General features: G+C 37.9%; 1 protein-coding gene across 2 annotated transcripts; it reads right to left on the bottom strand.

Annotated features, from left to right (window-relative positions):
• Positions 1-6,354: 6,354 nt before the first annotated feature.
• On the bottom strand, positions 6,355-39,463 carry lzts2a (leucine zipper, putative tumor suppressor 2a). 2 transcript variants are annotated; one of them, XM_056248051.1, is made up of 5 exons: positions 39,354-39,463; positions 9,909-10,442; positions 7,612-8,184; positions 7,240-7,509; positions 6,355-7,161 (listed from the first exon to the last, which is right to left on the bottom strand). In XM_056248051.1, the coding sequence occupies exons 2-5, from the start codon at positions 10,413-10,415 to the stop codon at positions 6,382-6,384; spliced, it is 2,130 nt and encodes a 709-aa protein (XP_056104026.1). In that variant the 5' UTR covers positions 10,416-10,442; positions 39,354-39,463; the 3' UTR covers positions 6,355-6,381. The 2 variants fall into 2 exon arrangements, with proteins under 2 accessions (XP_056104026.1, XP_056104025.1); XM_056248050.1 differs by lacking the exon at positions 39,354-39,463 and adding an exon at positions 25,839-26,029.
• Positions 39,464-54,607: the final 15,144 nt, after the last annotated feature.

Raw genomic sequence — 54,607 nt, 5'->3', positions numbered from 1 at the left:
CATGTTTTTAATCGACGGACTGTCACTGAACAGAAGAAATGGACCAGAGAAGACTTCCATGTCAAAGAAGGCGGAGCCACAGAGCCACACCTACCTATTACTTAATCGCCACGGACCAATGGTAGTTCGACGGCGTTTACCAGCCACTTTGGCAAGCTGTTTCAAACAAACTTCGTTTTCGGCCTGATTTTGTTTGAAATTACGTCACACCAGTCCGTTCTTTGATTTCGCTAGAAGTATATTGGGGCCTTGATGCTGCTGGGTATAAACAGAGGGTGCATGCATGGTTTGGAAGAGAAATCATGGCATCATGTGCAGTGGGGGTTGAGGCAGACCCCTGAGAAAGAATTCAAAAATGGGCTTCCACATAGTGCTATTGGCCATTCACAATGCTGACCTTTTCCCTTCCTATCCCTATCCCTTTTCTAATTCGGATCTATTCTGTTTTCAGGAATTCTATTAAATCAGTCATAACACTTTCACATTTAAAGGATCCGAAACCCTGTATAAACATGAGATATTGTGGGTTTCTATTTTTGGTTGCGGTTTAAGCCTGAGCACACTGGCATGACATGCTGATAATCATAAATCATATCACTAACCTTTCGGCCTACAGTGTCTACTACAGTCATGCCTGAAAGAGATTACACACGATCGCAGCATGGATTGAGATTGAGATTGAGATTAGGTCTTCTTTTTTTCTTTTAAATTGCTGGTTTGGTTTAGTGAATGTCTGGGGGATTATTACAAATGAAGACCCCTGCGGCTGCCTCACTTTACATCCTGTGCAAGTTCATGTCTATTTTTGGCAATTAATGTGTACACTTGCATTTTTTATATTTGTGCCTTAATGCTGCACATATGGACTGTGCAATTGAAATATAAACGTTGTGATGATTGTAGGATCAGTGTTATATACTGAACGTTTTACTCTGTAAGCATATAAAAAGCATCTGGTCTGCATTTTTTGCAATTCGTTTTATTACAAAAGGCATTGTGTGAATATAAATAAAAAAGTGAAATATTGCCTGTTTCCATCGTGCAAGCTCTTTTTACTCTGATTCTGACCTCTAATGATAATGCACAAATTACTAAAGCTACTTGGCTACATTCAAACTGCAGGTAAATGTGGGCCAATTTGCCAAACCTTTTTTTTCTTTTCTTTTTTTTTTGCTCATATATGTGACATGACAGTGTGAACAGCAAAAAACCACATGGGGGAACATTGTTTCGGTGATTAAGTGAGTTGAAATAACGAAAGACGGATATGAAAAATGTCTAATGAGCAGGTGAGTAGGCTAACTTGCTATATGCCGCTATTGTCTGACTTGTTGAAAACAATTGCTTTAAAAAAAACATTACAAACGCAATGCTGACCATTAGAATTAACGATTTTTTTGTATCCATATCAGACAAGGTAAGACAGTGGAACTATTATAACTTCGCTAATAGGCTATTAAGCTATTTAAAGGCAAATAGACCAAAAGTAGCATTCTTAAATTCTTTCATTAATCACTCACCCTCGCGTTGTTTGATTAATCTTTTCATCATATAAAGCGATCGTGTCTGTTAAAAAAAATTTGGACTAAACCGCTCCGATTAGTTTTACGATCTCTTTATGAACTTGAAGCGTCAAAGTGGTAATTTTTTGGGCGACCAAACCCTTTAATGTTTCGTGAACCCAGTCAATACCCAGCAAATGTGATGCTATGCAAACTAAAGTAAAATGTAGGCTATTTCTGAAAAGCCAAACCGGTGTGGATTTGTGTTTTATTATTTATGAGCACTGTCACAATTTCCTTTTTGGTTGCAATCTCTTTTCGGTTTAAGATTATTTGTTGTGGCTTTAAACTACTACGAGACCTTCCACTGCACGTAATAGTCATTAAGCGTGTTCGACTTGAACCGGCGCTGCGCAGCACAGACCGATCAGTTTATGACATCAAAGTACCGCGAGAGCGATTGAAATGCATACTCTCGCGGTATTTTGATGTCATTCACCGATCGGTCTGTTCAGCGCCGGTTCAAGTCGAACAAGCCTATCATGTCCTGCTTTCCTTTATTTATTGATATGATGCAAACACGCACAGAATGACAGAAGCATGCAGTTTCCCGCGAAATCCGCCCCGACTACTCTTAAAAAGAAATTGGAAGAGCCAGAGGTGTTAGTGAGGCCAGCAGGGGGCGCTCACCCTGTGGTCTGTGTGGGTCCTAACGCCCCAGTATAGTGACGGGGACACTATACTGTCAAAGAGCACCGTCCTTCGGATGAGACGTTAAACCGAGGCCCTGACTCTCTGTGGTCATTAAAAATCCCATGGCACTTCTCGTAAAGAGTAGGGGTATTACCCCGGTGTCCTGGCCACATTCCACCCATTGGCCCCTGCCAATCATGGCCTCCTAATAATCCCCATCCACTGAATTGGCTCTATCACTCTCTCTCCTCTCCAACTATAGCTGGTGTGTGGTGAGCGCACTGGCCCCGTTGTACTGTGGCTGCCGTCGCATCATCCAAGTGGATGCTGCACACTGGTGCTGGTTGAGACCCCCTGATATGATTGTAAAGCGCTTTGGGTGTACAGTACATATGAAAGCGCTATATAATTGCCTCATTCATTCATTCATTCATTCAAATTATTATGGCCTTGCCATATTAATTAAGGGTAAAGCACAAACACGATTTAGAAGATGGATTTATGATGTTGGCTACTTGCTCATTATTTAAAATGTTGAGTTCTATTATTGTGTTATTATGGTTATTATAGGCTTCATAATACATTTCTGAAATCTTTTATAATCAGGATATTAAAATAATGTTTAAAGAAAGCCGTGGTGAAAATGTTTTAAGAAAAATCTTCTTTTTTTTTTCTTTTTTTTATAACATTGACGACTTGTAGGTAAAACCTGTAGGTAAATTTGAAAAAACACCATACTTAGGCATGAGGTGACTTTAATTAAAAACACATTTTTACAAGAAATATACAACATGAAAATATACATACATGACTAAAAATACTACAGATTGACAAAGGAAACACACAAGCACATCCACTAGGGAAAAAAGATTAAACGTTAATTTGCTTTGGTCTATTCACAGTGGTTACAACTTCAAAATAGATATTTTGCGTGTGTAAAAACAAAATTATTGAATATGTAAATAATATTACAATATGAGGAATATTTACATGTTTTCATCAGGGCTGTGATTGACATGTCAGGGAGGGATGCACAGGACAATGTCCAGGGGTGAAACGAGTTTTCTTACACTCATATAACATATCTGTGCTACAGAGATGATGACAACAAGAGGGATGATAATCTGAGCAAGGTGAGAAAAATTGCCAAATTCATATTTTTGATTCTCAGGTAGTCAAAAATGACCAGAAGTGATACAAGACCAGACTAATCACAAACAGTAATCATTTCTGACCAATACTGAAATTAATAATTTGGCCTTGAATGAAAAAAATACAAAAATGATTATCACATAAATAAAGTGTCTGTTTTACTGTAGAATCATGAAGAGTATATCACATTGTTTTATATAAAAAAGGAAGCACTGAGTAAAGTGTAAATGCATTAACTATATGCTGTTTAAAAGAATCTGGAAAATATGTAACAGATTATCTTTGGTTGAGATGGCTAAAATGCGATTTTGCAGTCAGAGTTCCTCATTTAATTTTTTTTATCGGTCTTCCCTGATGTAAAAAAAGTTAGTGTCCCAAACATTGTTGTCAGGCAATGTTCTTGCCAATCTTCTACAACATGCACAAAAATCCTTATGTGATAATGCTGTATATTATTAACAGAGAAGGACATGATAAATACATGTGCGGTAGACTCCATGAGAATATAAAAGCATCAACTACTGTATGAAATACTATCAGAGCTGATGGCAAATGATCCCTCTGGACAACAGTGTGTGAAATATGGAATTCAAATTTATTAAACCCACAAAGTTACCTGTGTTACCACAAAATAGCTTGATGTGCTATATATAAAAATATACATCACATATATATTTAATTTTTCATATCTATTATGTTTTAAAGGATCTGTTCTGTAAAAACAACAAAGTTTATATTGTATATATCCCTTTAACAAAATGACCACAAACATTTGATTAGTATTTCTCAGATTGTATGTAAATCTATTATATCTATCTATGCATTCATCAACTATGTCATTACTTCGCAGAATTGGTTGGAAAAACCAACCCACTGACCTGTGTGAAGCCATAACGTGACTCGACGCCAGACTGTCTGGCCACAGAAATGCTACGGTGTCATGCACACATGCTATTCACTCTGTACAGTGTGCAAGGCAATACTCAAAAAAAAAAAAAAAAAAAAAAAAACATATATTTGCCTCTATATTTGCTAGTTATGTCTGCTAATATATCATCTAATTATAAAAATAACACTTCTACATCAGTAATTAGTATCAAATGTAGTGTAAGCAGCGGGGCTGTGAGATGAGAGGTGACAGTTCTTGCTGCATAGTGCCGTAAATGGCTAAGAAATGACACAAAGTTACTGAGGACTCAACACCAGCACAGCTAGAACACCAAGAATGAATGCAACAAAACTGCAGCTTCAGTGGCCTAACATGATATGCTCAATAGAGTGCCTTCAAGGCTACGTTCACACTGCAAGTCTTAGTGCTCAATTCCGATTTATTGCTCAGATCCGATTTTGGATAGCTGTTCACATTGTTGTTTTAAATGAGTCCAATATCAGATTCCAGTGTGAACAGATCGTGATCCTGAACTGAACCGCACGCGCAAAAGAATGATAAAAAGATTGTCACGCAGCATGCTGTCATACGGAAGTAAACACGGAGAACATTAAAGTTAGTGATTATCCGTTTATTAATAGTGTGATCTGCTGCGGAAGCCAGCCAGTGGATTTATGTGCAGGCAATATTAAAAACAAAGACGTAGGATGTGGAAAAAAAGAGATGTTTTGCTTGTATATAGAGCTGTCACATAATACTTATGAGCTCTGACACATCACTATTCTTCACTGACTACCTTTCGCAACGGTCTTGATAACTTTGAGTATGTGACTCCCATGAGCGCAGAATTGTGACGAATGTCGATCTAGAGTGACGTAAAAGTCGCATTAATTCCGATATGACTGTTCAGACTGTGGTCGTGTTGTAAAACATCTGACCTGTATCGGATTTAGGAGGACCACATATGGAAGTGGCACAAATCGGAATTGAAAAGATCAGATTCCATGTGGTTTGTTCTATTCACACTGTCTGTTGTCATGACACAAACAGATGAGAGTCACATGTGAGCAAAAAAATTTGGGGCCACATTTACCTGCAGTCTGAACGTATCCCAAATCTCTTCCCATCAGTGTTGATGCTGGTACAATGGGCGAGGCGAGTATTGTGCTCTTTCCATTATAGGATATGATAAACTCCATGAAACCCTTACCCTACATGCTGTGTTTCTTCCTATCAGTTCTTCAATCTCATAGCCATTTCAGTATATTTCTTTGCTGAGACAGTCTTTTCTGATTGTGTGTAAGGTATTCAGTTGAACTAATGAAAAGATTGTAATTAAGGCTGCCAAGTGCCAATCAATCAATCGCAAATAACTTCATACATCAATATTTGCTAAGAAAAATTTCCAAATGAAATGTTACATTATTGTAGCAGGCGAGTAAAGTATTGAATCGACACTTTCATATATGTTTGATTTTTTTTCTTCATATGATTGGCCAATCCTTGGTCTACAGTCCACAGCGACCCGTTTAGCAATTGGGTTTGTCAATCTGTCCAAGGTAGTTCACAAAGGACGCATTCTAGTGTTCTCTCTACACTACAAACATCTTTGGCCGTCATGTCTCATCTTGCTGCTCATTTCAATATCTTGTAGTTCAAAGTAGTAAAATAAACTTTGGGGGGTAAAAAAACATTGAGAGCTCTGTATTCTGTTCAAATGTGTAGTTATGTTTTTCAACAAAACAACACGTCTTTTGTGAACTTCCTATGTGATTTTTTATTTTTATTCATTGAACTTAATTACAGCCCTAGTTGTACTATAGGGGTTTTGTCAGCAACAAAGCACCATTTTTTAGGACATCCTTCCCTTCATCAATGGCATCATTTAACTGCTGTTCACAGTCATTTTACATTCATCTGTAGTCCCTCACAGGTTTCTGAGGCAGGAAGTGATAATAAAGATGTCTAAATACAAACATTCCCTGTTTTATTGGCCTCTGTTGACATCACAACAATTACTTGCCTTGAACACAAGTCTTTTTGAAATAGTGTAGAGAAGCATGCCAAATGACACGGCAGATGGACTGGTGCTCCTCACACAAGCACAGTGGAGATGTATTTTTGGGGGGTAGAGTAAGATGTGGGTTAGATTTCAGTGGCAGTGATCTCCTCAAAATGGATCTCGTTGCTACGCATGTCAAACTCCTCCATGTCCCTGTTCTCCAGCTCCAGACTAAGTTCCCTCATCACACGCTCCAGGTCACGGTTTCTGCGGTACATCTGGATGTAGTTCTGCTGCAGCTGCTTCTGGTAACGGATCACCTTGTCTTTCTCCTCTTGCCACACCCTGCGTTCCTCGTCGAAGCCCTCCAGCTGGTCCTCGCTCCGCCTCCTCTCGTACATCAGCTCTGCCCGCAGTCGGTCCACCTGCTGACGGAGACCGTGAAGCATGTCCATGCTCTGGCGCTGCACCTTCGCTTCATCACTCTCATATGCTAGAAGCTGCTCTTCGCTGTTGTTGTCCCGGAAAGCGGGGCTGATCCCGTGAGTGATCACCCCACGGCTTTGGGGCAGGGGCAAGCTCATGCATTGGCCTTTAGAAGGTAGAGCTTGGGACGTGGGCGCCGCCAAAGCCTCTTTAAGACGGATGGACTCTTCCTCCAAACGGCCCATCTTCTCCCGCAAGAGCTCCGCTTCGCTCTTACGGCGCTGTAGCTCATTCTCGCAAACCTCGAGTTCGAGTGTGCGAGTGCGGGCTGTGGCGTGGGCTTCCTGTGAGCGAGTCTGGCTAGCTTGAAGCTCAGAACGAGCCTCTCTCAACTGGGCCTTCAAAGCAACAATCTCGCTGGCCTTCTGACCAAGATCTGCCTGTAAGTCCTTCAGCTGCTGCTTCAGCAGAGAAATCTCACCTGACTTCTGGCACACCTGTGAGACAGAAACATTCAATTTCATTGAATGTAGTAATTACTCATTGATAGATCCACATGGCTAAAAAGGTCTCACCTCCCACTTTGTCTCTTCTAGACGAGGACCTAGTTGAGTCTGCTCCCTCTCAAAAGAGGCACATCTCTTCTCCAATGCCTCCCGTTCTTGTAGCAGTTGAGAGAAGTCCTCCTGTAATTTCTTCTTCTCCTGTTGCAGCTGAAACACCTGCAACTGCAGAACCTGTTGCGCCCGTTGTGCCTTCAGCTGCACCTGCTTCATCTTCGATGCACAGCTCTGCCGAAGGTCCTCCAACTCTTGCTCGCAGCGCTTCTGTTTCTCCTCATACACCTGCATGGAGAAGACACGTGATTTGACTTAGGTTGTATACACTCTATCTGACAATTCCCTGTCAAATGACACTAATAATTGGTAGAAAACAGTGATTGTCACCTGACAGATGGCTGCCTCATTCTCATCCAGGTTGTCCCTAAGTTGCTGCAGCTCCAGGTCTCTTTCCCTCAGCTTCTCCTCAAGATCCCGAATGACGCCTTCATAACCTTCTCCTGGAGCCGGGGAGCGGCCACATGATCCGCTGTCTGAGAGGGGCTGGCCACGCCCACTTAAAGACCCTGTACTCTTACTGGATGATGAGCGACCGCTGTCGGAGTTAGAGTGTCCGTGGCCACCACCGGAGCGTGCGGTTTCCATGTGCCCAGTGGGTACTTCACTCTGTGCCAGGCTGTACCCTGTGCTGCTGTAAGTGGGTAGGCTAGAAAGGGAGTTGCGGCCTGAGTCGGACATAGTGACGGACTGGCTACTCCGTGCGTTGCGTCCCCCACTGTAAGAGTTGCGCTTTTCCTGACAACCCAACCCCGCTCCATTGCCAGGAAGTAAGAGGTTGAGGCTGCCCTGGCTTTCAGACAGACTGCCCCCTGACCGTGGAGACAGGTACTGCACAGAGTTGCGATTTTTGGGCACGACAGGCTTAAAGGCAGTGGGACGGATCAGTATCTTCTCCATACTCTGTAATCAAAAGTAAATGGTTCATGTAAAACAGTGTTTTCTTATACATATATAAAAAATGTATTTTATTCCTGTGATAGCAATGCTGAATTTTCAGCAGCTATTACTCTCTTCTTAAGTGTCACATGATCTTTCAGAAATGATTCTAATATGCAGATTTGGTTCTCAAGAAACATTATTATTATCAATGTTGAAAAAAATTGTGCTGCTTAATATTTTTGAGGAAACAGTGATAAATTATTTTAAAAATTCTTTGATGAATAGAAAGTTCAAAAGAACAGAATTGTTTTGTAACATTAGAAATGCCTTTACTGTCACTTTTGATCAATTTAATGTGTCTTTGGTTTATGACCCCATGAATGAATGAACCTACTGACCCCAAACTTTTGAACGCCATCTGCACAATAAATAGCTAAAGAGTGAAGCCACCAACATAACTGAGTGTAAATGAGATGTTAAATGTGTATGATGACAGTGACTCATCACAGTGAGTGATGGCATATTGATGTATTGCAGTGATTAAAGGCTCTCCTCGATCAATAAAAATTAATAGCCAATTAGATGTACTACCCACTGTGTGAAATGAGCATCAGCAAAACCTTCTTTCATCTCTTCTAAAACAAATGAATGAGACCTCGACAATGATATGATGGACAGCATTTTGAAGGAGTTATTTAAAGAAATGGTTCAAAGACTGTTGAATTAACATTAATGCACTTTCAATGGACATCTATATGGTACCCAGCGTGTGTCAGAAAAGTAACGCCCCTTACCATTATTGCGAGCTTAAGCTTCCAAGGCTTTAAGCAATTGTAAACAGTTAATAATGTCGAAGGTTTTACTGTTTTTTTCAGTTCGAGCCCGAGTCGGATTCTGAAAAATGTGGATAATTAAGCCGATAGATTGGAACCAACTTTGCAAGCATGACTTTAGCAGAATGTTTCTCATTGGTAGGTAGTCTTTGTATATAGCTGATGTGCATTGTACTCTCCCAGGTTCAGGAAGCTGTCCTCTGTAAAAATGACGCCAATTGACGCCACGAAAAGGCAACAGCACTACAATTCACAGAAGCCTCGTCTTCTCTCTTTGCATATGCCTTTGTATCGGCATTATGCTAATATTTCACATTGTGACGAAGATGTTTGAGGAAGTAATATCTGGACTTCGGTCAAGGTATTTTAAACAGTGTTCTCTGTTAGATAGAATAAATCCCTTTTTGGGCAACTATGATCTTTGTACCTTCGCAGATCGTATACATGCACAAACAGATACATTGCACACTAAGGGAAAAGTAAAACATTAAAAAAGCATCATATGACCCCTTTAAGGACTTGTGTTCATTATTTTTCAAGTCATCCTTTGTTAGGCAGATGGTTATGCAGAACAGATGTCATTTCTGTGAGTTGAGACTATTTCTCTATGGGAGTAGTCCCTTTTATAGTACCCTTGAATGTGTGTCGTGAAAGTTACTGCTTTTACAGATGAACAACTTGATAAGCGGTAGTAAGTGATTATGTCACACTATATGGGAACATATATGTTTAAAACAAAGTGTTTTATGTTTATTTTGGAGCAAAGCCTTAGCCATAGACTTCTTCCATAAGTGTAATACTCTAATGGCACAAGTTTACATTTATTATAAATATAAAAATATGTCATGTCTAATTTTAAAATGTTTGTTGTATTTTTTTTAATGTTTACCTACCACGCACCACCAGACTCACCTTTTCCAGTCTGCCTGACACTGGGACGAGTTTAGGCGGAGGACCACCAATATTACCATTCATGCCTCTGTTATCAGGAGGCTCTTCAGTATCACTGGATGGGCTGCACGTGGTCACATGGTTATCATTCCAGTCGCCCACTGGCTCGTCACACAAATAGCCATAGTTGCCATTGCCAGCAGAGATGAGGGTAGAGGATTTGTTCTTAGCAGGTAGAGGAGGTTGGCTGGTGAGAAGCTGCTCCTGTGAGCTGGCGCTGCGCAGTGTGCCCTCTTGCTGTCGGAAACAGCTTATAGCGGGTGTGGGTTTGCGATACTTGGCACCAAAGTCGCTGGCGGCTCGGCAGTGGCGCTCCTGGTAGGTACGTCCAGAGATCAGGCTGCTGACAGAACCCATGGTGCCTGCCACAGCTATGGAGGGGGAGTGAGACACTGAGCAGCACTGCTGGATGTCAGCGCTGGGCTTTGGGTGATCAGTGGGCACAGGCAGCGCCTGAACTAGAGCCATGGCGAACACACGCCCAGGATACACACTCTGTAGAGAGAAAAGCAGGAAGATGAGGAAAAATACTATCGCATAAATGGGCTGATTGTCATGTAACCTGTAAAATAGAGTTTATGACAACAGTTTTCTGTTTTTTAACACATAAAATAATCACACATTTTTAGACGTCGCCACACAAATAAAAGTGGTGAAATTTCTCCTTGCACTTTCAGAAAAAAAGGTATAAAAGCTGTCACTGGGGCAGTGCCTTTTCAAAAGGTATACATTTGCACCTTATTTACCCATAAAGGATGCATTTTAGCAGAACCCGTTTTGGATGTAGTCTTTGACAAAAAAAACCTATTTTCTCAGCTTTTTGTTCAAAATGTTGCTTTTTTTTGTTAAGTGTTGATAAAAAAGGAATGAATGAAGCAAGAATACAATCTGTTCCTGCTTTTGATATATTGCATGTTCAGATATTCATACAACACAATATTCTGGGGGGCATGACATTTTTGTGAAAAATTATCAAAAATGCTGGCAATTTTTTTTGACGCCACATAGAAAATAAGTTGGGTTACAATGTATAACGCTCATGCTCATCTTATGATAGAGCGATCTGCATCTTAAGATAAGATATCCATCTTCATTTTATGTGTGGTATTTAAAAATGAATACGTAATAAAAAAAAAATTATAATCGTCATAATGGGAAAACAAATGGGCACAATAGTGGTGGTCAATTAAATAGAGATAAGCAAGCATTAGCAGTTATTGGTTATGTGTCTGTGAATCAGTGTGTCAGGGTTTAATTTGCAGATGGGCATTGAGTATATATATATAGCCTGCTGCTGTGTGCTAAGAGCAGTCTCACCATGTGGAATAATCTGTAAAAAGCCTGCCAGTCCAATCAATTACACACACCCCCAGTGCACTTCAGAAAACACTACCAATGCACTTCAAAGAGCCACATGCAGGATAAACACACAGTCTGAGTCGCCAGGAGAGATCAGACCGCCCTGACTGCACTGGCATCCCAATGACCTCTCTACTACCACAGGGACAGACAGGCTATGAGAAAGCCAGCGCCATTCTGACTCAAACTTCTCATAAGACATTCCCAGTTCTGCTCACTCATCCACACGCAGCCCCCCACATGCCATTTTAGCTGAGGTTTGAATTCTGATGAAGTCAAAGTAGCAGACTTCAGCACGGGAGGACAGCGTTTCTGTTGTCCCAAACGTCCCATCCGTCACAATGTTCTTTTTGGGCATAGACAAGTTTCGCTCTGTGAGGAAGATTTCATTTTTGGGTGAATACCTGATGGTCAATTCATTATCAACCTCTTATATTAACTACAAGTCAAATGTTTTCACATTTTAGAACATTAGTAATGTCAAACTGTCAAAAACTGTGTAGCAACACAATTGAAGTATGGATATCTTAGGGCTGTCCCAAGCATTGTTCAGGGCCAGGTGTAAGTTAGAAGAATCGGGACCTCCCTTGGTCAGTCCATTTGAGTTTGTCTTTTGGGGGGTCCCCTCGTTCCGTTGCACAACCCTAAGGACAGCCCCAGTGTATCTTATATTCGAGCTTCTTCAAAAATCACCACGCTTTGACTAAATCAGTAAATTATATTTATATTTCATTAAAATATAATATAAATGTTAGACTTGTAAATAATACATTTAGTAAATTCAGCCAAGTGTGCCCAATTTTTTTATATGTTCTTAATCAACGTGATTTATTAATGGGATTGGGAACAATACAAGCAAATGCAAATAATCCAAGGCAGACATCAATACAAGTTGTGCTACCATACCAAATTTTCCATACCAAGTTATGAAGAAAAAATGTGCTAATAGTTCAAATTAATTTAAAAAGTAAAAAAATGTATTCTCGGTTACATACAGTAACATGGAACTTATTGGAGTAAACCTTTAGGGATAATCATGGCTCTAGATGATTAAACACCTATTGTCAATTATAGTTTGGGTCGGAGGGGAGATTCTGCTCTATTCCTGTGTGTATCCTCTAAATAAATCCAGGTGCATATTGGCATGGCAAAAGGAATCTTTCTGTCGCAGTCGAGAATGTGGATATTAATAGCAGAATACTTGGATAAAACAGTGCTGTGAAGGAGATGAAACAGAAAGTTTGAGAGAGGGGAGAAAGAGGGATAGCGTGACTCGCTGAGAGTAACAGTTTCCAGGGCGGTTCTCTGCGAGTGCTTACGCACATGGTTCCACTAACGTGGCTATCAGGTATTTCTGCCTCAGCGCTTCTTATGAAGTATGTTCCCGATGCCAATCCAGCCGACTGCTCTGTGGCTCTGCTGCAGTGCACAACAATCCGTCCTTAAATGCAAATAAACATCAACTACGACAAAATAATCATAATAACATTCAATAAAACTTACAAAAGGGTTTATATAGGACAAGGTGCATCATGAAGTGTGTAAAGACATTCAGGCTCAGTTAAACTGCACAACTATATGTCACTTAGATAAATACGCATACAATTGCAAACTGACTCTTCACACTGAAGGCACATTGCCAATAAATAAATAAATAAATAAATAAAATAATAATAATCAAAATCAAGATACAGATACAGATCCATTTCCATTTTCAAATTTGAAAATGTCAGATTTAATCTGAATTCAGTCTGTGATTTTAGCTGTTCATACACAAATAAATCTGTCACATGTGAGGGGAAAACAATTTGCCCCAAATCAGATTCTTGAGAAAGTCCAAGACCACAAATGACAATGTCTAATCGTGCTGAGATCATCATGGATCACTTCACTCTTCCTGAACTCGCTTCAACTAATTCCACCCCCTCCTCAAAGCCAGTCCTCACCCTTTGTTAAACCCAACCTACATCATTCCCAACCAGATTCCAACTGTTACCCTAAAATGAGCTGCATGGCCTCCAAACCACTCACAGAGCCCCAGTACATTCTGCACCTCATACAAACAAACTAACCCAATCATAACCCTGAACATTCTCCCACAGACTGTGATAAAATAATGAGAAGATCCCCTTAGGACCGGCCCCGCACAACCCTGCAAACTTCTTCAAAACCTGCCGGAGAGACCTGACCTCCAGATCTCACTCCTCTGATCCTCCTCATCGCAGTCTGAGATCACAAAAGTATTCACTTTGGTTTTGTTTTGCTGTGTTTTAGAGGTGAATAGGTCTTAATACCCTTAAATGTAATGTACAAAGGCCCTATTATATAATATTTAATCATTTGAAACATCTTTTTGTGAAACAATTTGATTACAGAGTGTTTGATATTTTATGCATTTCAATGACAAATATAATTTACCACATAACCCCTTTCTAAAATATATATTAGGCACAGGCAGCTATACAAAATGTATACTGTGATAAAACAATGTGTAGAATATTATCTGAAAAATATTTGGTTGACATTATTGTGGAAACATAGAACTGTAACTGTTAGAAACATCAAAATGGCTGTCAATAGAATTAAAACATTCTGATTAATATCATGATTTCAGACCAATCTTTAGAAAGTAAAAATATTTTTTATTATATTATCTATTGTGTATTTTTTTAACCAGACACCTTGCAGACAGTATTATTTGAGCATTATTTATATACTAATACACTTTTTATTATTAGTTGTAAACCTTTCCACAGACCCCCTAGCACTCCCTTGCAGCCCCCAGTTTGAAAGTCCCTGTATTACACATTTGACACATGTCAGGCTGTTCTGTCCTGCACTAACTGATGGTTAAAACACGCGCCTCTTGCTCAGTCTTTGATCTTGACAGTGAGAGAATATGCATCTCTCTTCTGCAGGTGTTTCTAATCAAATTCCACAGCGAGGTGGCTGGTGGCTGAAATCTCGTTATGATAAGTCTTAATAGCGCCACCGCCACCGGAAAGGATTAGCGGCGAGGTGTGAATCCCCTGGGAATCACAGAGCTTCTCTGTGGAGTCTGGAGCAGAATAGGATGGAATGCCAGGAGCCTGGAACCCAGCAGAGCTCCAAATCTCCGGGCAGAAATCCCTAAACCCTTAATCACATTTGGTCTCTCTGTTTGGTTCAAGTGCAGTTGCAGGGGCAGGATATTTGATGTGTGTGATGATCCCGATCAAAGCCTCTTTCCATTGAGAAGTTAGACATGACATTGCGGCGTCCAACAACAAAGCCTTTGTTCTGATAAAGGCAAGCTTTTTCCCTTAAAGGAGAACTCCGGCGCAAAATGAACCTTTGGTCTAATAAAACATTGGTACCTAGTCAACCGTTCTCTGAGATTTGTTTTCATGATAATCGAATGTAAAGAGTTTTATCTCTAAAAACTGTTTAGCGTATAACGCTAGTAATGGGGGCATATAATAAGTAAAAAGAAATCGCTAGTTAATACCACTAACAAGGCTCAAAATAGCCCCACACGAACACAGTAACATAATGAGGGTCCCTACACGCTAAACGAAGCATTGAGAACTTTGTAAGTGTACAGACCGTTTAATAAGAAGATAAAGACAGTCCACTTCGTGTATACAGACAGGAGCCATCTTTGGAAAACAGTCTCAACTAATCAAACCACGAACGCCATTCATACAGTTCAGGAGTTTACTGAACATCATACAGTTCAGCTCACTTAGCACGTCGTTCGTGGTTTGACTAGTTGAGACTGTTTTCCAAAGATGGCTCCTGTCTGTATACACGAAGTGGACTGTCTTTATCTTTATCTTCTTATTAAACGGTCTGTACACTTACAAAGTTCTCAATGCTTCGTTTTGCATGTAGGGACCCTCATTATGTTACTGTGTTCGTGTGGGGCTATTTTGAGCCTTGTTAGTGGTATAAACTAGCGATTTCTTTTTACTTATTATATGCCCCCATTACTAGCGTTATACGCTAAACAGTTTTTAGAGATAAAACTCTTTACATTCGATTATCATGAAAACAAATCTCAGAGAATGGTTGACTAGGTACCAATGTTTTATTAGACCAAAGGTTCATTTTGCGCCGCAGTTCTCCTTTAACTGTGCATACCTCATTAACTAATTTAAGATTTTGGGTCATGCAAATCTGCCAAAACAAGACCATTTTCATAAACTTGCGTTACATCACACAACCCTCACAGGCACACGCAGATCCACAGAAACACAGGAAACGGCACAAAGGAAATGCTGACCTCATCTACTACCTCATCTGCAACCACACATCCTCATTAACACAGTGTGCTTGTTCAACAAAAATAGAGTGGACAAAAGTACATACTTGGATAAATGTGGCCCATGGAAAGCAGACAATTAATCCACAAGAATGACTCCTTGTGCACTAAATAGGGAAAAGCGAGAGCTGCATAGTCTCAAAGTGAAAATGATAAAGTAATCAGTGAAACTTGTGATATTGTGTTTAACGATTATGAAGCTTTCGGCGGAGCAGGAGCATGTGAGGCCTGAAGCGGTCAGCTGTGTGTATTTACATTCTTAAGGGATCTCTATGCCCTGATGACCTTCTAGTCTTTCTCATTAGTCACTCTATCCATTCCTTTAGTTTCTTTTAATCATGCTTCTTCCTTCCTGCTCTCCTTTGAGTCACTCGTTTTCATTCCTTAACGGAATGTCCCAGGTACATTGCAACTTATCTACAGCATTTGTTGCATAATGTTGCCTGTAAACCTGGTCACTTGCACAATGTCTCTGCAGGGATACTAAGACAGGACGGTAACGTGTCCTCATTGTTTGCATGGAGCTGCAGGTAGTTTGACAGACTGTTATCTTGAATAAAAAGAAAAAACTTGTTTCCCTCCTGTTGTCTGCTTATGTTAATGATGTACAACAACAACAACAACAACAACAACAAAAACCCCAGAAAAAGCCAGAAACCATCTAAACAAAAGTAATTTGCTACATTTTATTATTTTACTATTATTATTTTACTATTACAGTATTTATTATTTTTAGTTTTTCCTTTAAATTTTGTATAATTTTGTTGTTCTTTTGTAATTTGTATTAGTTTAGAAAACATTATTATTATTATTATTATTTAGTTTTAATTTTAGAACTTCAACTTAAATTTATTTTAGTTATTTGCCAAGGCAACATTTTTCATTTTCGTTCAAGTTTTTTCATCTAATATTTATTTTTTATTTCAATGACTGAAAATTATTTTTGATAGTTTTAGTTTAAGTTAACAACATAAAAACAAATATATGTGATGAATAATTCACTGTTTGCCCACAAAACTAGTCTCACCACAAAAATGCAGATTTAGACAACTTTCGCAGCTCTAAAAATATACCTTTTTAATAATAAAAAAAAAGATTTTGTCCTCTCATCATCTAGCACTAATGAACATCTCTGTCAGTTATAGATATGAATCAGTGTCCTGCTTCAGTCACACGTCCAAACCCCCCCAGAGATCTCCAAACGGCCGCTCTGCTCCACTGCTTCCTGCCAGCTGCACTCGTATTGTCCCCTCCATCAGATAACGTACACAATGATACAAAAACACTCACGATTACATTCACAAACACACCGAAAAAAGATCATGGTCACATGACCGCAGCAGAAAACTAAACATACTGTTAGTGATCTGAAGGACCTACTTTGAAAAACACAAAAAACAGCTCTAATTAGGTTGCTGCAATTACAAGGTGTGTGTGTGTGCTCATGAATTATTCATATATGCCATGGAGAGTAATTTTAGCAGTAATTAAACTTAATTAACATAGTATTTGTTATTTAGGAAGAGGGAAATTAGCAACTTACAGTTAATACAAAAAGCCAAACAACACAATTAATTAGACTGCTCTAAATTAGTTTGCCACAAAAATGAATGCCACGACAACAACTACAACTAATGAGACCAGACCTAAAAATAAAAAAGATAATATAGTGTTAAGTTAGTGAGTTTTGTTTTTATCTATTGTGCTGATGATTAAAGGAATGATCATTCAGAGGATTATAAATCATAAAAAAATCCATGGCCCTTTAGTGTTACTAATGCTAAATCTCAATTTGCAAACTACTGTGTTTGTTTTATACAGTTTTCTGGATTAGGATTAGTGTGTCCCAAATTGTAATGAAACTAACACTTTAATTTAGCAATTTTAAAAATATTTAACGCAATTAACGCAGCATCTGTTTTTTTCTGGCATCCTTTGGCTAGAGATACAGTGTGTGCCCATACTCTTATTCATTCAAGTGTTTTTAAACCACCCAACTGTGACAAGGGCCGTAACACACCAAGCCTGCTATGTTTTAGGACTGTATATCTGCAATCCTAGGTTTGGTGTCCCTTTGTGAATGATGAAAACAGACTATTGACACCTGCTGATATAGACCGTTATTTCCTTACACACAGGCACAAAATGCACATGTTGGCAGTCACCTGTAGTCTTTGCGGTGTGTTTGGGTGCAGCTTTTTGGCCCAGACATAGCCAATGTGAGGTGACAACACAGTCTGCTTTCACCACTGTGGTGTGTGTGAAAAGAGAACTCAATTCGGTATGAAGTGGCTCTCTGTGTTCACTAGTGATAGGGAGTCTACTCCAGATTCCTCAACTCTGCTTAGCCCTGTAGAGTTGGGGTTGACTCCAGCACAGGAAACAACCTTCGTTGTCGGCTCTGTTGCTTTGTCCGAAATCGCTGACTTGTTCACTCATTCTCAAATTCCTATATAGAGCATGGTAGTTTAGTGCACTATATCAGCAAGGAGTGAACAAGATTAATTTTAGAAAAATGTGTGATTAATAGTATTCTTTTAATCTACGATGACAGAACTAAACAACTTACAAACCACATAACTATAACAAACTTTTAGTGCACAGTATAAATATACAATATAGGATACAGCTTCAGGAATGTGGATGTCAGTCACTTTTTACATATATCCTCCACTGTCCTTATCAGCTAATGTGCAAGACGGACTCAAATAAATTAGCTAAAGACTTGATAAATTGAATTATGCTGTTGGCCAGTCTGAAAAGTTCACCGGCGCCCAAGTCTGGAGGAACAGAGTTTAGTCATGAATGACGCATTTGCAATAATAGAGTCAATGGAGCAAGAGAGAGGGAGTCATTACCATCAGTGGACCCAAATCTCCTCCTCAGTGCGTACTGAAGTGATCTGACGGACTGAATTAAACAGATGCACTATCTTCTTACATCCCTTCATTTCTCAGTCAGGAGTATTATTCCGAAGGATGACAATGAGTCACTGATCACACTTTCACAGCCTTGCTGTCTGAGAATAAGGATTATTCTTTCTGGCACATGTACAAAAGCACTGAGTGTGTTGTCATTAATTATGTGTGTAAAATTCTCTGTGTCAGGAAAACAAAGCAGAATGGGAACGGGGAGTGTGTGTATGATTTATTGATAAGGAAGACGAGAGTCTTCTTAACTTCTTTATGTCTTTACAATACTTGTTTGGATGTGTCAGGGTTCTCATGGTAATAGAAATAAAAATACACCTGGTCGGATAGCGGTCCGGTTTGTTAAAACTGTTCCATTTACTCTTAAATGTGTCTCCACAAAATGTATATAAATACGATCTTCAAGTCCCGTGCAATATGCATATTTAAATTTCTGTTATTCATTCTTATCAATTTTATACTAAAATCTTGATAAAAAACTACCGAATCATAAAGCTTGTTTTACAGAAGGAACAGTAAAAAAAATAAGGCAAGCCATTATCTATTTATGACTTTTTTTATATATATATATATATCTATTTATGATATTATTGGGACTTTAATGATAAAACAAAACAACATATTAAAGGCCCGTTCACATCAAGGACGATAACTATAAATATATAGTTCTAAAAAATCGCTCTAAATATAAAAGAATAGCATAGTCCACACCACAACTATAACGGCACCGAGAAACAATATCATTGGAATCACTTCCAGAACGATTTTTTCCAGCTGATGAATGATAAGAACACTGACAGCCAATCAGAATCCATCCTGATTTAAAGGGATACTCTACTGGTTTTTCATATTAAACTATGTTATTCCCTTAACTAAGACGTGTTGATGCATACCTCTCTCGTCTCAGTGCGTGCACTACATCGCTGTCTTGCGGCGAAACTTTGTTAGATCTTATCTCAGCCCTGTTCATTCAATACCTGCCAAGAAGAGAAGCGACCAAACACCTCCACGTTTTCCCTATTTAAATACAGTTTACTAGAGTAGTGTAACTCAACCAAGAACGGTGACACAAAATAAAACGTTGCGCTTTTCTAAGCGTGTAAAATGGATAACTATATTGTGTGGCAGAATACCATAGCAAGTGCTTGGGAGCACTTAAACTAGGCGCAGTAATATCATCTCTCGTGAAAAGTCCTCTCCCCCCGCTCCCTCTCCTCCTCCCTCTCATTTCAACACGGGAGCAGACTTTTCACGAGAGATGATATTACTGCGCCTAGTTTAAGTGCTCCCAAGCACTTGCTATGGTATTCTGGCATACAATATAGTTATCCATTTTACACGCTTAGAAAAGCGCAACGTTTTATTTTGTGTCACCGTTCTTGGTTGAGTTACACTACTCTAGTAACTGTATTTAAATAGGGAAAACGTGGAGGTGTTTGGTCGCTTCTCTTCTTGGCAGGTATTGAATGAACAGGGCTGAGATAAGATCTAACAAAGTTTCGCCGCAAGACAGCGATGTAGTGCACGCACTGAGACGAGAGAGGTATGCATCAACACGTCTTAGTTAAGGGAATAACATAGTTTAATATGAAAAACCAGTAGAGTATCCCTTTAAAGAGCACGAGCATTTGAAGCAGACGACGACAAAACTGCAGCGCGCGCTTAATAAACAGAACAATATTGTAACACTAATATAGTTATCATTCATTCAACTCATTTTTCATAGTAAATCCCTGTAGCTCTCCTTCTCAACTCAATTAATTGTATATTTCTTTGTTGAAATGCTGGATCGAATTAAAAGCGGAAGGGAAACACTGCCTGTAGAACAAGCATTATTGGTCCTGCTTGTTTCACTGCCAACCTGTTGCTGTTACAGGCTTTTGGCTTTTGGCTCTGTTTGGGGCTGTTGCCATGACACTTGAGGCCTACATGTGCACTGCCTGGGGTGAAAGAGGGCGAGAGGGGGAGGGAGCCAGAGTTTGTAACAAAAACAGAGGGAGAACTTCACAGAGAAGAGAGGAAAGAGAGTGACAATGAATGATAGATAGACCATAAAAGAAAGACAAATTAAAACCTGAGCAGGTGGAGTGTTCGTGAACATGGATAAATAAGTCGCAGGAAGGGGAAGGCCTGAGTGAAGTAAAGGAATCCATAAAAGAATGAGTGAGAGAGGGAAACTCAAAGTTTGAGAAGACAAGGGGCTGGTCAGCTCTTTAGCATCTCAAAGCATATGGGCTCTATTAAAGGCCCCCCTGAACAGGGGCCCCGAACAGCCTCACAAACCTCCCGAAGACAATCTCTCCTGTCACACTGTCCGAGGCATCTCATCCAGCAAGAGCCTTTCAGAAAAGAGCCGGCTGCCTCAAACTCCAGAATGAGATGCAGCAGGCGACGGTATTTGCACAATACTACACAGGAGCTGCTGCCATCTGGACTGACACTACCTGCCAATCAACAGTGGACATTTTGTTTTACCCAGTGAGCAGTGCTAGACTCACTGGCACAGGCCCAGACGCCAACCCTAGTGCCCATTACAAAGCATCTGCCAGCAGGAACAACCTCCCATGGTCTGACTGGTATAAAGTAGATTGAGTGCAAGCATCGCAGTAATCTATAAAAAAATATGCAATTGAGATATAAATATGAAAGTATTTCAAGTTATGAAACAGTTGTTTATGGTTCTGAGTACAATTTGTCTATTGCAACTAAATAAGGTTCTATGTTAATGCAACTTGACCTCTTTAGTTTAATCTTGTGTAAAAACTTAAATGATTTTAAGTGCCCCATTATGCTTTTTCGGATGTTACCTTTGAAGTATAATATAGGTGTTTGTGAATGTAAAACGTCTGCACAGTTTCAAAGACGCTGTTTTCTGCGCTGTCAAAGTAAATCCACTTTGCATGCACTTCCAAACGATGAGGAGACCAATCAGGCTCTCGAAAAGGAGGGATTTAGAGAAACAAAATCCTTTATCGAACCGTTTTAGGCACTGTGAGAAACAAGAGGATACTGTAATGTATATAATGAAATAATTAAAGTGTTTTCTGACCTTGGATGCATGTAAACCCATTGTAGGAGACCTCCAAGACAAAATTAGGAATGTTTAAATAGCATAATAGGGGCACTCTAAGGCAATTTACTAGTAAAGCCAACTAATTCAGGCTCCGACTGCAGGTTACTGGGTTGTGATTAGGGTAAAAGTATCGGTTCAGGCACCGGTACCGTTTTAAAAGTATCGATTTGGCACCGGTATCGTAAAAAAACAAAAACGAACAGAAAACGATACCCAACCCTAGTTGTGATGCATACAAAAAGAGTTTTTAAATAAGAACTAAATCACTGGACTTGCCATGTTAGTGACAACATTTTCTCAGAATTGAGGCACTTTGCAGAAGGTAAACTAGACAACCACAAGCAAAATTGTATATTCTACTTTGAGTTATGTCTGTGAGATAATAAGTAGCCTACTTATGGTACTTTTTAGGTTTGAAAAGATTCTGATGTACATACATTTCTGCACTATTTTTCTGTACAGCCATTTATGGTCTAACACTACTGTGCCAATTTTTTCTAAGCTGGTTTTTGCAGCAAAATGCAGGCCTTATGCTGAGAGTCTGGCAACACGAGACTAGTCAGACTACCACTGTGTGGTCAACAATACTTGGTCAATCTGACCCATTGCGAATCTGGGCATTTGCAAGTAGAAAAGCGTCCAGCGTGGGAACGGCCATGTAACATCCAGGAGCCAGTTGTTTCTGAGTCAGCTGCTCTATGCCACGGTAGGAATTTCCAACCACTAATGATTATTCAGTTCAATCCAGTGGTCAGAAACAGACACTTGGAATAACAGCAGAACGGAGAGGAGCTGTGGCTCTACCTCATTGTTATTACTTTGAGAGTGGCCATTTTGAGGAGATGCCACTGATAGGATGGTAATAAAGTGATGTTTTTTTGTTGTTTTTTTAAATGTACCGAGTATACGATCTGAAAATACTGATCCATCAGAGTGAAATCCAGACCTTCAGTTATAAACAGGGGAGAGGACAGACAGTTTGGTTTTTATAGAAAAGAACATAAGGACGAGCTACTGCCCATCAGAAATGACTGTAAGCTAATGTTTATTCAAATTCAAAAGGTTTTGATATATAAAAAAATGATCTCAAATACTTATCCAGATTAGTTGAATAATCACAGTATATAATGTAGCCCGATTGAGAAATCAGTGTCCAAAAATTTATGAAAATACCATGTTTTTTTTTTTTTACGCTATCTGATACACTGTAAAATTACATTATTTTGAAAAGACAGTAAAATGCTACAGTAAAAATCCTTTTAAATAACTGTAAAATACTTTACCATACAAAAAAAATGTAAACGGTTTAACATCACATTAAATGTACTTTAAATTTTACTGTAATTTTTACCATATAATTTCGATGAAAAAGTTTAGTGTATATATTTTTTTACCACCAATATTATTATAATGGTTATCAGTACAAGGTAAAAGGTATTTTAATATTAGCATTACATTACTTGATTAACATTTCAGTTATAACCTGTAAAATATACAGGCACCGATATACCATCCTGTAATACCAGAAATACTATCACTGTATGTTTTATGGCGAGTTTTTGGCAACCACAGCTGCCACTTTACCCACCACTTTACCATACATTTATCAAGATATTTTTTACATTGAAGGAAAATAAATAAAAATTAACTTATAGAAAGTTGTGTTTTGCCCCTGTTTCTTGGGGGAATAATGGGTTCTTTGGTTTTTAAATAGACAATAGATAAGTTATATGCTTGAGTTCTTGAAGTCAAATGTATTTCTTTACTGGCTGTGGTTATTGATTTCCTCAAAATGGCTTCTCTGCCTCCTCTCAAAGCTTTCTGAACCAAACATCAGCAGAAAGAGACTAATAAATAATCCTGCGGTGTTTCTGACAAACCATAATCATCAGTCTCATGATCAAACTGAAATCCCAGCGCAGATATGCAATGCAGTCGGAGGGAAAAGTGGCACAGCGCACATAACAGTAAATTAATTCCACACCAGCGCTTACATAACCAGCGTGGCCTCAGACAAACTATGCCAGCATGAATATGTAATTCATCTCAAAAGTGCAGAGATGGTGAACCACGCAGGAGCCGCAATGAGAAAAAAGACAACCTTGGAGCTGGTCGTGAAACTTGCAAACACGCCACAGCGAGACCAGCCGCAAGAGGATGTGGACATACACACACTGTCCCAACAGATTCCAGCCAAGCTCAGACGGAGAGGAAAAGAGTGGCATGGAAAGTTGTGATTCAGTGAAGTCAGCTGAGACTGACTCGACGGTAATGAGCTCCCCCTTTGTATATATACGTCTGCAGGAAGCTACAGCCTTATATAAACACTTGGCACATAAAGGCATCTCATAAATGGAAACAGTAAAGTGATGAGAGGAGATGGTACGAGGTGTTTTGGAGAACCTAAACCTGTGAGGCACAGCTAGACAGCACATTCTGTCCTTACAGAGACAGTGAGCTGACGGCATTTACTAAGGCTGTATTTCAGAGCCCTGTAACATATGAGAGTGATTTAACTCATCTATTATTTTCCGACTCACTGACGCAAGCACCTTTCCACCCCCCTAGGTGATCTCATCTGGAGTGGAGTCTGGACGCTGCTGACACGCAGTAACGGGCCGCTCTATTTCAGGCTTTTTCAGCAAGAATGTGCCACGAGCTGAGTCACATCCACATTAAACACAAACGAGAATCTCAATATACTTGGGGGCGCTTCAATCTAAACTTCATCCCATTCGAAAAACGAAATGTCAATAGATCAGGCTGCTTGCTGTGCAAGAAGCTTAGTAGTGTTTGAGTAGTTTGAAGAAGCTTTGTATAAGCACTCGGCAAGGAGTGATTGGAGTGGGTGTGTGTTTGTGTGTGTGTGCGTGTGTGTGTATGTTGGACGTTCCAATCTAGGCCAGTTGTTCATACATCAACTTTTTTATTTCACATTCACAATAAAGCAAACAAAAAAACTCCAAAAGGGAGTTTTCTCCAATATTCCAGAAGAACCATTTTGGGTTCCCCAAATAACCTTTCAGTGCACAGTTCTTAAAAGAACCATTTTTTCTTAGTGTAAAAAACCTTTTGCACTTTTTCCACTAAAGACACTTTTGTGCAACGGAAAGGTTCCATTGATGGTTCTTCATGGAACAATATATGCTAATGAAGAACTTATGTTTAAGGGTGTACTTCCGAAACACTGCTTTTCAACAATGTAAAAGTCCACAAAACAAAGATAAAACAGCTTAACCAAGTTCTGTAAATCAATCAATTCACAAGGCCCTGCTCTCTCTCTCTCTCTCTCTCTCTCTCTCTCTCTCTCTCTCTCTCTCTCTCTCTCTCTCTCTCTCTCTCTCTCTCTCTCTCTCTCTCTCTCTCTCTCTCTCTCTCTCTCTCTCTCTCTCTCTCTCTCTCTCTCTCTCTCTCTCTCTCTCTCTCTCTCTCTCTCTCTCTCTCTCTCTCTCTCTCTCTCTCTCTCTCTCTCTCTCTCTCTCTCTCTCTCTCTCTCTCTCTCTCTCTCTCTCTCTCTCTCTCTCTCTCTCTCTCTCTCTCTCTCTCACACACACACACACACACAGAGCTCAACAAACTCTTTACAACAGACATAAATACCTATAGAGAACAACAAAACACAAAAGAGATCTCACTTGTCTCCTAGACAAGAATGACATTAAAATGAGAGCAAATGGAGACTTTTGTTTAAGCCTCATGCTTCTTAGATATTTCTCCTGCAAGAAAAAGCCCCCAAGATAGAAAGTCTGCAATAGTTATAAATCTCAATATAAACTTTGTCAAATTCTTCCAGTATCAATGATGTAAGCTTTTGTTGTCCACATGCACATCTTATAGCTCTTTATTCTTACTGTACATATAGGAATTTCAGGAGAAACATATATAGAAAAAGTTGATACTTAAATGAAACATAACTGAGATCTCTATTATGCTCTCAGAGAACAATAAAAATCCCTTCGAGTAGCAGAGCCAACTTGCTCTACCCTCAAAACAACACATTATGATTAACTTTGTGCCATGCAGTCGTTCTCACACAGATCTCTCTTCAGAAGAGAGCACTAACACTGCTCCAAAACTTCAAAGAGCTTCTTCTCACCCCAGTGTGATCAGCTTTAAGAAAGTTAATCATTCATTTCACATCACTTCAAAGCTCTTGTGAGCTGCAGTGGTAATCTGAACTCTCGTGCATTCAGAGTGTAATAAATACAGTCGTGTTGCTGACATACCCATAGTGCTCTGCATGGCTGCCTCCTCGCGTCTTCCCCCACTCTGTCCTGGAGGTACAATCCCAGTCTGCTTCTTCTCTTTCTCTATCTTTCTTTCTCTCTGCTCCTCTGCCTCATGCCAAAGTTTCCTCTCTTTTCTCTGGTAGAAACCCCCTTCTCCTCTGTCCTGTCCTGTCCTCTCTTTCCCTGCTGTTTGCCGCCACAGCACCGCCCCCTTCTCCTGCAACCCTCCTCCCTCTCTCACTTTGTCTGTGGCCCTTTCCTCCTCCACTACCCCCATCCTCACACACATTTAATCCCTCCTCATGCTCACTCCCTCTCTTTTTCCTCGTCTTTCCTCTACCTTTTCCTTTTCTTCATCTCTGTCAACTATTTTCTGTGGAAAATGGAAGGACTGTCATCCTGTTTTCAAATCTGACCCTCAGCAGCTGCTTTAATCCTATTTCTAAGGTCTCTAAATTATCATCAACATGATCAAAACTTTGCTGAAAAAAAAAAGGGTTGCACACAATATTCGGCATGCCTTCTGGTATCGGATTGATACTTCATACTCTTTTATTTAGTAAAACGCATTTTATTAATTCTAAAAAATTAAGGTCGTAAGTCATGCCTTTTTTCTGTGAAATCTTTAATGATTTTTAGAAAGTAAATGTAAGAATGACTAAGAATATATTGTTAGTTTATAGAATATATAGTAAATATTGTTAATACAACATTGTTAGTAATATTTCAAGGTGAACACTTCCTGGACTGAAACCACTTAGGTTTAGTTAATTACATTTTTTTTTTTTGGAAGAATAATGTTAAAATGTAAGTATAAAATATGGTAAATAAGGTTTTTGAGGAACGTTTGTTTGTATATCTCTCAATCATCATAGTACTAGTGAACTGCATTATATATGTTTTGCCCCAACACTAAAAACTACAGAGCTTTGATCATAAAACTATAAGCATTTTAATATCATCTTACTAAGACATATTATTGGGAGATACATAAAATGCCTGTAAATATCAGTTGTCACTCAAGTAGTTTGTTATATTGTTATACAGATCTCTTTACAAGTTGAATCCCATCTTACATTTTGACCATATATATCAGCAACAGCACCAAATTGCATGTTTTTTGCTCAGTTTGGGCTTCTGAATAAAACTGATGTGTTTTTTCTCAAATATGAGCTCCATATTCTCCTATATCATACTATATGAGCATCTTTGTGGGGACATTTTGACCCCATAATGTAGGTTATACCTGAACCAACCACACACACACACACACACACACACACACAAGAGCATAGTAAACACACTCCATCACCAAAATTACACACACCCAGTGCACCACAAAGGGTCTGTTGTGCCATATGACATCACAATGAAACTTTCAAGCAAAGTGATCAAAGGAACACTTTGTAAAGAGGACAAGAACAGAAAACCAAATTTGGGTGTTTTTTAAGGTTTTTTTTTTTACTATATGGACATATTTGGCTCTGTGTACTTTTATATAAATGTACTTGTCACATTTTTACTAGTTTAATTAGTCTATTAACAATGTCCATCAGTGGTCAACCATGCTTCACAGGACAATGCAGCCTTTTAAACATTTTTAGGAACTTGTATTAAAATTTGTATGAACCAACAAATGAGATGAAAATGACGGTGATGGAAACAACATGCTTGTTTATTCCCTGTTCATTTGTTACCTTGGTTATTATAGGTTTTATAATTAGTATCACGTCGCTGTTCCGTGTTTTATCCCTTACTTTTTATGTGTATTTATAGCCCTGTGTTTCAGTTCTTGGTTGTCCGTTTTTGTTGTTGCTTTGATGGTTTGGTTTTTCATTCCATTCAGGAATAAATTACCTTTTATATATGTATATATATATTAAAATAGAAAACAGTAAATTGTAATAATATTTCACAATATTACGGTTTTACTGTATTTTTTTTAGCCTTGGAGAGCATTAAAGGGTTAGTTCACCCAAAAATGAAAATGATGTCATTAATGACTCACCCTCATGTCGTTCTAAGCCCGTAAGACCTCCGTTCATCTTCGGAACACAGTTTAAGATATTTTAGATTTAGTCCGAGAGCTTTCTGTCCCTCCATTGAAAATGTATGTACGGTACACTGTCCTTGTCCAGAAAGGAAATAAAGACATCATCAAAGTAGTCCATGTGACATCAGTGGGTTAGTTAGAATTTTTTGAAGCATCGAAAATACATTTTGGTCCAAAAATAACAAAAACTACGACTTTATTCAGCATTGTATTGTCTTTCGGTTCTGTTGGCGAGCCATTTTTTAAATGTGCACGACCCTAAACTTTTACTGTATGTATATATACTGTAGATAAAAGACATCTGAAAAGTAGCAAAAATAGTTTCAATGTAACCTAAAAGTACAAACATTCTAATGCAAATCAATCCCTGGGACACAGAAATGCTGTATTTGAAGAATCAGCCATTTATCTAAAGGGTTGCCTTTCAATGAAACTTATTCACTGGTTCTTCCCTTTCAATCGTTTACCACTTCACTCCCTCATTTACTGGCCATTCCCAAACAAAAGCAAGGAAGCATGACGTGTTACTCCTAACCTGCATGCGCAGAGAACAGTAAATACACGGACACAGAGTAGTGTGGGACTCTCGAGTGAAGTGAAAAGGAGAAAAGGAGGCATGAGAGAGGCAGAGAAAAAGACAGAGAGAGGCAGGGAGGAAGGAGAGCTAATGAAGCGTTAGGAACAGATGAGCATCTGAGTGATTAATGGACACTTGCCCTCCAGGGGAGTTATCATATGAACATACACTCCACATATACTCACTGGGGAGGCTTAACTTGATACTCCCAACTACAGTGCACACACATATCTCAAAGCACATCCGGTCGACAGTATTCTCCATACTGGAGCGACAGCACATGCACGAATGCTTACAGACCTTGCTTGGTGGTAGTAACGGATTATTTAGTCGTTGTCAGGCGGAAACCTTGTATCTCCATATTTTCTTTTGGCCACCCTTTACATCTGTCTGTGGGTTTTGCAAACATTTAACCAATGAAAAGTATTAAAAACAGCTTATAAACCTAAACCTCGTAACTCCATTGGACCTCCATTGCACTTCATCTTGTATAACATGAGATTTTAGCTAATTTACAGAATAAAACTGAGTGCCCATATAGCTACAATAAACTTTATAACCTGTAAATTGTGTAAAATGTAACTGCCACAGTTGGGCCGTTCTAATGACGGAAAAACTGGCATACGCTGGTCAAAAACCTTGTAACTCCATTTGAGCTTGATTTAGGTAAAATGTTAATAATATAATGACACATCAAGACCATACATAAAGACACAATATAAACTTTGACAACACAGTGTTTAATTATTTAAAAAATAGTTTTTTTTTCCCCCATTTCCTGAAAAGTAGTGTTTTTTCACCCTACAGTGACTACATGTAATCTGGATTATGTAATCAGATTCCAAAAATTAAATACATGTAATTAGATTTTTTTTCTTCAATTCTCATAATCAGACTACAATTTAAATTAATTACTTAATATAAAAAAAATGGCAGTAAATTATTCATAATTCATTGGCTCTCACTAATTCTTCTTTTCTAACTTTTATATATTCCTTTCTAAAAAAAAAAAGAAAAAAAAAGGCTATTGCTTATATCTGGAAAGTTTTGTGGAATTGCACACACAAACCAGCCAATAGTCAGGTGCCTATAATTAAACAAAATTGAGAGGCCACAGAGCATATTTTTTTAGTAAGTGTTTTATTTTTTATTTTTCAAATGATTTATTCCTTTTAATTGAACATTTTTAAGATTTAATTCATTATTAACTTTTCATCAATTTACGAACCCCCTGCATTTCCTTTACAACCCCCAGTTTGGAAACCCTGATGGAATGTATTGATTAATTTATTTCATGTTGTTGATAACAAAGAATGAAATTCTTTTTGTATTTGTATATCAATATTGGACAAGATTATCCTAACGTAATCTAAAAGTAGTCTGATTACAATATATTAGCTGAAATGTGTAATGTTAAAGATTACTCTTACAAACTAAAATTTGTATCATGTCATTTTTGGACTATAATTTGTAAGTAATCTACCCAGCACTGCTTACAAAACACCCTGGACATGACCTAGGGAGTAAACTTTATCATTCTCATTTCATTTTTATCATTTCACGTTTATTGTCATTGTCATCCAGAGAACAACAACGAAATTGTGTTTGGAGCATGCAACAACCGTACATGGTGTCTAAAAAACATGGTGAAAACTTTGTTTCTTCCAGTACTGTACTGGTTAAAGCTGTTGTTAGCGGGATAATGAAAAGCCTTGATTAAGTATGAATGGGGGCAAGGGGAATTCTCAATCCCCCCCAAACTTCCCAGTCCCGCTGTCTCTTTTCAATTCAGAGGGGAAGAACTGGAACGGAATGGAGTTGGTTAGGAAAGGGAGAGAAAATTAATGATAGTGAAGGACAAAAGACTGAACATGAACCTAATCCCCCTTCCATCCCCCACATACACACACACACATTGATTTGATCAAGCATGCACACACACACATGCAGATGGACACAAAATGAGAGGTCCTCAAAACCTCCAACAAAACACTTGACCCTTCATCTACTAAGAGAGGGAGAGACCTAGAGAAAAGAAGGGACAAAAACACAAAACAACTGTTGAGTGCCATGGGGTTGTGGTGGGGGCTCTGTGAAATGTATTGCTAAAATGAGTAGAACTCCACTGATATCTGCAGATTCAGGTACCGTCACTCAGAAAATGTGACATTTTAATTGTTTTCAGTTGCAATAATACTGCTCTGTTACACATTTTACAATGTTTAAAGTCAGCCTGAACCTTTCTAAATGCATTTACTGGGCATGATTCATCAGTTAGTGTACTTTATTCCTAAAAAAAGTCTCTCTTTGTAATCTTTGATCATGATGTAATAACATTCTTTGCCTCTAAACCATATTTGGCATCAGTTTTTGAACCCGACCACTCCACCCACTTGTCACATTTAAACCATGTTTCACAACCCAATCAAATTTCCAGAGGACTGACAAAGACTCACAGTAAGTTTGTTTATAATCAAGTTGCCCTTACGAAAAAAGAAGTATACTGTAGTTCATATTAAGTATACTTAAGTAATGTTCAAGTATATTTTTAAGTATACATTATTTAGTAAGTATATCAAAATCAATGTACTGGTAGTAAACTTGTGAATGTATATTTCAATACTACTTGGGACTAAATTGGCCCACTTTTTAGTATATAAAAGTATACGTTTAAGTGTACTATAAGTGTAACAGTAGTAAACTTTAAGTGCACAACTACGTTTCTCATTTGTACTGCATCTGTACTAGTGAACTTATAAGTATACTAGTACTTTTTTTATAGAAGTACACTTACTCACTATACTCTCAGTAAACAAGTACTTAAGTAGTTTTATACTGCAAGTATACTTGTAAGTTTTCTTTAAGTGAACATAACATCATACTTATCGTTTACTATTTACATAATATACTTGTAGTATATACTAGTAGTATACTTAAAAACAAAACTTAAAGGTATAACATTTTTATACTTAAAGCTGCAGTCCGTATCTTTTCCTCTTTGTCGCCATCTCTCTGTTTGAAATCTGTAACTGCAGTGATTCGCGGAATTATCATCTTTACGTGGGTTGTAAATCGGCATGAAACAGCGCGGATGAACACAGTGCTTTGAGGCGAGTGGTGCTGTCAGTCACCGCGCTGTGTGGATACTGTCATACAGAATCACAGATTCACTTTTTGAAAGTTTGACCAACATAAGAATTTTCATAAGAAAATGTCTTCTGAACAAGTAAGTAAAATCCATTTTTGTTCTGACCAACTAAGGGGGAAAAAGCATTCGACATGATAAGCTTCGTTAGATTTAATCAACGCGATTTACAGCAACCGTGCAAATTATAGCCTACTTTGTTCTCAAATTGTTCATGTTAACAACATCAGCATTGCGTGACTAATGTTAAATTTAATGTGTTTTATGGTTACCTGCGTAGTTCAGAATTCATATTCTCCATAATAGCAAAACGAGGAAGGCACAACAAAGGAAACTCCATAACTGTGTGAATTAAGAAAACGTACTGTTACACGATTGAACTATTGAAATGTCTTACTTGTTCAGCAGAAAAAAGCCGTCTCTTCTTCCGTTTTGAACCCCTTCAAAACACGGAGTTCACGCACTTTTCAAAAGCCCCGCCGATGTTTAAATCCTTGTGTTCGCATGAGACGGTTTCTTTCTCTTTCTCTAGCCACCTTAAATCCGAAGTACGAAGTCTTTTGGGTTTTATAACTGCTGAATCTCCAGTTGACACTGATGATTGTTGTTTGGATCTTTCTGGATGCCATAAGTTTAATTATGTAAAGTGCTGCGAAAAAAGCCTATACATCTAAACATCTCGTCACGCGCAGAATAGCCGGCTAGCCGAAACTCCTTCTTTATGTGTACGGGTGTGACGTCATGACGCAAAGACATGCTCGAATTTCCCACGGAAACCCACCAGTACCACTGGAATTAAAATCATTATTACAAGCTAACCGTTTTGAATCTAGCTATGGCAAGCAGATAGTTTTGACCACTGGCAGAATAAGTTTTTTTTAATATAATTATTTTGGATTATTTTTAACTTAAAAAAGTTACGGACTGGAGCTTTAAAATATAGGCCTATCTTTAACTCTTTCCATTTTAAAAACATTTTATTCTAGCTTCCTGCATCCTTTTTTATCAACACTTGAAAGTGGCAAGTTTAATAAATAAAAAAACACCAATTTTTTTTTTTAAACTGAGAAAATCGCATTTTTGTCAAAGACTGCTACATTTAGATCCTTACTTTTACAACAACTCATGACAATTGATAATAATATCATTCTTGAGCAAAAAATCAGCAAATTAGAATGATGTCCGAAGGATCATGTGACACTGAAGACTTGTAATAGCGTCCATAACAGGAATACATTTTTTATTTTAATATATTTAAATAGAAAACGGTTATTTTAAATTATAATAATATTTCACAATTATACTGTTTTACTGTAGTTTTTCATCAAATAAATGCAGCTTTGGTGAGCATAAGAAACTTCGTAAAAAAAAAAAAAAAATTGAAATCTTGCCGACCCCAAACTTAAGAACTGTATTTTGTTTGTTTGTTTGTTTGTTTGTTTCAAATATGTGGAAGCAAACTGGGTTTCGAATGCAGTTTCACGTTCATAATTTTTCAAATGCAGCCTAAAAATGTATTTTAACTGATTGCACCTGGGCCTCCTAATGCGGAACAAATCAAAAAAATGCATGTTGGTCCAGTGCATGGGGTCCATTGAATCTTTGCTATTCCTGATGAGGTCTAAGACTCTGATGGCATGAGAGGAGCATATTGACACCATCAGCTCTTTTAAGCTGAGGGAAAATGTGTTTTACCATCTAAATGATCGAAGATCGCAGTGTGGAATGCACACTAATCTTTGACTAACCTGCTGCTGGAGGCAGATTACATAAGAACATCATGGGTTCAGAGAAGTCTATCAAATCTGGGATTGTGTATATAGACCTAGCCCTGAGCTCAGACCCCCCAGGATCACAGAGCTCCATCACAAAGCATTGAGCTTATGCCAAACACATCTGCTATCATTACACATCCCATACACTCTCCATAACAGCACATGTACAGTACACGCCATCAGTGGCAGAAACACACATTCATAGTCAGTGCTGGGTAGAACCTGATTATATGTAATCTGGATTACGTTATCAGATTCCACAAATTACACACTTGTAATTAGATTACATTACGCTTTTTAAAATACTCATAATCAGATACAGTTTTATTGATTACATGATTACTTAATGTTCACAAAATGACAGTAAATTATTCATTATTTATTTATTCTCACTAATTATAATGTTTTATCTTTTAAATAGTCCTTTCTAAAACAGCCTATTGGTTATATACTATGTACAGAAAGTCTTTTAGTTTTGTGGCATTACAAAAGTCAGGCCACGAAGCATAACAAATAAAATATTTCATCTTTGGTGTGTTTTGTGCTGTTTTTATTTAAAAATGTTACATTTTTATGGTTTAAATAATTATTACCTTTTCATCAAACCCCTTGCAGTTCCTTTCCAAACCCCAGTTCGGGAAACCTTGACCTAATATAATGTTTAATGCACTTCATTTTGTTGATGACAAATTTTCAACATAATTTTTTGTTCTTTTTGTATTTTTATATCACTGTAGTACAAGATTATCCAATTCAAATCTATGTGATAAACAAGTTAAGGCTAAAAGTTAGGCCAAAAGTAATCTAAAAGTAGTCCGATTACATTCAGTTAATGTTTCGGTTTATGTTATGGTTATGCTACTAACTACAGTTTCATCATGTAATTTGTATTCAGTAATGGACTACAATTTGTAAGTAATCTACCCAGCACTTCATATAGTACATCAACACTTACAGTGCCAGAAATGTCACACAGACACACAAAGAGATTTAATAAGCAAATACAGAGGCCTGGCCTGAACACTGTAATGAATGGTGTGTAATGAAACTGTATGTGTGAAGCTGCCAGCAGGTTTGAGCATTGCAAACCAATCTACTTTTACTGCTCTGCTCCCTGCCATGGAAAAGCAATAAGAGCACTGAGGTGATGTGGGGAGGGGAGAAGGATGAGGAACTGAGGGAGCTCCGTGTCCATTCTGTGCTCTGTTGAGTGGAATTGCAGAACGCTTCATGTAAAAAAAGAAAAAAGAGAGGGGTATTGAGTGGAGGACATGTGGGCATGATGCACCTCTACCCCCCCCTCGCAATGTGCTGAAAATGAAAAATGTACTGAGAGTTTACAGGTTATTTGGAACATTGACTATTCTTTCGTTTTCAGAGAGTTTCCATTCCTGGAATTCCCCCATTAATCCCTCTAGCTTATTAAACGTGTTTGTATAATATCTAAAATATCTGGAGTATGTTATCCATCCATCATCATTATACAATTATTATTTCAATGTATGTATATATATATATATATATATATATATACACATTTTATTTAAACTATAATTAATAATAATTAAAAAATATTATTATCATCATCATCATCATTATTATTATTATTATTATCATCATTATTATTATTATTTTATCCCCAAGTAAAAATTCAACGATTTCAATATGAACTCAAATATTTATCTTCTGGAAGATCAAATAATAATAATAACAATAATAATAAATGTTGTTGTTGTTGTTATTAATAATACAAATATATATATTTTATTTTGTAAAGAATTTAAGAATTATTATTGTTTTTATTATTATTAAAGTTAATGCATTATTATTATTATTATCTTTATTATTATCATTACTTTTTTATTATTACACAGAGTTGATTTGTAAATGACACATAACTGAGTCTGAGAACTCCATTAAGTCTCCTTAGCTGTGAAAGAGCAACCTTGGAGTTGCTCAAATAAAAAACATGTAAAAATTATTTTGGGCACTGACATAAAAAAAAATGAAATAATGAGAGAAATATTAAGAGAGATATCTGAAACACACCTGTTCCTAACACCAGCCGTGAAACACTATTAATGGTGTTTTATGAGCGTCAAGGGTCAAGTGAGGTTAAAGGTCGAAAGACCAGTGTTTTAAAATAGTGCAGGGGGTTGTGGTCTCAGTCACGACGTGAACACAGGTGGAAACACCAAATATAACATCACAATTAGCAAAGATCACATGGACAACGAAGATAATCAAATCAGTGACCATAGCATAGTTTTACATAAGCTTTGATCTGATGATCAGTGATGTGAGTCCACATGGGGTTAGACATGCCTCAGCACACTTTAACAGAGAATGGAAAGAATAATAGATTTCTACAAAAGAATTTAACAGCTACAGACTGTATATTGCAGAGGTAGTCGTTTTTGCTATGGGAGAATTGCTAACATAAGCATTGAAAGATGTTTCACACAGACAGTTATTTCCCATAACTAAACAAAAGTGATTCATCAGTCTATGGAGAGAGGGGGGGTCAGAGGGCAGTGGGACATCTGAAGAATTCTTCGTGCCATTCAAGAGAAAAAGGTTACAAATCACAGAGGGACACAATCACTGCTCTGGTTTAATAGGACAGAGGAAAAGGGGTAACGTGTGGCATCTGTTAAACTGTGAACACACAAATCTCAGGGCTGGCCTATACTCTTCCACAGTAAATCTTAGCAGGAGAGAGGTGGGAGCAGGCAATGTGTCACAGACGCTTTACTCGGCCTGTCTTCTCATTCATTTCAAATTAACTCACAGCATGCTCGCCGTTTATGTTCCACTGGCATGAAGAGAGGGCCATGAGAACGACATGGTTTGATGAGACTCGTAAACACAAATAACAGCCTGTCTGAGAAAATCCATGTAACATTTCACCCCAAAATTAAATTAAATAACTTAAAGATATGGACCATATTGACAGTAAAGGACTTTCCTCCGCAAATTCTCAATACTGGAAATATTTTGTAATATTTAGATTCGTCTTTTACATATCACCGTTTTTACACTGAAATATTAAGCAGCACAACTGTGTTCAACATTGATAATAATAAGAAATGTTTCTTAAGCACCAAATCAGCATATTAGATTTAGAATGATTTCTGATGGATCATGTGACACTGAAGACTGGAGTGATGGCTGATGAATATTCAGATTTGCAATCAAAGGAATAAATTACATTTGGAAATATATTCAAATAGAAAACAGTTACAGTTTATGAGTTATTATAAATTGTAGTCATATTTCACAATATTACTGTTTTTACTGTATTTTCAAACACATTTACAAAATCTAACTGACAAATAATGTAATAATTGTTTTATTGTTAGAATCAATCACCTCGATGCCAATAAGAAACCCTTCATCTCTGGATATTATCCTTACAAAAGTCTGTTCAGTAAGTAGGCCTCAGATGCCATTTCCACCACAGAGAGGCAGAGATAGAGCAGGGGTCGATCTCCTGAAGGAAACAGACAGCTGCTAAGATGAGTGTGAGCGTAGATTGAGAGCTGCAGGGTCAGAGCAGCTGCTAGACCACACACACACACACACACACACACACACACACACACACACACACACACACACACACACACACACACACACACACACACACACACACACACACAAAACAGTCTTGAAGACCTGCCAGTCATGTGCTCTAACTCTAACTGCAAACTAACCAGATGAGTCAGGCCAAAGGGGCCAAATCTGCAATCAAATGAACAACATGCTCCTGTAAAATACTTGCAGAGGAACCAAAAATGTTCTCTAGTAAGTAAGGGGTAATCAGATTTGAACCATTTTAACCACCACTACCATGATAAAAACATGGCATTTTTGTTAATCTGTTCATTACCTCGGTAGTCAGTAATGAGTTTTTCCTCCATGAAAACAATATATCCCATCCTAATAATTCCCTGCCCTCTGACCCCTACAGCTCCTCTTCATCTAGACTCCGGTCGGGCAGTATCCATTCCACTGTCACACTCCGCATTGGTCATCCATCAAGAACCTGACCCCCTTACAAAATACACTTCAAAGTGCTGGATGGAACCTTTATTGAAATTTCCCAATGGGGTAAAAAACTCCGCCAGACACATATTCACACCATTAATCAATGTCCAGACTCCTGCAGATGCGATAATCAGCTGTGACAGCGAGGAAATGCTTGTTCCCACTGAGTACAAACTCTGCTGATGCTTGTAAAATTTTCACCAACACAATTTTTTGCGAGTTTTTATTACGTTTAGATCTTAGATGCTTTCACCAGATTTAAAGCAGTCACTCTTTTTTTTTTTTTTTATACTGCAGATTTGCTGTTTCCTTAACCAGGGGTCACCTGACAAGATTCCAACAAGCAGCAATTTTTCCATACACACTGAAAAGCTGTGCGACAAGATCCATCCGTCACAAAACACTAGTGAAGAGCGTGTTCGAAACACAAAGCTTTGACACCTTTACAAATCACTTGTTTCGAATCAGTGATTCGAACTGACAAAGTCATGTGATTTCAGCAAACAAGGCTTCCTTTCATACAGTATATATATATATATATATATATATATATATATATATATTAGGGCTGTCAAATGATTAATCACGATTAATCACATCCAAAATAAAAGTTTTTTTTACATAATATATGTGGGTGCACTGTGTATAATTATTTTGTATATATATAAATACACACACATGCATGTATATATTTAGGAAAAAAATATAATTTATATATAAAATATTTATATTTAGATATAATATAAATTATATATAAATCTATATACAGTATATACATGAAAATATTTCTTAAATATATACAAGCATGTGTGTGTATTTATATATAAAATAAATATACACAATGCACCCACATATATTATGTAAAAAAAACTTTTATTTTGGATGTGATTAATCACGATTAATCATTTGACAGCCCTAATATATATATATATATATATATATATATATATATATATATATATATATACGTACATATTCCTAAATATCTAATGAATTTACTAACAACACTTGCTATTGTTTTCAAAGAATGTCATTGAACATGTTTTTGCAGTGCTCTATATGGCTTTAAATCACTCCCATCGCTGCAAATCACGGCTAAGTCTTAATAGATTGTAGAGACAAATTGTGCTGACAACAGTTTGTGGACAAGTTGTCTTGTGCACGCTTTTTCTACTCACCCTATGATGTCACATGACGTGGAAAAAAATAGATATTGTGACGATGAATTAAGAATTCCTTCCCACGACTTGTTGTAATTTTGTTAAATCGTAGCCAGAATTTAACTAAAACGAGGAAACAAAGTGTAGGCGACAAATTCGCCAGATTGTACTGATTCGTTCCTCCATTTTAATTTAGTTCAATCTTGGCCACAACTTGACTAAAACGAGGGAACAAATTGTGGGCTACATTGTACTAATAATTTATTCCCTTGTTTTAACATGGCCACAAATTTAACCAAAAGGAGGGAACAATCTAAGAAACGAATTAACACGAGTAGTATTTGATATACATGAGGACAGGTACTCCATTCCAAGGAGATTTCTGTGTGGGCAGGGCTTCCTAGTATGGCTACTGCCACCTAATTAATATTCATGAGCAAGGCGGATCAGATTTACAATGCATTCCTTTCCCTTTTCAGATCCTTCAACCTTGATTTAAGAAAACCTGAGTGCATTTTCATCATGCTTTACAGATCATTAGCTTTTAGTGTCTTTAATTAACTGAGCCTAATTAAAACTAACACAGTGAGGGGGTAAAAGTTATGATACTAATGGCAGAGTCCATTAAACCCTGCTTGTTCTGAATGCCTAGGCTAAATGAATGATGGAAATTAATTCCATGTGTCATGTCTGTTTCTCCAGTACTGACAGGGAGGATAGAGAGACGTACAGGGACTCATCACATGTCTTACCTTGCACAGAGGCCCAGAGAGGGGCTCCTAAAAGATGCAGAGATCCAGAACTGATGGAGACTTTACACATGCCCAGAGTCCCACCGCAGCGTCCACCTCCACTCACACACCTGCAGGGATAGCCACACATACTGGGGTTAGGTAAAATTCAGAAACATGCAAAACAGAGGAAAGCTGAGGAAAAATTCACAATTACTATTAAAAAAAGTTCCAATCGTCTATTTAAAACCATAAGGAAGTGGAGAATGCCCAGAGAGCCTCTACCATCTCTACAGTCAAGACGAAAGAGTTCAAGTATGCATACTGTACGTCACACACACCTGCTATGGAGTATAAGTTGCAGGGTGTAAAGGTGAAAAGCCTGTTATTATGTTACCATGAAAGCATGATAAGGTCATGGCTTTCTTTCTCTTTGGCCCATCAGTGAGTTCACATGGGTCTCGATGGACATATGAGCCAGGAGAGATCATATTTTGCCAGGTACATTATAATCTGTGAAAGTTTTAAGTTCCTCAAAATAAAATATACTCAGCACATGTAATTTCTGAGACGAGTGGAAGAGCACACCGCCCCCCACTGGATACCAACCAACATTACCTCTGTGTGAGATACCATTAAAAACAACTAAAAACTTAACAGCTATTTTGACTCAGTACTTTTTAGATATCCTGAATTTGGAAGTAAATGAATAAATTAGTTTCAGTGTCTGTGTGTATCATATGTGAATGTACATATTCTTATGTTTCCACACTGCCATGTTCAGAAGTGCATGAATGAAACACAAAGTTTAATGTAACCTTTTTAAAGTGTGCGAAATCTGCAGGGACTTTCCTCTCTCCATACGCTTATACACTTAGTCAGGAATGCTAGTTACTATTTAATCTGCGTTTAATAAAAGCAGTGAAGAATGAAGAGGAGATTCAAGAGGAATGTGTCTGTGGTTATATCTTCTCTTCAGTTATCAGTCTCATCTAGTGTGTGCTGCTACCACTTCTAAATTGGGTCACATCTACACAGACACACACACACACACACACGTGGAGAGGAGAGGGGAAACGGAGGTTCACACGTGCCTGATCCTGTCTGCTTCACAGAAAGGGGGAGCGACTGGGAAAACAAAGGGGGTGAATGGAGGTCTAGTTAAGCATAACACACAACATAGTGTTCTGGAAATTCTTTCTGAGCTACTAATAAAAGTTGTTGTTATAGAACAAAATGAAGTTATAGAAGAGGGCAATATCTTCTAAGAAATACATGAAACAACTGTGGACTTCCGTGTCACTAAAAAACATAAAAAAATTAAATAAAACACTACCGTTCAAAAGATTGGTTCGGTAAAATATTTGAATGTCTCTAATGCTTATTGAGGCTGCATTTAATATATAGTTAAACCGTGAAATTCGATTATAATTAAAAATAACTTCTTATAATATACTTAATTTATTCTTGTGATGCAAAACTGAATTATTTTCAGCATCATTACTCCAGTCTTCAGTGTCACATGATCCTTCAGAAATCATTATAATATGCTGATTTGCTGCTCAAGAAACATTATTTATTATTAATAATGTTGAAAACAGTTCATATTTTTGTGGGAAAAGTGATGCATTTTTTTTTCAGGATTCTTTGAAAGAAGAAGAAAAAAACACCCCAAACTTTTCAACGGTATAGTTTATACCTATAATTTATATAATTATCTTAAAACCATTAATGAATACCAACATATAACTAAATATTTTTCTGTAAAAAAGAAGACCAAAGCAAACCCCTTCTGTGAGAGACAGAACAGTTCAGGAGAGTCTGCATGATCTCTGCATGAGAGTGTGTGCAGACTTGTGAAAACTACTGTCATGCTACTGAAAATTTAATGGCGCCATTACTTCTATTTAGTTACTCCAAAACACTGTACAACACACTCCTATGTACAATGGATTAATAATAAGTTTTATTCTGACTCATATGCTGCTCCTCTCCCTTATCGGCCACACAGAAACATAAAACGTTGTGCAGTAATTAATCACGGAGACACTGTCTGCAAACTGATACAATATGGCCCATTGATTTTGCCATGACCTCAACTGGCCTGTCGGAGATAAACGTAAGCCTGTTAATTGGCACAGCTCTTTGGTTTCAAGTTGCTGTACTACCATTCAAGCTGATATAGCTTTCATTTCCGTCTGAAAAACAGGCTCTAGTTCTTGACAATAAAAGCGCTGATTACTTTCAGAACTCGATTACATTTGATACAAGATACAGAGGATCAGACAGCAGAACATCTGCCTGACTGGAGATAGTTTAAGACAGGGGTGTCGAATTCAAACTCAGTAAGGGCCATGCTGAGGGTTGTGAATAAAATCAGGGGCCGGATATATATTTAGAGGATTTTTCATTTATTGAAATATAAGTGTATTAGTAGGCTATAACTGTATAAAAAAATCTCAATTCTTTAAACTACATTATCATAACAAGGTTTTATTTTTTAATTTTGAGTAATAACACATTTTTACATATTTCACAAGACATGTGTCAGGAGCAAAGTCTCTGACCAGCATAACTACATAACAGTAATTTAAAACAGTAGCATAAAACAGTACTTTAAAACAAACAGTACTTTAAAAAAAAAAATCATAAAACTGTTTGATAAAGCAAAATATTCAACAAATGGTAGATGATTATAGATAAATGTATTGATAACAAATGACATCTGAAAATGTTATTATTTGGCTTATTTTGAGTGGGGGTTCAATCTTCAGCTGGCTGGCAGGAGCCGCCACTGGCAGGTCACGTGACCTGTCAGTGGCTGGCTGGCAGCTGCCAGTCTGAGCCTGGCATGTCATGTGACCTGCCAGTGGCTGGCTAGTTGTCTGGCAGTCTGCCTTTGGCAAGTTTCAGAAACCATTGATTTTTGACAGTTTTTGTGTTTTGTGTTCCTCCCTTTCTAGCTCATTTATTATGCATCTGTTGATATGATTATGTTCTTTAGTATGATTGCTGTTTTGAGGACTGTTATCCCAATATAACCAGTCAAATGGCCGTGATCCGACTGGCAGCTTACAGACGCTTGCTCGACGCTCATCCAGTCAGTCGCGGCTGATAGTGCGAGTATAACGCGTTGCCTGACACTCTCGCTACAAGGAAATAAATTGTTTTCTTATTATGAATATAATGTCATGCCTTTATTCTTGTGTATGATTGATGTTTTGGGGACTGTTATCCCAATATAACCAGTCAAATGGCCGTGATCCGACTGGCAGCTTACAGACGCTTGCTCGACGCTCATCCAGTCAGTCGCGGCTCATAGTGCGAGTATAACGCGTTGCCTGACACTCTCGCTGCATGGAAATAAATTGTTTTTTATTATTATTATTATTACTTTATAATATTTTAACAAAAATGAAATTAAATGCGCTTATTTAATGGCTACAACACACATATAGTGGGCCTGACTCTCTAAATATTGAAACAATTAACATTAACAATGCTGAAGTGCAGTTAATTAATAGTAAATGTTAACTAATCTAATTAAGTGTTACCGATTTTTTATACACCGATTCAGAGGTCTCGTGAGTTCAGTGTTGGACATGTCAGTTGTTTTAACTATTCATTAGTGAATGGTTAAAATGAGTCATTCGTTTGCGTATCGGACGTGTCAGGACGTCTACGGCACGCTTGTGTGATTATCTCGGCAGTTTAGGACATCGCACAAGATTTGCGTCAATACAGAAAACATATCACTGGCAGGGGCGGACTGGCCATCTGTGTGATCTGGAGAATCACAGAACGGCCGGTACTCCAGGACGGCCAGCGGGCCGGCCCACCACCAGAGCCGGATTAACGCAAAGGCAAACTAGGCACGTGCCTAGGGCCCGATTGGTGGGATGGGGCCCAGACAGAAGGACAAAAAAAAAAAAAAAAAATGAAAAAATGTCCTATCTACAATTTATTTCAATATTTATTAATTAACTAAAAATAGTGACGATGTTTATCTTAACCATAGACTGTTACATTACGTCACATTAACGCCAGCCCATCAGGTGCTGCGAAGCAAAAGCCTAGGCAGGCACGCAAAGAAGCACAGCTCTAATGCAGGTGTGTGAGTTGTCGTCGTCTATTTTGGAGTGATTGCAATGTATTCCAAATATAATCTTGTACTGTAGATCAGCGTCATTTCTGGAAAAAATCATTCACCGCTTTATTACGAGTTTAAAAGAGCGCGAGCGTGTTAACGTGCCCAGACTCGACGCTTTGAATTTGCGCGTACAATGAATAACATCGCGTCGGGAGCTGACTAAAAACGCTACAAAAGTGAAAGACAAGACGTTTGTATTCAAAGTTAAAAAGCCAACACGCTACAACATTTTAAATGTTTCAAATAAAGGATCTCATGGGTCTCTAAATTCGGCTGATGATTAGATTATACCCTGTCTGACATCAGCCTACTTTCGTCAATAATATCAGTTTAGAATGTTTTTTTCTAATCAGTAGCGATCGTGTCTTTCTCTTCCACTTGATTTGTGTATAGCATATTTAAGCTAGCAATGCAATGCATAATATCATATTTACTTATATTAATAATATGACAATATCTGCAGTCAGTATTGATTAAATGGGAGGGGAAATCCTGCCCATACCGCAGCTATGAAAAAAAAAAATGATAAAAGCATACATCACTGAAGTGGTATTCTGGAACTGTGAATAAATTGAATAAAACAGCAAAATAACAATAACAATAACATCTTCATTAAACAAAAAAGAGATTACCTTAGATGAAGTTTGATTAATATGTACATACAGTAGCCTACGGGTAAAAAGTCTATTTTTAACTATTACTATAGTACTATTTTTAATGTTTTTGAAAGAAGTTTTTTATTATGCTCTACAAGCCTGCATTTATTTGATCAAAAATACAAAAAAATACAAAAAAAACAGGAATATTCAGCAAGGATGTGTTAAATATATAAAAAGTGATAGTGAAGACTTTTTTAAAACAACTTTTTAATAATAAAAAAAAATCCTGAAAAAAAGTATTACAGGTTATAAAATAAATATTAAGCACCATTTCTAACATTTGATAATAAATCAGAATATTATAAAGTTTTCTGAAGGATCACGTGACACTAAATTCAGCTTTGCATCACATAAATATATTTTAAAGTATAGTAAAATAGGAAAACCATTATTTTAAATTTTGATAATATTTCAATATATATTATTTTTCTGTATTTTTTTATCAAATAAATCCAGGCTTGATGAGCATAAGAGACTTCTTTCAAAAACATTAAAAATAGAAATGTGTTCAAACTTATGTACTGTGTAAGTAAAAACATTTAAAATTAAACGTTGTATAAATTAAAAGGTTAGGAATCATATTTGTTTCAAGAGTTTTTTATTGGGGGTGGGGGGCCTCCAACATGAATATTGCCTAGGGCCTCCAAATGTCTAGAACCGGCCCTGCCCACCACCCGCCACACACGCAGTCACAGACATCCCAAGTCTCCCGGAAGTTCCGGGAGTCTCCCGCATATTGATAGCGGCTCACTGATGCCCGCAAATTAGTTAAAATCTCTTGGAATCTAGAGCGAATAAGAGCACACATGCGTAGTGCGCGCACGGCAGAGAGAGGGAGCGAGCTAGAGACCTTGCGTGGCGTGCTAGTGTGCGCGTGTGCCTCACGAAGCGCATGTAAGGACCCAACCAATCAAGTGCGGGCGGGCTTTTATCTCTACTACTCACGAACCGAAATAATCAGAAATTACTTTGCAAGTTACTTGCTAGGGATGATGTTAGGAAGTGATATTCAGCTTGCTACATTTTTAATGATAACAGTAGTTAAAACAGCTAAACTTCAACATTTTAGCTGTAAAATGCCACATGCAGTAGCTAATATTAAGAAATATGTTGTGCTTTTACTTTTAAAAATGTTGGTAACGTTACAGTTAATGCTTACAAACTTTGAAGATTTTGAATACAGAATTACATTTGTAATGGTGTAATTTCATTTAGATGTGGTATTATTATTTGTGCAGTAGCTAAGATTAATTACTGCATAAATTAATTAAGAATATTAAGTAATAAATTCATGTTAAGACAGCATGGAATAGATTGTATAATTTGCTGTTAGCTAGGTATAGTATTATGAGCCACAATTAAAGTCTTGTGACACTCATGCCAGGCGGCAGGCGTTATTGTTGTTGTTGTCGAGTTTCCGCGCGCCGATTGCTTTGGGCCGGGCCTAGTCAAAGTCCAGGGCCGTTTTTTAGTCCCAGTCCGTCCCTGATCACTGGATAGGTTTTTTCGTTTATTGAAATGTGGTTTAGGTCAGCTGAATGGGCGGAACGCTTTTTAGAGACGATAAGCTAGGCAACGTGTTTTTTTAGCACAATTCACACACCGCGGTAATTCAGGAGAACAAATCTCCAAATGCTCCACGTGAAACTGCGGTCTTCCGACCTTTTACATATCGTGTCAATTGATTTTGATTAATATGCGCGAGAAGTGTTTGAAGACGTGAGAGTGCGCGCGGCCGGGGCTCTCTCTGTCACAGTGTCTGGTTGTGTTCCCTTGTTTGTCACTAGAGGTCCTCGTTATCACGGTGTCCTTCACTATTGACTTCATTTCCCAGCATTCTGTCTGTCACTGTCACTCATCAGTTCATTGCACTCAGCTGTTCCCCGTCATCATTGTTCCCAGCTGTTCATTGTTAGTCTTGTTAGATCTGTGTATATATGCCCTGTCTGTGTTAGTATGTGTACGGATTCGTTGTTATTTGTCACTACACTTCTGGTCTGTGTTCTAGCCTGTTTCTTGTTTTGTTTATTGTGTTTGGATTGCTAAAATGGACTTTGAACCCTGCCTGGATGACTATGAATTGGATTGCCCTTATAATAAATATGCTGCATTTGGATCTTCCTGTTTTCCCGTGTGTTCCCGTGACACTCTCTCTCTGCTCGTGATGCGCCCTGTCAAGCGCAGCAGTCATTCTATTCTACATCACTCACCGATCAAAAAAGGCTTTGGCGGGACAAAAATGTGCCGTTATTATGTCGAAATACCGAGATAATATATTGAAATAACGACTTAATATCTCGAAATAACATATGAATATAATTGATTCCAGACATTATTTTGGGGGGTGCTATTGGGGTGCTTTGGTCTTTCTTGGGGGTGCTGAAGCACCTGCTAGCCCCTCCCTAGCGCCGCCCATGCTCTCGCGATAAGTCATTCCAAAAATCATGGTAACGGATGTTGGTAGGTTTATAGCCTATATCACAGCCACCGCACTAGCATTATTATTATTAATGGAAGGAGACGTGGTGTGTTATCATTAATGGCAGACCCATACTGCGAACGGCACATATAGCCTAAGAGTTCCTGGCTGTTTCTCCCTCATTTCTGCTCCGAGGTCTTGATTGTGGCATTTCTTTGAGGTTTAGAATCCAGTATTCCTGTAATTATTGTTTCTTTTATGAATTTAATAAAGAACTATGTCTTGTATTATGTCCAAACGGTCAGTGTACTTTTGTGTCCATTTGTTTTTCCTTATTTAACCCGTAATTACAAAACGAAAAATGAATAGTTGTATTTTTATTTGAACTGTACCTACAAACCAAATGCTGCGCAAAAAAATAAATATCGACGAATTTTCAGATTTTTGTTTATGACTTTTTGCCCCTTTATTAAACATTTAAAATATTGACAAATTAATATGAAAAAATGTAGATTTTACTGGTTTTCTAAGGCCAAATTAGAACCTGGAAATTATATTTTTCCCGCAGTGCTGAATGAGAAGAGCCATATAACCACAGGTCCACAGCCCACAGAAAGGTGATTTATAGGTGAGTTATAGGCTATAATAAATGTGTCTGAAAAAATAACAAGATATTTTAACTGTTTATTAATAAAAAATCAGTGTCGGCTAAAACATCTCCATCTCCGCTGTATACGGCGGATGCACCTTTGGAGAGAAATGCACCTTTCATACGGATTACATAATCAGAAGGTATTAGCTTTCGATTCGAATTTGTTCGTTTTAAAGTGGACATTTCAAGCTTTAGCTTAGGCTATATTTTGTTTCAGTTCTAGCGCTTCAGTTCACGGAGACCATGAAGCGCGCCTGATTGTTTTATTTTATTTTACAAAAGCACAACGTTTTCTTGTTATTGTGAGTTTACACAAAGTAGTTGCGAATAATGTATTATTATTTTCTGTATGACCAGAAATGATAGAGTATTTTAAGTTGTTTCCACTGTTGATAGGAAAATGCAAGTGTTCGCGCCCGCGCCATCCATTGCGCGCTCCACACTCGCACACACACTTGGATATGGGTCAAAATCTTGTTTAGCCTATTTGTGATAATCTTAGCCCTGTATTATGAATGAGATGTGACGAATTGCTTTGTTCCTTTTTTGGATAAAAGCGTCTTCTACATATGTAGCCTAATAAATGTTATAATAATGATGATAATTATTATTATTATCCCCGCGTCTTCTAAGTCAGCTGACTGTAAATGCGCAAAACCTGTTTCCATTGCAGTTTTGCAAAATATTCCTTTTTCGAATTGCCTGAAAAACCTCCTCATGCGAGCGTAAAAACTTTTTTGCGATAGGCCTCAACGGGAGTTTTTGCGAAATGGACGTGTTTCCATTGAGCGTATTTTCAATTCATTGCGCAATTTGAAGGGTAATGGAAACGCGGAGTTGTAATATTCACAGACGTATATTTAAACAGCGCACGGGCCACATTAAATTGATCACCAGAATTTGTTGGCGGGCCTGATTAAAAGTCGTGGCGGGCCGTGTTTGGCCCGCGGGCCTTGTAATTGACACATGTGGTTTAAGAGGTCAGACTCATCAGAGCTGTGCTGCCACTGTCACAATGTGCCATGATGTTCATCCCTTGTGAAAAAAAGTGTGCTTGATTATAGTGAATGTGCACTTTTAGTGTACTTCAAATATTCAAAAAAGCTGTACTTGTAGATAATACATTAATGAAATAAAAGGCCACTTAATTGTACTTAAAGAAAGTATAGTTTAAGTATAAACTCACACTTAAGTAAAGTATAGTTCCTTTAACACACTTAAAGATATTGTAGGTAGGAATTTTATAAAAAACTTTTTTCCAAATTTGTTTAAACTTTCTGTATATATCAATGCATAATTAAAATGTAAGTACTCTGAAAAAGAAAGTATAAAAATCGAGTGTCTGTAGACCTCTCACGACTGTTTTAAAGACAGCTCATTACTTCCATTCACTCCACCCCCTCCCTTCTGGGCTCCTTCCAAAGCCACGCCCCAAAAACACATGAACGCGCGACTCCGACCGCTGAGCTGAAGACGCATTATTTACCTGAGACGAGCGGAGAGGAAGAAGCGCAGTGCATGTAGTGACATCATGTCAGAATCACATGTAATAAAAAAATCTAACTTTATCATTATGAAGATAAACAAATAAGATGTATTTTAGTACTCACTATCAAGCTAGCATATTGATATTGGTAAAGTTTAAAATATATATTTATTGATTCGCTAAAACAGGTTGCATGATACACGTTTTTCCATTGCCATAATTTACACTGTGATGAAGATGAATTTCGTGTAACATTCATAACATATATGGTGTTCTGCATGTAAGAGTTTCCATGATGAAAGCATTGTTGACTCTGATGAGGACTACACTCCAGAGACAAGTACCGCATCGTCAGCTCGAGGACAGATCCGCGGTCGAGGGCGAAGCAGAGGAGGTCGTCACAAGGCGTCACTTTTCAGCCCCTTGAGGTCTCTCATTTCTCGCCATCGCTGGAAAGCCACGCCGATATTGACACGCGTTTTATTTCGTTGTTTATCCAAAGACTTTTTGTTCATTACCTTTTCTAGTAATGTTACTGTCTTCCTTTTTTTGCCTGGTTAAGGTTTGCCTTCGCGAACTGCATATGTGAATTTTGATTGGTCTTTCTCTGCCATTGTTTTGCTATTCCTAGGTTCCGTGCCTCTTGAATTCCTCAAATCAAACGGGTACGCGCAAGTGGGCAGGTCCTGTGTGGCAAAAGGGTGGTTGCCATGGTTGCGAGAGAGTGACAGTCGCCTAAGCCAATCCTTTGTTTCGTCCCGGAAGGAAATAATGAGCTGTGTTTAGTGCAGATTAAACGGTCTAGAGTCACTCGATTTTTATACTCTTTTTATCAGAGTACTGACATTTTAATTATGCATTGATATATACAGAAAGTTTAAACAAATTTGGAAAAAAGTTTTTTATAAAATTCCTACCTACAATACCTTTAAGTAAAAATCTTTTATGTGCTGACCTCTAATTCATTATTAAATTACATATAAAAAATGTACTCTATGAAAATATTGCCTTCTACACTAGTTCTTGCAGATCTCCATTTTCCAGTGTACTGATTATTAAGTGTTCTACTTCCTGCTTTATGCAAATACTGTTAACGAATTGCAAATGCACCAGGAGTGCTAGAGCAGATGGTACAAAGGGCATTTGACCTTTTTAGAGCTTGAGAGCTACTGGTCACCACATCCACTTTAATTATATGTAAAAGTGAAAATGTTGCTACTGTAGAGAATTTTTGAGTTCTATGCTAATACAAAAATATGTTTCACTATAAGGTTTAGTAAATGATGACAATTTTTATTTGTAGGCAAACTATCCAGTAAAGACATTTACTATTAACCTTACACTGTCTGCCTGTTCTGCACCTGCTCCCGCATGCAACAGTACTGTTAGCTGAGGTAAATGTGTATCTGACCCATTCTGGGCTCAGTGAGAAAAAGAGAGAGCCTGCAGGGTGACAGATGGCGAGGGCCAAGCGTCAGGGACTCGATCAATCCACTTCTCTCCTCCACCTCCTCTCTGACCCCATCATCCCTCCTTCCAGACGGGGAACACAGCTCAATGTCTCTCATCATTTTCCCATCCCTGAGAACCACGCGTATGGATACACAGCAGGACAACACAACCCCAGCCGCGCACCACAACACAGACGCTGATGACTCCCTCTGAACTTGTAATACATGGACTGGGAGTTATGAGGCACCCACACATGGAGCGAAGCGGCCTGGGGTCACAGACTGGCCTTAATTAATGTGACCTGACGGTTTTGAACTTCAATGAGTCCAGACTGTTACAATCATAACTTTCAATTCTATGTGATATGAAAAGAAGAAAATTTTTATTTTCCAGAAAGGAAATAAAGACATCATCAAAGTAGTCCATGTGACATCAGTGGGTTAGTTAGAATGTTTTGAAGCATCGAAAATACATTTTGGTCCAAAAATAACAAAAACTACGACTTTATTCAGCATTGTATTGTCTTCCGGTTCTGTTGTCAATCCGCGTTCAGTGACGCTGCTGACGTGTTATCTGGTGCGTCCGTGTATTCGGGTTCAAATAAATATGGCTGGGCAAAAAAATGCAAGTCTTCCTCTGTGTCAAAATCCTTAGACATGTTTGCGAAGATTGTTTTGTTTCCAGCGTGCGTCTCCCTCAGACTGTAAACGAAGCTCGGACGCACAGATAACACGTCAGCAGCGCCTTACGTCAGCAGCGTCACTGAATGCGGCTCGACAACAGAACCGGAAGACAATACAATGCTGAATAAAGTCGTAGTTTTTGTTATTTTTGGATCAAAACGTATTTTCGATGCTTCAAAACATTCTAACTAACCACTGATGTCACATGGACTACTTTGATGATGTCTTTATTTCCTTTCTGGACAAGGACAGTATACCGTGTATACATTTTCAATTGAGGGACAGAAAGCTCTCGGACTAAATCTAAAATATCTTAAACTGTGTTCCGAAGATGAACGGAGGTCTTACGGGCTTAGAACGACATGAGGGTGAGTCATTAATGACATCATTTTCATTTTCGGGTGAACTAACCCTTTAATATAAGAGACCAGTGGCTAATGTTTATTTATTCGGAAATACCACAGCAATTTAGTTCGACCTAAACCGTCTGTTCTGCACATTTCACAAGTCAATCAGGCACAGTTCAATGCCGGTTTTTCAAAGAAGCTACTCATCAAACATGCTGCAGTCCCTACATTGTTGGGTCCGACCTCAAATTCGCAACCCGTAAATAAACTAACACATTTTATGTTACATTATGAAGCCAGCATAATCTGAAATTATAGTTTGTAAACGGATATGCAACACTAACGTGTTGCTAAGTTGATGCTGACGTGTTGTTTTGTACAGTCTATGGTTGCAACAAGCTTTAATAGAATATCTGTTGGAAACAAGACAAAATATGTTGTTTGTTTTCCTATCCTGTTGTTTTTATTGAGTTAAAGACGGTGAGATTGAGTTCACTCAGTCTCTGTGTCTTTTGTTTTGCTAACAGAAACTAACGTTTAGTGTACTTGCATGGGTAACGTTATTTCAAAAGTCTGAGTTTGTTTACAGACGGTTTAAATTAGCGTTAACGTTAAATCTGCGAGCAGCATTGATGTAATGGTAATAATAATACTCTTACAATAATGCCGAAAGTAAAGAAAATAAATAAATAAAAACATTAATTACCATTCTGAAACATCCTTTTGTAAGCGCGTTTGAGGAGGTGGTTGGTTGTTTCCTGTCGTCGCCGACTTATACCACAAATATATATTCTTAGGGACATCAAAACCTAGAATAAAACTCCAGAAAGGTGTACAATATTGGGACCTTTAAAGGGATAGTTCACCCAAAAATGAAAATTCTGTCAGTAATTACTCACCCTCATGTTGTTCCAACCCCGTAAGACTTTCGTTCATCTTCGGAACACAAATTAAGATATTTTTGATTAAATCTGAGAGCTGTCTCACTCCTTCTTCTTCTATGTTATTGAAACTTGCCGGCCCAGAAAAGTTAGTAAAAACATTGTTAAAATAGTCCAAGTGACTACAGTGGCTCAACCATTAGTTTATCAAGCGACAAGAATACTTTTTGTGCGCAAAAAACAAACAAAAATAACGACTTTATTCAACTATTAATTTTCTTCTCTGTGGGCCTCTAAGTGAGTTCACGACACGTAGTGTAACAGCGCAGCGCTTCTGTGTTGTACGTCATACGCATCACACACATGACCAGCGTCGGCCAATAGTGAGCCTACATTCTGACGTACAACACAGAAGCTCTGCGCTGTTATGCTTATTATATAACTTTATAATGAATCATTTTGTACTCATTTGGAAAAGAATGCAAAACAAGTATTTTTACTAGGGTTTTTAGACTTTAGGACGCAACTGTATATGTGATAGATACTATAAGAAATGTGTGTGCAAAAAGTCTAGAACCTGTTTCAGGTATTAGGAAAAACTGCACTGTGGATTTGTGCTGTTATTCATTTCTGTCATGGAGAATCGGATTACTGTCGGGCTCGTCCTGCTTCTGAGCTTTGGAATGGCATTAGCATTTTAATTTGACTAACAACTAAAAAAAATTAATAAATAAAAAACTGAGCCACATTTGCTGACCCTCTGACTGCAGCCTTGTGATTTGGTTCAGAGACAGGATACTCGCATGCGCTTAAAAGAGCCTGAACTCATAATTCACCTGCTTTGCTCCTTGTCTGTATCGTCCTATATTCTCTAATCAAGATCTCATCGCGAAGCCCTTTCATAAGAACCCTCTTCTGATCCCAACACAGGTCAGTCTTAAGGTGATGATACACAGGGCAACTTTTTGAGCAATGTTGCTGGGCAATGTTGCCGTCAACGGGCAACCAGATGAGACACAGGGCCCACGACCGATCTAAATTATCCAGATAGAAATGTATTGCCCATTTTCAATGGGAAAGTGCCCAAGCAACAATCGCTTGGCAAGATTGCCCAGCAACATTGCTCAAAAAGTTGCCCTGTGTATCATCACCTTTAGGTTCAGTGTGTCAGTACCATGATCCAAGGTCATGGGTTTGATTCACTTTGGATAAAAGCATCTGACAAATCTGTAAATGCAGATGCACTCCAGCAGAAAGTGGATTCATAATGCAATGCAAGGCCAGGCAATTTTAATTTGTATAGCGCATTTCATACACAGCAGCAATACAATGCGCTTCACACAGTATCCACCTTATTCCTGACGACCTTACTGTGTTTTGAATTATGGGTGGCACTTCCAGTTTGGGGAACTTCCATTCAAAAAGGCTGAAACGAATCATTTCAAATCATAAGGTTGCCCTACAAATAAAGCTGATCCGTCAGTTTGACTGGATGAGCTGTTAATTTTCCTTCATGATTTATTTTCAGACATCATGAGAATAACGTTATACTTGGTATTTTAATGTGACATGTTAGAACAAGAATATCTATGGCAAGAGCTCTTTTCAGTCGCTGCTTTCTTTTCCTCATGATGATTTTTGTTTTTTCCTTTGCAATCCGCTGTAAAAGTATGAAAAAGGACAACATATACGACACATTTGTGATCTGTTCTCCTGAATTTAATTTACGATATTCCATTAATAATTAACTGGAATGCACAAAGAATCTCTCGTTATTCTCCTCAAATCCTCACGTCTCTTTCCAGGTTTGTTTTCACAGGTAAATGCAATTTATAATCTGTCAAAATGATGGAAATTACTTGGATATAGTGTCACGTAATGCTGAAGTTAATGAACATTTTTGATTAAGGCTTGTTATACAAAACAGATATATTTGCCTGTTATATTTAACCAAAGACTTGCGCTTTTGGGGCTATTTTTGGTCTGTTGAAAGTACCTTGTTGATTCTTTTAAACTTTTAAATTTAATTTTAATGTTCGATGGTTGAAGGGTGAGTCGATTAATGTCATCTCATTGTGACACTTTTTTAACGTATTGCGTTCATAGAGCGAGCCTTTCACTGATTGTTTACAGCTTAACGGAAGTTACACCCATAATTCGCGCAAAGCGTCATGGGGCGTAGGAATACGGTGGATAGTATAAATAATTAAAATTCGATATAAAACACCAACAAAGAGATTAATACACAAAAATATACAAAAATTAAAATAAAAAATTAATAAATAAATATATATATATTTATTACGCATTAACTACAAAAAGCTTCTGAAAAAAGCTTGGTCTTTAATCTATTTTTAAAAATTGTGATAGTTGGAGCATTTTTTATGTTTTCTGGAAGCTGATTCCAGAGATGGACGCCAAAGTATTTAAAAGCAGCTTCTCCTTGTTTTGTTCTAACTATAAGTTTTAGTAGAAGCTGTTTATGCTGTAATTTAAGGGGTGCAGGCCTAAAAATCATCACACATGAAGGTTTGTCTGGAAACCCA

The sequence above is a fragment of the Rhinichthys klamathensis genome, unplaced genomic scaffold (assembly GCF_029890125.1).
Source record: "Rhinichthys klamathensis goyatoka isolate OS25496 unplaced genomic scaffold, OSU_Roscu_1.1 h1tg000053l_1, whole genome shotgun sequence".
Taxonomy (NCBI): domain Eukaryota; kingdom Metazoa; phylum Chordata; class Actinopteri; order Cypriniformes; family Leuciscidae; genus Rhinichthys; species Rhinichthys klamathensis.
The sequence above is the reverse complement of the archived record's forward strand: the minus strand, read 5'-3'. Positions and strand labels throughout refer to the sequence as shown.

Coding starts and splice junctions, on each gene's coding strand:
- lzts2a (XM_056248051.1), bottom strand. CDS start 10,415: ATGGCTCTAGTTCAGGCGCTGCCTGTGCCCACTGATCACCCAAAGCCC. Junction 8,185..9,908: donor TGTCAGGCAGACTGGAAAAG/GTGAGTCTGGTG, acceptor TTTTGATTACAG/AGTATGGAGAAGATACTGAT. Junction 7,162..7,239: donor TAGAAGAGACAAAGTGGGAG/GTGAGACCTTTT, acceptor TCTGTCTCACAG/GTGTGCCAGAAGTCAGGTGA.